The sequence below is a fragment of the Aegilops tauschii genome, chromosome 5 (assembly GCF_002575655.3).
Source record: "Aegilops tauschii subsp. strangulata cultivar AL8/78 chromosome 5, Aet v6.0, whole genome shotgun sequence".
NCBI lineage: Eukaryota > Viridiplantae > Streptophyta > Magnoliopsida > Poales > Poaceae > Aegilops > Aegilops tauschii.
The window spans coordinates 487,655,930-487,715,685 of record NC_053039.3 but is presented as its reverse complement, the minus strand read 5'-3'; the positions used below and the strand labels follow the sequence as shown (position 1 = coordinate 487,715,685).

Sequence of the window (59,756 nt, the reverse complement as noted above, 5' to 3'; positions counted from 1 at the left end):
GGAAGCCACCCTGTGAAGAACATCATGACCACGAGAAGACCGCTCGAGCTACTTCATATGGATCTCTTTGGTCCCAATGCCTACAAAAGTCTCGGTGGAAACTCATTTGGTCTAGTTATAGTCGATGATTTTTCAAGATTTACGTGGGTGTTCTTTCTTTATGATAAATCGCAGGTCCAAAAGATCTTCAAGAACTTCGCTAGGAAGGCTCAAAATCAATTTGAAGTGAAGATCAAGAAGGTTTGCAGCGACAACGGAACGGAGTTCAAGAACGCAAATGTGGATACCTTTCTTGATGAAGAAGGGATTTCACAAGAGTTCTCGGCTACGTACACACCTCAACAAAATGGAGTTGTTGAGAGGAAGAACCGAACTATTATTGAGATGGCAAGAATGATGCTTGATGAGTACAAGACTCGAAAACACTTTTGGGCGGAAGCGGCTGAGACAGCTTGTCATGCAACAAATCGCTTGTATCTTCACAAGCTACTCGGCAAGACGGCATACGAGCCCCTCACCGGTAACAAACCCCAAGTTGGATACTTTCGAGTATTCGGCTCAAAGTGCTACATTCTTGATAAGCATCGTCGTTCTAAATTTGCTCCTAAATCTCATGAAGGTTTCCTACTTGGTTATGGCTCAAACTCTCACACTTACCGTGTCTACAACAATTTCACCCGGAAGGTTGAAGAGACGGTAGATGTGAAGTTTGATGAATCTAACGGCTCACAAGTAGAGCAATTGCCAATTGATGTAGGAGATAAAGACCCGTCGGAAGAAATCCAAGACTTGTCTATTGGCAAGATCCGTCCAACGGAGGTGAAGGAGAGTACCTCGTCTGTCCAAGTGGAAGCTTCTACCTCACGACAAGGCGAACCAAGAGTTGATACGGAAGCATCCACAAGTGGGACACACCAAGATGAAGAAAACGAGGAAGTACACCAAGATGAACCTCAACAACCTCCTTCTCCACCACGACAAGGGAACGACAACGTCAACAATGAAGAAGGCCAAGAAGAAGAGCATGATGATGATGAAGATGTTCCGCCCCGACCAAAACAAAAGCTCTCACGAGTTCGAGCAAGAGTCTCAAGAGATCATCCTGTCAAACAAATCTTCAATGATATCCAAACCGGGAGAATCACTCGCTCTAAAACTCGTTTGGCTAATTTTGGTGAACATTATTCATTCATCTCTAGCATTGAACCCATGAAGGTTGAAGAAGCATTGGAAGATCCGGATTGGATAAAAGCCATGCATGAAGAGCTACACAACTTTGAGAGAAACCAAGTGTGGACATTGGTCGAGAAGCCCGACAACAACCACAGCATCATCGGTACCAAATGGGTGTTTCGCAACAAGCAAGATGAAGATGGACAAGTAGTTCGCAACAAAGCATGTCTCGTCGCCCAAGGCTACACTCAAGTTGAAGGTATGGACTATGGTGAGACATATGCCCCCGTTGCTAGACTTGAGCCCATTCGCATCTTACTTGCTTATGCTAATCACCATGATATCACCTTGTACCAAATGGACATTAAAAGTGCTTTTCTAAATGGTGAAATTGAGGAGGAAGTTTATGTTAAACAACCTCCCGGCTTTGTCAATCCTAAGAAACCTAATCATGTTTACAAACTTCACAAAACTCTTTATGGTCTTAAACAAGCTCCTAGAGCGTGGTATAAATGCTTGACCAAGTTCCTTATTGAAAAAGGCTTTGAGATTGGAAAAATAGATTCTACTACTTTTACTAAAAGGGTTAATGGTGAATTATTTGTGTGCCAAATTTATGTCGATGATATTATATTTGGTTCAACTAACCCTCATTTTTGTGAAAAGTTCGGAAAGCTAATGTCGGAGAAGTTTGAGATGTCTATGATGAGTGAACTCAAATTCTTTCTTGGTTTGCAAGTCAAGCAAACTAAGGAAGGTACCTTTGTATCTCAAACAAAGTACACCAACGACTTATTCAAGAAGTTCAATATGCAAGAATGCAAAGGTATGAATACACCCATGCCTACTAGTGGACATCTTGATTTGACTAAAGATGGTGAAACGGTTGATCAAAAAGTTTACCGCTCGATGATTGGTTTATTGTTATATCTATGTGCCTCTCGTCCCGATATTATGCTAAGTGTGTGCATGTGTGCACGATATCAAGCGCCCCCTAAAGAATGTCATCTTAAGGCTGTGAAAAGGATAGTGAGATACCTAATACATACACCAAATTTTGGCATTTGGTATCCTAAGAGGTCTTCTTTTGATCTTGTTGGCTACTCAGATTCGGACTATGCCGGAGACAAGGTTGATAGAAAGTCCACTTTGGGTACTTGTCAATTTCTTGGTAGATCTCTTGTGTCTTGGTCCTCCAAGAAACAAAACTCGGTATCCTTATCCACCGCCGAAGCAGAATACATTGCCCCCGGTTCATGTTGTGCTCAGTTACTTTGGATGACCCAAACTCTTAAAGATTATGGGATATATGTGAAACATGTTCCATTGCTTTGTGACAATGAAAGTGCTATTAAGATTGCTGAAAGGATCGAGAAGAGGTGTCTAGAGGGGGGTGAATAGACCCTTAGCAATGAAAAGTAGCAGTTTTTAATTTCTTCAAGTTGAAGTGGAGTTTTAGCACAAGTTTAAACATTCACAATACATATCAAGCAAGCATGACAAGAGTATATGAGCAGCAGAAAGTAAAGCATGCAAATTGCAAGAATGTAAAGGGAAGGGATTGGAGTGTGCAAACGCAATTGGAGACACAGAGATTTTTTATCCGTGGTTCCGATAGGTGGTGCTATCCTACATCCACGTTGATGGAGACTTCAACCCACGAAGGGTAATGGTTGCGCGAGTCCACGGAGGGCTCCACCCACGAAGGGTCCACGAAGAAGCAACCTTGTCTATCCTGCCATGGCCATCGCCCACGAAGGACTTGCCTCACTAGGGTAGATCTTCATGAAGTAGGCGATCTCCTTGCCCGTACAAACTCCTTGTTTCAACTCCACAATCTTGACGGAGGCTCCCAAGTGACACCTAACCAATCTAGGAGACACCACTCTCCAAAAGGTAATAGATGGTGTGTTGATGATGAACTCCTTGCTCTTGTGCTTCAAATGATAGTCTCCCCAACACTCAACTCTCTCTCACAGGATTGGATTTGGTGAAAAGATGATTTGAGTGGAAAGCAACTTGGGGAAGGCTAGAGATCAAGATTTATGTGGTTGGAATGGAATATCTTGACCTCAACACAAGTGTAGGTGGTTCTCTCTCAGAAAATGTATGTTGGAAGTGTAGGCATGTTCTGATGGCTCTCTCCACGAATGAAGAGTGGGTGGAGGGGTATATATAGCCTCCACACAAAATCTAACCGTTACACACAATTTACCAAACTCGGTGGGACCGAATCAGAAAACTCGGTCAGACCGATTTAGTTCATAATGTGACTGTTAGGCATTTCGGTGGGACCGATATGATCAACTCGGTGGGACCGATGTGCTAGGTTTAGGGTAAAGCCTTATCTCGGTTTGACCGATTACTCAAACTCGGTGGGATCAATTTGGGTCATAAGCAAAACAGAGAGTTGGCCAAGCAAACTCAGTGGCACCGATTGCAAATCTCGATATGACCGAAATTATTGCAATAGGCAACAGAGTTTGCAAGCCCATCTTGGTGAGACCGAGATCCCATCGGTGCGGCCGAATTGATTAGGGTTTTGGCAGTGGCTATGTCAAGTGAACTCGGTGGTGCCGGATAGAAAGTTTCGGCGGGGCCGAGATTGACTTTTTGGTTTGGGACATATGTGGATATGAGAAAGTGGTTGAGGGATTTGGAGCATATCACTAAGCACTTTGAGCAAGCAAGCCATTAAGCAACACCTCATCGCCTTTTAATAGTATTGACTTTCCTATGGACTCAATGTGATCTTGGATCACTGAAATAGAAAATGTAGAGTCCCGAGCTTTGATCTTGAGCCAATCCTTTGTTCTTAGCATTTTGAAGGGGTTCCATATCCTCTTGTCCACGCCACTCCATCTGTTGAACTTGTCTGAAATATACTAGATAAAGACATTAGTCCAACAAGAGATATGTTGGCATTAATTACCAAAATCACCCAGGGAGCACTTGTGCTTTCAATCTCCCCCTTTTTGGTAATTGATGACAACATACATCAAAGCTTTAGATAAAGATATGAAGAATAACAAGTGAAGCTTTGGAAAGACATGTAACATGGATAGGCTCCCCCTACATGTATGCATTCATGTGATCATGAAGTGTAAGAGCATGTGAATGCATAACCATGACAGAGCAAGCAATGAGTTACATGTATCTTGGCTATATGCATCAGAGCAAATGATGTGAATATAGGAAATGCACCTTCATGCTCACGAGTCCTTCTTGCAAACAATATGTACATCAGCAAGAGATCCTCATCCACATGAGTGTGATGCATATACTTACCTTGTGGTCTTGAGCTGGCTTTGGAAGAGATGAACCTGAGTAAACAAGGTTAGATAACACAGAACCATCTACTAAGCAGAGCAAGAACAGCAAACCACAAGAGTACCAAGATTGGGATGATATGTAGTGAGTGAGTACTAGGTACTCTATTTGAGCGTAGACATGTCCCCAAACGGTAAAGATATGCAATGAATTCAAAGATTTCCTTCCCTTAGATGTCTTACTCCCCCTGAATCTTATATGGGATACTAGGAGAAGATAGGGAACAGAAAATCGGAGCAAATGCAAACAAACAAACAAACACAAACATGTCTTTCCCCTCTAAAGACATGTGACTTCTCTCCTCTTAAACACCAAGCATCCGGGGCATGTGATTCCTCTCTCCCCCTGTTTGGAGCATTCTCTCCCGCTTTTGAAGGATTCAGCTTTGATGTGAACTCTCTCTCCCCCTTTGACATCGATTTCCAAGAAGGGATCCTCTGGAGTGTGAGTCAAAATAGGTTTGGTCCTTGAGTCACAGAGCAAAGCAACATATAAAATGTGATGCTGGTAGAGGACAAGAATCATCGAGTGGAGCTGGAGCAAAAATGCAGGAACAAGTGGCAAATTGTCTTCTCCGTAGTGAATCGGTGGCACCGAGTTGTGTTTTTCGGTTGCACCGAAAGGATTCGGTTGGACCGAAAGTAGCAAACCGGTGGGACCGAGTTCAACACAGAGAAAGAGCAATAGTAACCTCAGATCACTAGGAAAATATGATCTCACAAAGATTTGCAAGGAATTAACTGAAGGATATGCAATGAATTGGATGCACGGAATGCAGAACAAAAATAAAAGGAAAGAGATCTAGATGAAGTTTTTTTTGAAAGGGAAAACAAATATGCATGAGACAAATGCAAGAGCACAGAGAAACACTAGAGAACTACATCTAGAGTTGGTCGGCGACAAAGTCACCTATGTTAGAGTATATTGACTTAGGAGTCAAGTGACAACACTTGATCATAGGTCATACTCATCGTTTAAGCTCAAAATGGGGTTACCATTTTTCGTTTAAGCATCTTGATGTATTCGCATCTTGTTGATCTGCTTTGACCCATGAATTGGGTTAAAGCTTTTCTAAGATGGAATGACATACCTTGGGTGGTGGTGTTGATCTTGATCATGTAGTTGAACTTGTGTGGGATGCTCAAGGTTGATGTAGTTCATCAAGAGTTGGGAGCACCACTTGTAATTGGAGTTCATCTACCTACATGGGTTAGTCTTGCAAGGAAGAGCACTTGTGTATCCAAAATGACAATCATGGAATTTGATACCAAATGAAATTTGATATATGGAATTTGTCAAAGGATATGTTGAAGGATTTCATGCTTCCTTGTCTTCAACCACCATGGAGTAGAGACTTGGTGATGTAGAGATTGCTCAAGATGTGAGTGAGTTGCAATCTCATGCATTTAGAGTCATCCAAGTACCTACTGAAGGAAATATGCCCTAGAGGCAATAATAAAGTATTATTTATTTCCTTATATCATGATAAATGTTTATTATTCATGCTAGAATTGTATTAACCGGAAACATAATACATGTGTGAATACATAGACAAACAGTGTGTCACTAGTATGCCTCTACTTGACTAGCTCGTTAATCAAAGATGGTTATGTTTCCTAGCCATAGACATGAGTTGTCATTTGATTAACACGATCACCTCATTAGGAGAATGACGTGATTGACTTGACCCATTCCGTTAGCTTAGCACCCGATCGTTTAGTATGTTGCTATTGCTTTCTTCATGACTTATACATGTTCCTATGACTATGAGATTATGCAACTCCCGTTTACCGGAGGAACACTTTGTGTGCTACCAAACGTCACAACGTAAATGGGTGATTATAAAGGTGCTCTACAGGTGTCTCCAAAGGTACCTGTTGGGTTGGCGTATTTCGAGATTAGGATTTGTCACTCCGATTGTCGGAGAGGTATCTCTGGGCCCACTCAGTAATGCACATCACTATAAGCCTTGCAAGCATTGTGACTAATGAGTTAGTTGCGGGATGATGTATTATGGAACGAGTAAAGAGACTTGCCGGTAACGAGATTGAACTAGGTATCGAGATACCGACGATCGAATCTCGGGCAAGTAACATACCGATGACAAAGGAAACAACGTATGTTGTTATGCGGTCTGACCGATAAAGATCTTCGTAGAATATGTAGGAACCAATATGAGCATCCAGGTTCCGCTATTGGTTATTGACCGGAGAGGTGTCTCGGTCATGTCTACATAGTTCTCGAACCCGTAGGGTCCGCACGCTTAAAGTTACGATGACAGTTATATTATGAGTTTATATGTTTTGATGTACCGAAGGTTGTTCGGAGTCCCGGATGTGATCACGGACATGACGAGGAGTCTCGAAATGGTCGAGACATAAAGATTGATATATTGGACGACTATATTCGGACACCGGAAGTGTTCCGGAGAAGTTTCGGATAAAACCGGAGTGCCGGAGGGGTTACCGGAACCCCCCGGGGAAGTATTGGGCCTTAGTGGGCCTTGAGGGGAGAGAGAGGGCAGCAGCCAGGAGGTGGCGCGCCCCCTCCCATGAGGAGTCCGAATTGGACTAGGGGAGGGGGCGCAGCCCCTCTTTCCCTCTCCCTCTCCCTCTCATTCCTTCCCCCCCTCTCTTCCTAGTTGGACTAGGAAAGGGGAGTCCTACTCCTACTAGGAGGAGGACTCCCCCCCTCTCCTTGGCGCGCCCAAAGGCAGCCGGCCTCCCCCTTGCTCCTTTATATATGGGGGCAGGGGGGCACCTCTACACACAATTGATATACGATATTTTAGCCGTGTGCGGTGCCCCCCTCCACCATATTACACCTCGATAATATCGTTGCGGAGCTTAGGCGAAGCCCTGCGTCGGTAGAACATCATCATCGTCACCATGCCGTCGTGCTGACGAAACTCTCCCTCAACACTCGGCTGGATCGGAGTTCGAGGGAGGTCATCGAGCTGAACGTGTGCTGAACTCGGAGGTGCCGTGCGTTCGGTACTTGATCGGTCGGATCGTGAAGACGTACGACTACATCAACCGCGTTGTGATAACACGTCCGCTTTCGGTCTACAAGGGTACGTGGACAACACTCTCCCCTCTCGTTGCTAAGCATCACGATGATCTTGCGTGTGCGTAGGAATTTTTTTGAAATTACTACGTTTCCCAACAGTGGCATCTGAGCCTGGTTTTATGCGTTGACACTATGCACGAGTAGAACACAAGTGAGTTGTGGGCGATATAAGTCATACTGCTTACCAGCATGTCATACTTTGGTTCAGCGGTATTGTGAGATGAAGCGGCCCGGACCGACATTACGCGTACGCTTACGCGAGACTGGTTTCACCGTTGGGAGCACTCGTTGCTTAAAGGTAACTGGCAGGTGTCTGTCTCTCTCACTTTAGTTGAACTGAGTGTGGCTACGCCCGGTCCTTGCGAAGGTTAAAACAGCACCAACTTGACAAACTATCGTTGTGGTTTTTGATGCGTAGGTAAGAACGGTTCTTGCTAAGCCCGTAGCAGCCACGTAAAACTTGCAACAACAAAGTAGAGGACGTCTAACTTGTTTTTGCAGGGCATGTTGTGATGTGATATGGTCAAGACATGATGCTATATTTTATTGTATGAGATGATCATGTTTTGTAACCGAGTTATCGGCAACTGGCAGGAGCCATATGGTTGTCGCTTTATTGTATGCAATGCAATCGCCATGTAATTGTTTTACTTTATCACTAAGCGGTAGCGATAGTCATAAAAGCAATAAGTTGGCGAGACGACAACGATACTACGATGGAGATCAAGGTGTCGCGCCGGTGACGATGGTGATCATGACGGTGCTTCGGAGATGGAGATCACAAGCACAAGATGATGATGGCCATATCATATCACTTATATTGATTGCATGTGATGTTAATATTTTATGCATCTTATCTTGCTTTGATTGACGGTAGCATTATAAGATGATCTCTCACTAAAATTTCAAGATAAAAGTGTTCTCCCTGAGTATGCACCATTGCAAAAGTTCTTCGTGCTGAGACACCACGTGATGATCGGATGTGATAGGCTCTACGTTCAAATACAACGGGTGCAAAATAGTTGCACACGCGGAATACTCAGGTTAAACTTGACGAGCCTAGCATATGCAGATACGGCCTCGGGACATCGAGACCGAAAGGTCGAGTGTGAATCATATAGTAGATATGATCAACATAGTGACATTCACCATTGAAACTACTCCATCTCACGTGATGATCGGACATGGTTTAGTTGATTTGGATCACGTAATCACTTAGATGATGAGAGGGATGTCTATCTAAGTGGGAGTTCTTAAGTTGTAACATCCCAAATTTTCAATTTGGTATGTTATACATAGATCATCATTGCATATCATGTTTTATTGCATTTTGACAAATCCTCGATAAATCCTAAGCAACTCAAGGACCCTCGGAGAGAGTTGGGGATTTTCTCGAATTTTCATATTTGATTTTCATCAAATAATAAGACGAGGATTCCGGTTTTAATTATTTTCCCTCCGGAAAAATATTTCATTTTAAAAATAAACAAGAGGAGAAAATAGGACTTCTCCAAAACAATTGAAATACTGGAGGAAAAATGTTAAAATCATTTATTGGAATTTATTTGGATTTTATTTGCAATTTTTATTGCATTAAAAATATTGCATGTTTTTCAAAATATTTATTTTGATTTAAAACAATGTTCACCCTATTTTAGATTTTCTAACTAGACGGGGAAAATTTATTTTATATTTTTCTGATTTTTATTTATTTTTCTGTGAATTATTTTACGCGGAACTTATTTAAAAAAAAAACGAGCGACGCCCGCTGGGCCGCAGCCCAGCCGAGCGCCCTCTCCTTCCTCCGCACGGGAGCGCCGCCGCCGCCTTGCCGAGTCCGGCCGCCCCCTCCCCCAAGCCACCCCTCGCCCCCCCTTTATATACCCCCCCTCTCTCTCCTCTCATCAAGCCGCCGCCGCCACCGCACTCGCCTCGCCGCCGCCCGCCGGAAGCCCGAGCCGCCGCCGCCGCGTTCGTCGCCGGAGCCGCCGCCCTCGCCGCCCTCGCGCCCCCCCGAGCCCGCACCCTCGCACCCCGCGCCCCGCCGGAGCCCTCGCCGGAGCCGCCCGACGAGGTACTGCCTCGCCGCCCCGTTTGACTTTGCCGGTTTTTGTTAAAAAAAACCCTAGATCGATTTTTTTTTGGTTTTATTATTTTGCGAGCGTTTACCGAACCGTTCGTTTTAACGAACGTGTTCGTCGGTTTTTCTCTGTTAATGAACGTCCGTTCTTTAACCGTTCGTTCGTTTTTCTTTTTCGTCGGATTTTTCTGCGATTATCTCAGATTCGATTTCTGATCAAATCTTCGATTCTGATTAACTTCTTGCTCGTTTATCGGAATCAGGCGATTCAAGCGCCTAGAGTTTCGTCTCGAAATTCTCTTTCCGTTTAACCTACTAAAACAAGTTTTTGCTATAGTAAAATTTGACCTAGATCCAGATTAGCAAACGAAGCTATTTTCTTTCGCCGTTTGACTTTCGTTGCTTCTTTCGAGTTGATTCTTTTTGCAAACCGGAGTTCTTAAGTTGAACTTTCTGGTTGGATCTTTCATTCGAGTTTTACCTGTGCATTAGATGAGTACTGATTGTATGCTTGTTTGTTTGCGATAGAGTACCCGGAGTGTGCCACTTGTTACTTCAACTCATTAGGTTTTGCGGATCATCAGCAAGGCAAGTAACACTTTGATCATACTTTTCATACCCAGTTTTATTGCATTAGATCTTTTCCTCAAACATTGCATGATTAGGATCTAATTAAATTATGGGTACTGGGAAGTAGTTGAGGTAGTACCTATTACCTGTTTTGTATTCAAACCCTTGGGAGTTACTTCTACGTTGCTATTATTATTGCCATGCTATGCTCGTAGACGTGGATCTGGGTTTGAGAGATATTCATGACAGATGTGAGATGTTTATTAATGGTTCAACTTAAGGTGGCAACTAAAACTCACATCTGGGTGGATTGAGGCACCTGGAGAACCCAGTGTTGTCTGTTTGTATAAGGACCGCCACCCAGGCTAAAAGGGATCATAAGATTATTCATGCTGGAAACTTCCGTGTGCAGCCACAAGCTATTATGGGCTCTAGCATAGTTGAGTAGGTTATAAGATCTCTTGAAGAGGTGGACTAGCAGATGTAGGGGAAAGTAGGTGTACCGGTCCATCCAGAGTAAAGAGTGATTGTTTCTGAAAGACTGTGTCTTGGTCATCCGTTTCTCAAACATCATGTAGTGCGAGAATCAAGCGGAGGCGATCGAGTCTTGTGGGGAAAAGTGCGCAAACCTCTGCAGAGTGTACAATCTAATCATGGTTAGCCGTGTCCCCGGTTATGGACAACTTGAGTATCTAGTACCTGGATTATCATTTGAATCTCATCACCATGTTACTTATAGTTAATTTTGTTGGGTTAATGATGACACTTAATTGGGATTGAGTTGGAGGTACCTTCTCAATGTTTCACAACCACCATGATAGTTAAATAAAATTTATTCCTTTGATGTAGGATTAAATTGGCTTTTCGCAAAACTGTAACCATAGAGCTTTCCACCAGCCTTATATGCATGTAGTACAGCATTTTTATTGTTCATTACTCTCTATGTGTTACTTTGCCAGCATATTCTATGTGCTGACCCGTTTTCGGGCTGCAACGTTTCATGTTGCAGACTTTTCAGACGACGAGTAAGGTGCCCTAGGTCGTGGTCTTATACTCAGTGATGCCGCTAGAGTTGATGGACTCACTTATCTTCCAAGTCTTCCACTGTTATCGTTATTAGATGGCCTTAAGCCATGTTTATCATACTTATTCTCTTTGGAGATATTCGATGTAATAAGTCCGTGATTGCTACTCTGTTATAAATCCTCCATTTGTACTGTGCGTGTCAGCATTACTGATCCAGGGATGACACTGGTGCACAGCAGCACAGACCATTTGAGGTCTGGTCGCTACAAAGTTGGTATCAGAGCACACGCTGACTGTAGGACACGACCACTAAGCTTAAGCCCTAGGAAGCTTCTCTCTTCTCATTTCTGACCCCTCTCCTTTTCTACTCTTTTAGGAATGGCGAATGCAAGGAGCAAGTTCATGCAACCAGATGAAGACACGCCGTTTGGCCGACATTTGAAGGAAGTCACCAAGTATTTGAACATAGGAATACCAAGCATCACCGGAACCTACAACGCCACATTACCTGAAGAGGAGAGCAGGAAGATTCAAGTTATCATTCCAGGAAGGACGTTTGTGCCAGTTACTGAACCCATAAGATTGGTTTTCGAAGCACCAACTTGGAGTTTAGGGAAGAGCATGGCCGCACACATCGCCATGGGACGCATTGGAGAAGTCTATCACCAGGAGCTTAAGGATACAATTTACCAAATTTGTGGACACCGAGACGCGCAATGGGAGATGATCAGAACCAAGAAGGATGGATCAATCGCAGCTTTCATCCAGGAGCAGAACCAACATATTCGTCGCCAGGAGAACCAGATGTGCACGGACAAGGAAGAACTGAAGAAGGCATTAACAAAGATCAAGGAGCTCCAAGAAGAACTCAAGGCTACACGCGAAGATTATTTGGAGGAAATCAACGCACTAGTAGGGAAGAATGATGACCTGGAGAAGAAGATTGGAGTATTCATGGGAAATCCAGTGCCAAAAGCAGAAGTCGACGAATGCACTTGTCCGGATAACTACATCATCGACGACACCGACTCGGAACCAAGTGAAGACGAATGGGTTGATGAAGCTGGAGCAGACATCATGGAGTCTTCAACGGATCAGAATTTCTAGTAGACCACCATATCAGTAGTAGTTTTCCCCCATGTAAATAGTATAGTCCGAGCACTTTGTAACGCTAGTTAGATCGATTGTTTTGCCTTGTTTGAATTGATTGAGTGATATTGATTGAATTTGTCTCATGAGCATATGGGTAGTGTTTTCCCTCTAGACCTCAATCTATTCTTAAATCTCATCTTTTCTAAACCTATCAGATGCCTCCGAGACGCGACACCGGATTTGTTTTCCCGCCAGAGATCACCCAGTTGATTCAGCAACAGAATGCCCTGATGCAAGTGTTAGTGCAGAACCAAGGCAACAACAACAACAACAACCCACCGCCACCACCACCTGTTGATCACTTGGCCCGTTTCTTAAGGCTAAACCCGCCGGTGTTTTCCAGTAGCACCGAGCCGATTGTAGCAGATGATTGGCTCCGCAAAGTTGGAAGGGAGTTGACCACTGCAGGATGCACAGATGCGGAAAGAGTGCGTTTTGCCGCACATTAGCTTGATGGACCCGCAACATCATGGTGGGAGAATTATACAGCCACGCACCCTATTGACACTGTCACATGGGATCAGTTTCAGCAAGCTTTCCGTACAGCTCATGTTTCAGCAGGAGCTATGGCTATGAAGAAGCGTGAGTTTCGTAATCTACGCCAAGGAGGACACACCGTAGGCCAGTATGTGGAGGATTTCAGTAAGCTAGCACGTTATGCACCAGATGACGTTGCTACAGATGCTGCCAAGCAGGAGAAATTTTTGGAAGGACTGAATGATGAACTGAGTATGCAGTTGATGGTAGCAACCTTCAACAACTACCAGGAGCTGGTAGATAGAGCTCTCATGATTGAAGGGAAGCAACAGCAGATTGAAAACCGCAAGAGGAAGTATGGACAAGGGAAGTACAATTCTGGAGCCCAGCAGAAGCCACGATTTACCCCGAAGCCGGGAGGACAGTTTCAGCATACCCATGGAGGAGGTAGTTCGCACAACCATAATGGCTCCAAGAATGGTAATGGGAATGGAGGAAACAACGGACAGAACCGCACCAACCCATCTACCCCAACCAAGACGGATCTAAGTCACATTACTTGTTTCAAGTGCCAGAAGACTGGACATTATGCAACTGATTGTCCTGAAGCCCAAAATGGAAATGGCAATGGAAGCTCTGGGAAGAAGCCGAACCCGTTCAACAAAGGACATGTGAACCACGTGAGCGTGGAGGAGGTTGAAGCTCAGCCTGATGCAGTAATAGGTAAGTTTTTGGTTAAGTCATTTACTGCAACCGTTCTTTTCGATACTGGTGCATCACATTCATTCATATCAAGGGGATTCATGAATAAGTTTAAGATGTCCACTCAAGTTCTCAAAACCCCTATGTTAGTAACCTCGCCAGGAGCAGAGTATATGGCAACCCAAGGATGTTTTCAGATACCATTGGCCATTGGAAGGCATGTTTTCCCCTCAGACCTCATTGTTTTGGAATCGCAAGGTTTGGATGTGATTTTGGGAATGGATTGGCTATCGTTGTATGGAGGAAACATCGATTGTGCCAGCAAGACGATTTTGCTTACCACCCCGGAAGGAAAAAGGATCAAGTATGTATCCCGACATATGCCGCAGAGGACTCAAGTAAATTCCTTATCAGGAGTTGTACAGGAGGAAGTACCAGTGGTGAAGGATTATCCGGATGTATTTCCAGAAGAGTTGCCAGGCATGCCACCAGATAGAGACATTGAGTTTTTGATTGAACTTTTGCCAGGCACAGGGCCAATATCTAAGAGACCGTACAGGATGCCCGCAAAGGATTTGGAGGAAATTAAGAAGCAGATCAAGGAGTTACTGGATAAAGGCTATATTCGCCCAAGTTCGTCACCTTGGGGATCACCAGTACTTCTAGTGGGGAAGAAAGATGGATCGCTGAGGATGGTTGTTGATTACCGAGGATTGAACGAAGTGACCATCAAAAACAAGTACCCACTGCCGATGATCAATGATTTGTTTGACCGCCTACAAGGAGCTAAAGTATTTTCCAAGATCGATCTACGATCAGGATACCATCAGTTAAAGATTCGAGAGCAGGATATACCCAAGACGGCTTTTACCACCAGATATGGATTGTATGAGTATACCGTTATGTCATTTGGTCTGACTAACGCACCTGCCTATTTCATGAACCTGATGAACAAAGTGTTTATGGAGTTTTGGATAAGTTCGTCGTGGTGTTCATTGATGATATTTTAATCTTTTCCAAGAACGAGGAAGAGCATGAGGAGCATTTACGATTGGTACTTGAGAAGCTCAGAGAATATCAGTTATATGCCAAGTTCAGCAAATGTGAGTTTTGGCTGAAGGAAGTTGGATTCCTTGGACATGTTATTTCTGGAGAAGGAATAGCAGTAGACCCTGCCAAGGTTAACACAGTGACAAGTTGGGAATCACCCACGACAGTTGGAGAAATCCGGAGTTTTCTTGGACTTGCAGGATACTACCGGAGATTCATCGAGAATTTCTCGAAGATTGCTAAGCCCATGACTGAGCTATTAAAGAAGGACACCAAATTCAATTGGACTGAGGAATGTGAAGCTAGTTTCCAAGAGTTGAAGAAACGATTGGTTACATCACCAGTGTTGATTCTGCTAGATCAATGCAAGGATTATGAAGTTTACTGCGACGCTTCTCGTCGAGGACTTGGAGCAGTGCTTATGCAAGAAGGAAGGGTTGTGTCATATGCTTCACGACAACTTAAACCCCATGAGAAGAATTATGCCACACATGATTTGGAATTAGCAGCCGTGGTGCATGCATTGAAGACATGGAGACATTTTCTCATCGGAAACCATTGTGAGGTGTACACGGATCACAAGAGTTTGAAGTACATTTTCACGCAGAAGGAGTTAAATCTCAGACAGAGGAGATGGCTGGAGCTCATTAAAGATTATGATATGAGATTGCATTATCACCCTGGAAAGGCTAATGTAGTAGCAGACGCGTTGAGCCGCAAGAGTCATGTTAACACCCTCATGACAGGAGAGTTACCTCAGGAGTTAGCCGAGGACCTTCGCGAGCTATGTTTGGAGATAGTCCCAAGAGGCTATCTAGCGACATTGGAGATTCAGTCTACCTTGATGGAAAGGATCAGAGAAGCTCAGAAGACAGACAAGGAGATTGAAGAGATAAAGGAGAAGATGAGCAAAGGCAAAGCCAAGGGATTTCGTGAGGATGAGCACGATACCTTATGGTTTGAGGACCGTGTATATGTGCCAAATGATCCGGAGATCAGGAAGTTGATTTTGCAAGAAGCCCATGATTCACCGTACTCGATTCACCCAGGAAATACGAAGATGTATTTGGATTTGAAGAATACTTTCTGGTGGACCGGAATGAAGAAGGATATTGCAGAGTATGTAGCAGTTTGTGATGTATGTCAGAGAGTGAAGGCAGAACATCAGAAGCCAACAGGATTGCTACAACCATTGCCGATACCCGAATGGAAGTGGTATAAAATAGGCATGGATTTTATCACAGGATTACCCAGGACTCGTTCAGGCTATGACTCAATATGGGTTGTAGTCGACCGATTGACGAAAGTGTCTCATTTCATTCCAGTGAAGACCACTTACACCAGTGCTAAGTTGGCCAAGATCTACATGACCAGGATCGTATGTTTTCATGGAGTTCCGAGGACCATTGTATCAGACAGAGGAACCCAATTTACCTCAAAGTTTTGGAAGCAGTTACATGAAACATTGGGAACCAGGCTGGAATTTAGTACAGCTTTCCACCCACAGACAGATGGACAGACTGAGAGAGTCAACCAGATTTTGGAGGACATGTTGAGAGCATGTGCACTAGATTATGGATCTAGTTGGGACGACAATTTGCCATATGCGGAGTTTTCGTATAACAACAGTTATCAAACCAGTTTGAAGATGGCCCCTTTCGAAGCTTTGTACGGAAGGAGGTGTAGAACACCGTTGTTATGGGACGAAGTTGGAGACCGTCAGTTGTTTGGACCAGATCTGATTAAGGAGTCTGAACAGAAAGTGAGGTTGATTCGCGATAGGCTCAAGGTAGCCCAGTCCAGGCAGAAGAGTTATGCTGATTCTAAACGAAAGGAGACAGTTCATGAAGTCGGAGACAGAGTGTATCTTGGAGTATCACCCCTTCGAGGAGTGAAGCGCTTTGGAGTTAAGGGAAAGTTAGCGCCCCGTTTTCTCGGACCATACAGAGTGTTGGAACGTATGGGAGAGGTTGCTTACAAGCTGGAATTGCCCGAAGGATTGTCTGGAGTACATGATGTATTTCACGTTTCACAGTTGAAGAAGTGCCACGCAGAGATGGCTGAGATACCACTGAGAGATACTGTGCCACTGGAAGCGATTCAGTTGGAAAGTGATTTGACCAATGAGAAACCAGTTAAGATTCTCGAGTATGCCAGCCGAGTTACCCGCAGCAAGGTTATCAAGTTTTGCAAAGTCCAGTGGAGTCACCACACGGAGGATGAAGCCACCTGGGAGCGAGAGGAAGATCTACGGAAAGACCACTCCCACCTGTTTTCTAGCCAACCCGAATCTCGAGGGCGAGATTCATCTTAAGAGGGGTAGGTTTGTAACATCCCAAATTTTCAATTTGGTATGTTATACATAGATCATCATTGCATATCATGTTTTATTGCATTTTGACAAATCCTCGATAAATCCTAAGCAACTCAAGGACCCTCGGAGAGAGTTGGGGATTTTCTCGAATTTTCATATTTGATTTTCATCAAATAATAAGACGAGGATTCCGGTTTTAATTATTTTCCCTCCGGAAAAATATTTCATTTTAAAAATAAACGAGAGGAGAAAATAGGACTTCTCCAAAACAATTGAAATACTGGAGGAAAAATGTTAAAATCATTTATTGGAATTTATTTGGATTTTATTTGCAATTTTTATTGCATTAAAAATATTGCATGTTTTTCAAAATATTTATTTTGATTTAAAAAAATGTTCACCCTATTTTAGATTTTCTAACTAGACGGGGAAAATTTATTTTATATTTTTCTGATTTTTATTTATTTTTCTGTGAATTATTTTCCGTGGAACTTATTAAAAAAAACGAGCGACGCCCGCTGGGCCGCAGCCCAGCCGAGCGCCGGCCCGCCCGCGCCCTCTCCTTCCTCCGCACGGGAGCGCCGCCGCCGCCTTGCCGAGTCCGGCCGCCGCACGCCTCCCGCTCGGCCGCCCCTCCCCCAAGCCACCCCTCGGCCCCCCCTTTATATACCCCCCCTCTCTCTCTCCTCTCATCAAGCCGCCGCCGCCGCCGCCGCACTCGCCTCGCCGCCGCCCGCCGGAAGCCCGAGCCGCCGCCGCCGCGTTCGTCGCCGGAGCCGCCGCCCTCGCCGCCCTCGCGCCCCCCCCCCCCCGAGCCCGCACCCCCGCACCCCGCGCCCCGCCGGAGCCCTCGCCGGAGCCGCCCGACGAGGTACTGCCTCGCCGCCCCGTTTGACTTTGCCGGTTTTTGTTAAAAAAACCCTAGATCGTTTTTTTTTCGGTTTTATTATTTTGCGAGCGTTTACCGAACCGTTCGTTTTAACGAACGTGTTCGTCGGTTTTTCTCTGTTAACGAACGTCCGTTCTTTAACCGTTCGTTCGTTTTTCTTTTTCGTCGGATTTTTCTGCGATAATCTCAGATTCGATTTCTGATCGAATCTTCGATTCTGTTTAACTTCTTGCTCGTTTATCGGAATCAGGCGATTCAAGCGCCTAGAGTTTCGTCTCAAAATTCTCTTTCCGTTTAACCTACTCAAACAAGTTTTTGCTACAGTAAAATTTGACCTAGATCCAGATTAGCAAACGAAGCTATTTTCTTTCGCCGTTTGACTTTCGTTGCTTCTTTCGAGTTGATTCTTTTTGCAAACCGGAGTTCTTAAGTTGAACTTTCTGGTTGGATCTTTCATTCGAGTTTTACCTGTGCATTAGATGAGTACTGATTGTATGCTTGTTTGTTTGCGATAGAGTACCCGGAGTGTGCCGCTTGTTACTTCGACTCGTTAGGTTTTGCGGATCATCAGCAAGGAAAGTAACACTTTGATCATACTTTTCATACCCAGTTTTATTGCATTAGATCTTTTCCTCAAACATTGCATGATTAGGATCTAATTAAATTATGGGTACTGGGAAGTAGTTGAGGTAGTACCTATTACCTGTTTTCTATTCAAACCCTTGGGAGTTACTTCTACGTTGCTATTATTATTGCCATGCTATGCTCGTAGACGTGGATCTGGGTTTGAGAGATATTCATGACAGATGTGAGATGTTTATTAATGGTTCAACTTAAGGTGGCAACTAAAACTCACATCTGGGTGGATTGAGGCACCTGGAGAACCCAGTGTTGTCTGTTTGTATAAGGACCGCCACCCAGGCTAAAAGGGATCATAAGATTATTCATGCTGGAAACTTCCGTGTGCAGCCACAAGCTATTATGGGCTCTAGCATAGTTGAGTAGGTTACAAGATCTCTTGAAGAGGTGGACTAGCAGATGTAGGGGAAAGTAGGTGTACCGGTCCATCCAGAGTAAAGAGTGATTGTTTCTGAAAGACTGTGTCTTGGTCATCCGTTTCTCAAACATCATGTAGTGCGAGAATCAAGCGGAGGCGATCGAGTCTTGTGGGGAAAAGTGCGCAAACCTCTGCAGAGTGTACAATCTAATCATGGTTAGCCGTGTCCCCGGTTATGGACAACTTGAGTATCTAGTACCTGGATTATCATTTGAATCTCATCACCATGTTACTTATAGTTAATTTTGTTGGGTTAATGATGACACTTAATTGGGATTGAGTTGGAGGTACCTTCTCAATGTTTCACAACCACCATGATAGTTAAATAAAATTTATTCCTTTGATGTAGGATTAAATTGGCTTTTCGCAAAACTGTAACCATAGAGCTTTCCACCAGCCTTATATGCATGTAGTACAACATTTTTATTGTTCATTACTCTCTATGTGTTACTTTGCCAGCATATTCTATGTGCTGACCCGTTTTCGGGCTGCAACATTTCATGTTGCAGACTTTTCAGACGACGAGTAAGGTGCCCTAGGTCGTGGTCTTATACTCAGTGATGCCGCTGGAGTTGATGGACTCACTTATCTTCCAAGTCTTCCGCTGTTATCGTTATTAGATGGCCTTAAGCCATGTTTATCATACTTATTCTCTTTGGATATATTCGATGTAATAAGTGTGTGATTGCTACTCTGTTATAAATCCTCCATTTGTACTGTGCGTGTCAGCATTACTGATCCAGGGATGACACTGGTGCACAGCAGCACAGACCATTTGAGGAGAATAATGGTTGTTCTATTTATATGAATAATATCTTTTATGATCATGCACCCTTGAAGAGTGGTCTATTTTTAATGAATCTCGATAGTAGTGACACACATATTCATAATGTTGAAGCCAAAAGATGCAGAGTTGATAATGACAGTGCAACTTATTTGTGGCACTGCCGTTTAGGTCATATCGGTGTAAAGCGCATGAAGAAACTCCATACTGATGGACTTTTGGAATCACTTGATTATGAATCACTTGGTACTTGCGAACTGTGCCTCATGGGCAAGATGACTAAAACACCGTTCTCCGGAACTATGGAGAGAGCAACAGATTTATTGGAAATCATACATACAGATGTATGTGGTCCGATGAATATTGAGGCTCATGGCGGATATCATTATTTTCTCACCTTCACAGATGATTTGAGCAGATATGGGTATATCTACTTAATGAAACATAAGTCTGAAACATTTGAAAAGTTCAAAGAATTTCAGAGTGAAATTGAAAATCATCGTAACAAGAAAATAAAGTTTCTACGATCAGATCGTGGAGGAGAATATTTGAGTTACGAGTTTGGCCTACATTTGAAACAATGCGGAATAGTTTCGCAACTCACGCCACCCGAAACACCACAGCGTAATGGTGTGTCCGAACGTAGTAATCGTACTTTATTAGATATGGTGCGATCTATGATGTCTCTTACTGATTTACCGCTATCGTTTTGGGGTTATGCTTTAGAGACGGCTGCATTCACTCTAAATAGGACACCATCGAAATCCGTTGAGACGACGCCTTATGAACTATGGTTTGGCAAGAGACCAAAGTTGTCGTATCTTAAAGTTTGGGGTTGCGATGCTTATGTGAAGAAACTTCAACTTGATAAGCTCGAACCTAAATCGGAGAAATGTGTCTTCATAGGATACCCAAAGGAGACTGTTGGGTACACATTCTATCACAGATCCGAAGGCAAGATATTCGTTGCTAAGAATGGATCCTTTCTAGGGAAGGAGTTTCTCTCGAAAGAAGTGAGTGGGAGGAAAGTAGAACTTGATGAGGTAACTGTACCTGCTCCCTTATTGGAAAGTAGATCATCACAGAAATCAGTTTCTGCGACACCTACACCAATTAGTGAGGAAGTTAATGATAATGATCTTGAAACTTCAGATCAAGTTATTACTGAACCTCGTAGGTCAACTAGATCAAGATCCGCACCAGAGTGGTACGGTAATCCTGTTCTGGAGGTTATGTTACTAGACCATGACGAACCTACGAACTATGAAGAAGCGATGGTGAGCCCAGATTCGGCAAAATGGCTTGAAGCCATGAAATCCGAGATGGGATCCATGTATGAGAACAAAGTATGGACTTTCGTTGACTTGCCCGATGGTCGGCAAGCCATTGAAAATAAATGGATCTTCAAGAAGAAGACTGACGCTGATGCTAATGTTACTGTCTATAAAGCTCGACTTGTTGCGAAAGGTTTTCGACAAGTTCAAGGGATTGACTACGATGAGACCTTCTCACCCGTAGCGATGCTTAAGTCTGTCCGAATCATGTTAGCAATTGCCGCATTTTATGATTATGAAATTTGGCAAATGGATGTCAAAACTGCATTCCTGAATGGATTTCTGGAAGAAGAGTTGTATATGATGCAACCGGAAGGTTTTGTCGATCCAAAGGGAGCTAACAAAGTGTGCAAGCTCCAGCGATCCATTTATGGGCTGGTGCAAGCCTCTCGGAGTTGGAATAAATGCTTTGATAGTGTGATCAAAGCATTTGGTTTTATACAGACTTTTGGAGAAGCCTATATTTACAAGAAAGTGAGTGGGAGCTCAGTAGCATTTCTGATATTATATGTGGATGACATATTGCTGATTGGAAATGATATAGAATTTCTGGATAGCATAAAGGGATACTTGAATAAGAGTTTTTCAATGAAAGACCTCGGTGAAGCTGCATATATATTAGGCATTAAGATCTATAGAGATAGATCAAGACGCTTAATTGGACTTTCACGAAGCACATACCTTGACAAAGTTTTGAAGAAGTTCAAAATGGATCAAGCAAAGAAAGGGTTCTTGCATGTACTACAAGGTGTGAGATTGAGTAAGACTCAATGCCCGACCACTGCAGAAGATAGAGAGAAGATGAAAGATGTTCCCTATGCTTCAGCCATAGGCTCTATCATGTATGCAATGCTGTGTACCAGACCTCATGTGTGCCTTGCTATAAGTTTAGCAGGGAGGTACCAAAGTAATCCAGGAGTGGATCACTGGACAGCGGTCAAGAACATCCTGAAATACCTGAAAAGGACTAAGGATATGTTTCTCGTTTATGGAGGTGACAAAGAGCTCATCGTAAGTGGTTACGTTGATGCAAGCTTTGACACTGATCCGGACGATTCTAAATCGCAAACCGGATACGTATTTACATTGAACGGTGGAGCTGTCAGTTGGTACAGTTCTAAGCAAAGTGTCGTGGCGGGATCTACGTGTGAAGCGGAGTACATAGCTGCTTCGGAAGCAGCAAATGAAGGAGTCTGGATGAAGGAGTTCATATCCGATCTAGGTGTCATACCTAGTGCATCAGGACCAATGAAAATCTTTTGTGACAATACTGGTGCAATTGCCTTACCAAAGGAATCCAGATTTCACAAGAGAACCAAGCACATCAAAAGACTCTTCAATTCCATCAGGGATTTAGTCCAGGTGGGAGACATAGAAATTTGCAAGATACATACGGATCTGAATGTTGCAGACCCGTTGACTAAGCCTCTTCCACGAGCAAAACATGATCAGCACCAAGACTCCATGGGTGTAAGAATCATTACTGTGTAATCTAGATTATTGACTCTAGTGCAAGTGGGAGACTGAAGGAAATATGCCCTAGAGGCAATAATAAAGTATTATTTATTTCCTTATATCATGATAAATGTTTATTATTCATGCTAGAATTGTATTAACCGGAAACATAATACATGTGTGAATACATAGACAAACAGTGTGTCACTAGTATGCCTCTACTTGACTAGCTCGTTAATCAAAGATGGTTATGTTTCCTAGCCATAGACATGAGTTGTCATTTGATTAATGGGATCACCTCATTAGGAGAATGACGTGATTACCTTGACCCATTCCGTTAGCTTAGCACCCGATCGTTTAGTATGTTGCTATTGCTTTCTTCATGACTTATACATGTTCCTATGACTATGAGATTATGCAACTCCCATTTACCGGAGGAACACTTTGTGTGCTACCAAACGTCACAACGTAAATGGGTGATTATAAAGGTGCTCTACAGGTGTCTCCAAAGGTACCTATTGGGTTGGCGTATTTCGAGATTAGGATTTGTCACTCCGATTGTCGGAGAGGTATCTCTGGGCCCACTCAGTAATGCACATCACTATAAGCCTTGCAAGCATTGTGACTAATGAGTTAGTTGCGGGATGATGTATTACGGAATGAGTAAAGAGACTTGCCGGTAACGAGATTGAACTAGGTATTGAGATACCGACGATCGAATCTCGGGCAAGTAACATACCGATGACAAAGGAAACAACGTATGTTGTTATGCGGTCTGACCGATAAAGATCTTCGTAGAATATGTAGGAACCAATATGAGCATCCAGGTTCCGCTATTGGTTATTGACCGGAGAGGTGTCTCGGTCATGTCTACATAGTTCTCGAACCCGTAGGGTCCGCACGCTTAAAGTTACGATGACAGTTATATTATGAGTTTATATGTTTTGATGTACCGAAGGTTGTTCGGAGTCCTGGATGTGATCACGGACATGACGAGGAGTCTCGAAATGGTCGAGACATAAAAAGTGATATATTGGACGACTATATTCGGACACCGGAAGTGTTCCGAAGAAGTTTCGGATAAAACCGGAGTGCCGAAGGGGTTACCGGAACCCCCCGGGGAAGTATTGGGCCTTAGTGGGCCTTGAGGGGAGAGAGAGGGCAGCAGCCAGGAGGTGGCGCGCCCCCTCCCATGAGGAGTCCGAATTGGACTAGGGGAGGGGGGGCGCAGCCCCTCTTTCCCTCTCCCTCTCCCTCTCTTTCCTTCCCCCCTCTCTTCCTAGTTAGACTAGGAAAGGGGAGTCCTACTCCTACTAGGAGGAGGACTCCCACCCTCTCCTTGGCGCGCCCAAAGGCAGCCGGCCTCCCCCTTGCTCCTTTATATACGGGGGCAGGGGGGCACCTCTACACACAATTGATATACGATATTTTAGCCGTGTGCGGTGCCCCCCCCCACCATATTACACCTCGATAATATCGTTGCGGAGCTTAGGCGAAGCCCTGCATCGGTAGAACATCATCATCGTCACCACGCCGTCGTGCTGACGAAACTCTCCCTCAACACTCGGCTGGATCGGAGTTCGAGGGACGTCATCGAGCTGAACGTGTGCTAAACTCGGAGGTGTTGTGCGTTCGGTACTTGATCGGTCGGATCGTGAAGACGTACGACTACATCAACCGCGTTGTGGTAACGCTTCCGCTTTCGGTCTACGAGGGTACGTGGACAACACTCTCCCCTCACGTTGCTAAGCATCACCATGATCTTGCGTGTGCGTAGGAAATTTTTTGAAATTACTACGTTCCCCAACACACTCCAATCCCATCCCTTTACATTCTTGCAATTTGAATGTTTTACTTTCCGCTGCTCATATACTCTTGTCATGCTTGCTTGATATGTATTGTGAATGTTTAAACATATGCTAAAACTCCACCTCAACTTGAGGAAATTAAAAACTGCCACTTTTCTTACTAAGAGTCTATTCACCCCCCTCTAGACACCTCTTCTCGATCCTTTCACATACACATCTTGAAGGTAAGATGACATTGTTTGAAATGCTAGAGCACTATGAGCGTTGCCTTTTGGGGCGACAACTGAATGAGGCGAACCTAGACATCGTGGCCCTGCAGTCTGTTCCATTTACAGGGCGGATGCTTCAAGTCTTAAGAAACACACTGCAAAAGTTTTCACACCTTATATGTTTAAGTTGGTCAGATGTAGCATAATTGTTGACAAAAATTGTTTTATCAGGGAGATACTATATGCATGTGATTTGACTATGTATGTTGTGGCTTAAAGGATAGAAGAGAGAAGAAGTTCAAAGTGCACTATGAGGAGAAGGAAGGTTCTTTGTGTAGGAACAGTTGTTCTTGCCGTAATCTGGAATGCGTAGACACATATGTTCCCACATATTGTACATATTGGGAACATTACAACTAAAACGATTGCCCAAGTGTTGTCCATCGTTGTCATGATTTATGTTTTTTAAATGCCAAACACTTGCAGTTTTATTTCCATATGATTTCCTCAACCACTAGCTACTTCATGTTGTTCATCATCCACTGACACATTTGGACTTAATTTGTGTATTGCTTGAGCTTGAAAAATCAAATGATTTCATGTTACCGACACCAAGCACTAAAAGAAGCAAAACCGCCTGGAATGGCGAGCTTTATTTTGTGTAGATTACTCATGACTCCATCAGTGTTCCATCAAGTCCAAAGAGGCGACTTCATCTAAAAATCACTACAAGAATTTTTTTTTTCATATACATGAACCCGATTAATTAGTTTATTTCCTGTGCACACTCATGAAAGGCGAACAACCAAATCAACTGCTTTGCAGGGTTGGTATTCTACATTGCACACTCTTACATATTACCACATGAAACCTTCATGATAGTGCATATAGTGCTTATGTAGGGTAGTTGCGAACTAAGCAAGCAATTATTGGTACACCTACCCAAGTGGAACAAAAATGATGGAGAACACAACATCATTGTAGTTGTAAGATAATTTCTTAGGTGTTCGGCCGTCAGAAATAATCATTCATAAGATATAATTTTGGTATGTCCATAGTTTCTATGCGTAGGAATAGGATGTTGAATTATATCAATAGTAGTAGTGCATGGAAAATGGACGAGAATAGAACCATTGTGCGCAAATTAACCATTCTAACAAAAGATATACGCTTGAATAACTTGCATATTGTTTGTATGCAACAGTGAGGATAACCATCTTTTTTCATTCAAAACCTCGGCGTAACAAACAAATGTATATCTCATACAATACAAATTAAGCCATGAAAAGCCACCAACATATGCGGCCAAAAAGGATATGTCAATTCCTCTAAAACAAATGCTGTCAAATTAATCACAATAAACAACAATTAGCCAGCAGAAAAACCTGCCCAAAAGAATCAATAGTGCAACTCTATTATTCACACGAAGGAAACACCACACTCGAAATCCATTAAAAATGTGTTAATCCCGGCTCTCCTCTTTCAGCTGATGAATGCCACTTGGCTGGTGCAATGTGCTGCCGGACGGGTTCACTGCGGATGCCACGGGATCAGAGGAGGAGCCGCCGCCTGCCCCGGCAGCGGCGGCGGCTCCAGCTCCCCTGCCCGGTGGGTCGTGGTTGTGCCGCCCGGTGTATGTCGTTAGAACACACCTAGGGTCGGTGGAGGCCCTCTCGATCTGCTTGCGCACATTGCAATTCTCGGCGGTGCACTTGTAGTAGCTCCTACATGGATTTAAAAAATTCAGAGGATGCAAATAAACACTTAAGTTTTGAACCACCAGTTTGTAATGTCATTGTAGGTAATCAAACTTGCCCCGCTAGATAAATAACTTAGGTCTTCTAAATCATCAATCATGTATCTAAGTCACTAACCTCGTTAAAACGGACCTTTTAGGACTATTTTTTGAACAAACCTTTCAGAACTATTAGCACGCCCACATGGGTTAGTGACCAAGGAATGACATATCACATGGCACATTTGATTTTCACACAATTCCCTAAGGTTTTGGATTTTCAAAATTTTATTGTTGTTCCAAACCACCACACACTGACAAGACTAAGACTATGTACGATAAGGTAACATGAGAGTGAGAGAGAGAGGAGGCAAAACATGCATGGTTTTAGACCAATTTACTAGATGCCATCTCTTAGTCACGCGTTTTCTAACTAAAATTTACTCACTATATAATTTTAGGATGTGTGCAAATATTAATTGCTAGAGATGACGTCAAGAGATATCCCATTGTGTAACATGTTTTCATTCTTTCATTGTCATCTCTACACGAGAATTCTATCTTTTCAACACCGTGCATGACGTGTGCCAAGGTCGTGATTGTTACTTTAAAGGACAACCCTCGCTTGTATTTGACTCTCATAGGGATTCTTTCATTTGAAATTCCTTTTTAATAGGCAAAGTAAATAGCATGCAAGAAAATCTAACCAATTTTCATGGACGGGGGCGATGGCTGTGAAGATCCATCTTTACCTATAATATAATAAAGTAAATTGGGTTTCTTTGGTCCGTCATGGCATTTTTCAAAAAAGTCTCTATATTTCAGAGAATTCAGCCCGTAGTCCTGTTTTAAGTTAAAACGAATCGTTTTTTCATATTTTAAACAAAAGTCCCTGTGTTTTGTTGAAATCAACCCGCAGTCCGGATTTAAGTCACACCCGAACCGTTATTTTACATTTTTCGAAACCCCCCTGATGTTTTAGGTAATTCATCCGCGGATCATATTTAAGTCAAACAATGTTTTTTTAAATCATCCATATCTTTTAAACCGTAACTCCGATTTGAACATGTTATATATGAAATTTGATTAAAAAATATGTAGAATATGAATATGAGATTATTTTCACCTCTTAAGTATTTTTAAATATTATTTTGGAATATATTTAAGTCAAATAAATGATTTTCTAAATTATCCGTATTTTTTAAACCGTAACTTCGATTTTAACATATTATATATGAAATTTTATTAGAAAAATATGTGGAATCTAAATATGATGTTAATTTTACCTGTTAAATATTTTTAAAATAACGTTTTGGGAGCAAACTTATAATTTATAGCGTAAGATCCGTTTTCCTTTCGTACCGGCGGCGACCCGGATTGCAAATAAACACCCCACTATAACAATATAGGGAAAAGAAAACATTGATAACTACACATGCATACCTCTGAAAAATGTCGCAGGGGAAAACAACAGATTTCTCATCGCGAGAGTGAGAGAAAGCGAGAGTGAGAGAAAGCGAGAGAGAGAGAGAGAGAGAGAGAGAGAGAGGGAGGGAGGGAGGGAGGGAGAGGGAGGAGAGAGGGAGAGAGAGACGCCTTAGGATTAAACATATTCAAACACGTTTTTTTGTGTGTGAACACCGAGGCCATCGCCGGTGAGGGTGAGAAGGAGGATAAGCGGCAACACAAATATGATGCCTCGCAAAAATAAAGGAGATGAACCTATTGTGGTCTTGAGTGATGGTTGTTGGGTTAAGAATGTGTGTTATGTTTTCTCTCCCGTTGCAACGCAACGGGCTCTTTTGCTATGATGACCAAATTGGGGATTTGGTTGTGGTTGCGTATGTCAGAGGATATGATTTTTTAAACTCGGTCAGCTCGAACGTTCTAGATTTATAGGTTGTATTGCTATGGATTAGACTTACAGATGTATGTGTCCTTATCCGCACTAATCTCTCGCAGATTTTCAAGCTAACCCCCCTGATTTTTACTGTTAGCCTCCACGCCATCCTAGAAGTTCCTTCTGTAAGGAAAGCTCATTGGCTTTGTGCTCCCGGGCCACGTGAAGTCCACCATGCACCTATCCCTCTTCTTGATCGCCATTTACATGAGGGTGTGGTAATCACATTATCCTCGTGTTGGACAATTAGAGCTTATTGGCACTTAATCAAGGAAATGGAAGCAAAGGCATTTTGTCCAAATATTCTTGTAAGGTGACCCATATCACCATATTTGGTTTTCTATTTCTCAACAAAAGGATCATCCGGAATCCTAAAGACGAGGAAAATCTTAGAAAATTTGAGTGGCATCCAAGTAGTGTCGCCTGCTCCCATAGTGAAGCATCTATTATTTGATGATGTCCGTCTGTTGTTTGTCAAGGCATGTGTCGGAGGGCATCACCAATGTTTTAGAAACCTCTTTTTATGCGCCGGGAGAAATTCTTTCATAAATTTCAACATGAGGTGCCCTAATGGACTCATAATGGATCAAATCGACACTTAATGTGATAAAAATGAGTCTATGTAAGAAAAGTACCAAGGCATGCCCACCGATGTAGCAGATATAAAAATGAAGATTTCACGTATTTAAAGATAGAGTGTGGAAGCTTGTCCAAGGGTGGATGGCACAAACCTTTCTTTTTGAGCCAAAGATGTTCTTATTAAAGTTTGTTACCCAACCTATTCCATGTCATGCTTCAGGCTCCCAGCGGGATTATGTGATCCTCAATAATACACAACTTTCAGCATGGAATCAAAAGAGGCAAGGAGAAGCCATGTAGGGCTTAGGGTTTAGCGTGTTTTTTTTTACAAGTTAAAACCTCTAGTTTTTATGATGCGAATGTGAAAAACGCATACGAAGGACCATCAATTTTGCGCCAATTTGAAAAACACCTAAGAAACATCAACCGTTTTAAGTTGAGTTTTAAAATGCTTATGAACAACATGTATTTTCAGAGGAATTTGAAAAGAAAAAAAATACCACCTCAACAACCCCTTCAATTTGACGAGTTATTAAAACTTCTTCAAATACTAGCTAATAACCTCGTATGTTGCAATGGGGGCATGCATATTTTAGTAATTCACATCAATTGTGTCTCGCATATCCCTTCCACCCACTATCGCCGCCTCCCCAATTCAATCTTACCACCTATGTCAATGGCTCATCCTTGAACAATTCCACTTCCACTGCCATCCACACACACTTCGGATTTTAAACACAAAACTGTGTAGTTGCGTATATGCGAAAATTTTAAGAAGGAAAAAAGAACTATACGTAAGAGGTCGCCGATATCCATCTAGCCTATGCAAGGCAGTAGGACAAAAGGAAAATTGAAGACATAGGAACCTAATGTTGGTCTTGCGAAAGCAAAAGCGGAGAAACACATGAGCTCACAAGTGGACCTGAAGGTATGGTAAAATCATGTCGAAAAGAAAATGTGCCTCTTGAACAAATCATAATGAATAATAGTATTAAGCAAATGGGTAGTTAAATGCTCGGATAACCAGTTTCCTTGAGTATACTTTATCAACGTTTACATTTTACAACACCCTTCTTAAACGTTGGCCTTTTCATAGAACATTTGCCTTCTCACAACTTTTTCTTATAGAAAGACTGTAAGGGAACCCCCTACAGTATAATTGGTGCAACAACCCAAATTGCAAGTACCATGCCTTGAACCTGGGTGGGTGGGAAGGCATCAACCCCTCCCCATCACTAGGCTATGCCTTAGTTTGCGCCTTCTCACAACGTTGATGGATCGCCGGGGCTTGGACGCACTCGTAAGAAGATTTAGTACAATCAGAAGCGTGTGACGCGAATGCTGCGACCGCCCAGAGCCCTTGCTACAATAGTGTGTCACAAATGCTGGAACCGACAGAAGCCGGAGCTAGAACCAGCATATGGGGTTTCTGCAAACCAAGAGCGAAGCTAGAACCAGGAGCTGGGCTGCAACCGACTGAAGCCAGAGCTAGAACCAACAACTGTTTTTGCTACAAGGTCTGGGGTGTTCTCTACGGCGGTGAAGGATAGAATCCTAATTTGTTGCAACCGGCTACCGCAAAAGCTACTACCGACAAGGTTTTTGTTTTGCTTCTATGGCGACGGACGAAATCCTGATTTGTTGCAACCGACAACCGCAAAAGCTACAACCGGCAAGTTTTTTTTGCTTCGATGGTGACAGACGGAAGTAGCGACCAGGAGATGGTGGGGCTGGGAGCGGCGTGCATCTGCGCGGAGGGTCGTCGGCGAAGGGGCGGGGCGATGGTGCTGCAACGACTTGCAAACCAGCAAGCGCTGCTACGAGACGGCAGGGGGCGACGACAATGATCGCTCGCTGCAAATTTGATGCCAAGGCGTGTTGTAATGGTGATGCATCTGGGTGCCGCATCGGCGGTGGTGGTGCCACTACCGATGACGAGACCTGCTGCAGGGGTAGGGTCGTTGTGCGTCGGCCGAGGGAGGGGGGGGGGGGGTGGGAGACCACACGGCTAATTACAAGGGAAGACGGCGACGGGAGGAAGACAACATTGGGGGGATCTAATCCTACGGCAAATTACACGTAGACCGAACGGTTGGGGAGACGGCCTGCTAATGTTGGGCCATGCAATCTATTTATTTTTTTAAAAATAAACCAGTGAAAGGAGGTGTGAATTGATGGGAAATGAGTAGAAACGATGGAAGCGAACGGACCTACTAACTCCTCTTTAATAATCAATCAACTCCTCTTTAATAATAGATAGATACTCCCTCCGTCCCCAAATGAAACACGTTTTTTGATACTATGATAGTGTCAACAAGCGTTTTACATTTTGGGGGACAGTGGGAGTAGATAGATGGATAGACAGATAGAAATAGAGATAGAGATGTTGATCGGGAATTATTATTTTGTTCCAAAATTCTCGAGGATAACCCCTCTAAACCATGGACTATAGCTACGCGGACTAGATGCATAGTTGAAAGCAGATAGTGTCTGCAGGTACTCAGTTCATCGTGCGTGCAACTAGTGTGGCATAATTAACTAGCATTTCTGATTAATTGATGTTAATTAATAGTACCTCGGACGGGGGTTGCCCTTGACCACTTTCTGGCCGTACTTGCGCCACCGGTAGCCGTCGTCCAGCAGATCAACCTCGCTCGGCGTCTGCAGTATGATCTTGTGCTTCCTCACCACCCTCTGCCCCGCCGGACCACCCGCGCCGCTGATCAACACAAATGTACCGGCGACCCGGCCGTTAAGTTTCATTGACTGAAGAACAAAATTCCATTCCAACGAGAACGTGCATGCATGTAGTGCAGCCCACCCACCTGCCAATGTCGTGGCCCTCCTCGCCGTCATCCTCGTCGTCGCTCAGCTCGTCCTCCTGATGAGCGCCGACGGCGCTGCTGGGGGCGGCGGCGTCCTCCGCTCCGGCGCGCCGGGGCTCGGGGGGGCGCGGGTGGGTGTGCCGGCCCTTGTAAGTGATCTCCTTGATGCAGCCGTCGAAGGAGCGCTCCACGATCTTCTTGACGGGGCAGGCGTCCCGGGTGCACTTGTAGTAGCTCCGCGGCGACTCGGCGTCCTTGAGCTGCTTCTGCCCGTACTTGCGCCAGTTGTAGCCATCCTTGGCCGGCTGCTCGATGGGGGGCGCCGGCGCCGCGTGCGGGCCGCCCAGCGCCGCCGCGCGCAGCAGCTGCATGTGCATCTGCTGCTCGTGGTGGTGCGGGTACGCCGGCGTTTGGTGGACCGTGAAGTTGCGGGGCAGCAGGGAGGAGGAGGGCGACGGCGCCATTGCCCGCGGAGGCCATTGCGGCGGCAGATCGGTCTGGAAGTAGGACGACGACGACGACGACGACGGGTAGGGGTGGAGGTTGGCGGCGAGGGGTGAGACGAAGGATGCAGTCGTCTGGTGCTGCTGGTAGGACGACGTCGGCGCATAGTTTGCCTGCATGAAGCGAAAAGGGTGCAGTTTTATCTCAATGTGTTCTTCACATTTGATGCTCCAAATCTAAATCTTATGGAAGTAGGATAACTAATATATGATCATTATAGCCAGAGAAGATGCAGTTAAACGCTACGGTAAATCTCATTCCCAGAAAGAAAAAAGGACCTGAAATGGATCTTGTATTTGCACTAAGATTGTCATTCATTCTATGGAGGTAGTAACCCAGGGCATGTAATGGAATCCTCGACCAAAGACTAGCAACAGTAGCAAGAGTCTATATTAATGCACAAAAACAGCAAGGATAAAACAAAACCCGTATCATGGGCGATTCCTGTTTCAAGAAATTAGCATCGAGAAGAAGGTTTCACACAAAACCCTCTCTATTGCATTGACTTGCAGCGGCGAGACCAACACCAGATTAAGACGATCTTTGCTTACCATGGAGAACTGAGGAGTGAGATTGATCGTCGGTGGGGTCACCTCGTCGACCCCCCACGCCTGCTGCGGCGGCAGCGACTGCTGGGGGTTGACGCCGGAGCCAAGAAGCGCCATGTAGGATGATCCAGCAGTATCGTAGTCGTTCCCGAACGCCGGGCCGCCACCGCCGTCGAAGACCCGCTCCTGATGGCCCGACGAGTAAGGCGGCTGCTGGCGCATGGCGTCGCCACGGCGATCGGCCATTGCCGTGGCTTTTTTTCCCCTGCTGCTGCTTCTCGGTACAAGGAGGGAGAAGACCGTGCGACAGGGACGCCTGCCGACCGACCAGCTGAGGGAAATACAACTAGAGGCGAGGGACACCTGGAGAGTGGAGACTACTCCCTGCCTCCAAGCTAGCTGTGTGTGAGCCGTGCCGTTAACTATTTTTTTCTCTCTTATTAGTTCATTATATCGGATACGGTGGTGGCTAATTATCTCGAAAATTTGCTAAGTGGATCCAAGCGCGTGCTGTCTACAACTAGCCGCATCAAGCATCAAACATTTGCGATTCTAATTGTCATGGAGGGGCATTATCAAAATCAAAACGGAGTTGCCCCCAACAACGCGCGTGGACCAGCGTTTTGTTCTAGTTTACGTGGACCAAACCTGGCTGTGGAGGCGGCGATGACGTTGTGACCCTGCGTCAGTTCGAGTCCTTGAATCAAAAGATAACCAAGTTCTCGTTTCAAAAAAAGAAAGAAAAAAGATAACCAAGTTCTTTTATTCTACCAATAATATTTCAGGCCTCTACCAAGCTGCTGGCCGAGGGTACTTTGCAGCCGTTAACGGCCAGATGATATAAACATCAATTTGTTTGACCAAACCACAGCTCTGTCCAGCTCGGTGCCAAATAGGCTCTTTTAGCGCGTCTGCTGCTGCAATTGGTGGATAAACAAGACTTACGCTCAATCTATCTGTTATTAATCCATATGAGTCCTAGTTTTTAATCACCTTCTAGCTGTCAGTCCCTGTTCATTATAATTGAAGAACGAAAACAAAATGGAAGCAGTAATGTTGAGCAAGATATTCCTGGATTTATGTCACACCAAGACAGGCTTCTGTATCATCAAAATGGAAACAAGATAGGTTTGCTTAAGTGTGAGTTTCTTCAATTCATACCACGCAAACCCTAGAACAACGATGGCTCCTTGGCAGCATTATAAAAGTTCAAATTAAAATGATGGAATTCAAGCTCCTGATTTTATGTTAAGTTGCTGACATAATCATATTTATTTCTAGCCATGTAACCAATTCATTAAATTTGTTTGTTTTTGTGTGCATTTCTCTATGATTCAAGGGATTTTTAAGTTCCGGCCAACACCCACTTATGTTTCCGTCTTCATTTTCGGGGTTTCTATATTTGTTTCCGCTTCCGCAAAAAAATATGAAAACAAAAATGGTAGCACTCAATTTCGTCTGTTTTCGCTCCGTTTTCATCCCTAAATTCAAGCTCCTGATTTTATGCAAATCCATCATTCATGATGCATTAGCTTCTACTACCTCTGTTTGGAAACAGACTGCGCTCGGAAATTCTGCAGTCAAACTTCTCTTAACATTGATCACATATATAAATAATAATTTGGTTCGGCAGATGGAAGTAGTATAGTTATATTTCACATGTAAATTATCTTCATAATATAACACTGTTAACATGTTGCAAACATCTACATTAAACTGTGCACTTGTCACAAACATCGTCTATTGACGAACAGCGCGGAGTTCCTAGACCTGCTTTCGACTTATCCACTCCATTCCTTGACCACACTTTTTTTATACTCCCAAGATTTTGAAACAAAGATAGAAGAACGTGCTACTACCATCACGTTCATTACCAGTTCAGATACAGATCGCATTCCAGTAGTCAGCAAAACCAATTCTATTCGAAGATGGCATTTGAAAGGGCAGAGACAAATATGCAAATTTAAAGGTTACCATGTATTTATATGCCAAAGTAGAATTAGAAAACCAGTTAGTTTATGAATGCAAATACAAAATTTAGCCAAAGAAGAAAGAAGCAGCAGCTCGATATTTCAAGAAAAAAGTATTACCATAGAAACTATATATATATATATATATATTTATCTATCATGTATTGATCAACGTACGACAACACTAGCCAGTGAAATTACTGAAAAGCTCATAAAATTGGTGCATTACGTTTTGTACAAAGAAAAGCTTCGACTCACTGACTCATACTTTGGTCTCTAAGAAGTAGGTCGACGAAACAGCCAGACCAGCCGAGTCGAAAGTCCGCACGAGCCGCTGCCTCTTTCCTGGTGATTCCATCCAACAAAACTCCAAATTAAAAGGATCTAACTGCTCAATGCACTTGCTGATGTCTGATGGATATCCCATGTACATCCCTCCAGGTAGCAAAGTAATCTCATATCCTCCATCAAACTGAAGCAAGTTGCTATTCGCTACTCCTGTCCAGTGGATCGTTGTTGTCGTGCTAGTTCCGGTTTTCGTTGATATATTATCCTATGAAGATAAGAAACCATTGATACAAAAGTCTTTGAACAAATTTATATATATATAGTCTTTCGAAGAAAATGTAGCAATACTTAGAAAACATTTCTTCCGCAGTACCTTTTGACATTGAATAAAAAAATACTACATAATTTTAGCGTCGTCTAACCAGGAATTATTTTAGTGCTTATAAGACACACTGTTATGTAATAGATGTTGATGTCCGCATGGATAAAGATAAGACACCAATCCACGCACGCCATGCAACCCTTGAAATCCATTAGCTACAAGTTCAGCTCCAGTTATCTAGATCCATTTTTCCAAAACATTTGTTGGAATTACCTCTACCATAGACTCTGAAACATACCTGAACCAGCTGACCATTATTGTCCATTTCAAGGAGGACAACCGTATCAGCCTCATCGAGCGTTGCTCCATACACCCCGCTCCTCTTCGTCACAGAATGGCCCTCCCACCTTCCAAGCAGAGCATTTATCCTATCGTTGCTGGGATTCTAGTGACAAAGGATAAATGGTATACCTTTTCATGACCCTGTCGTAAGTTCATCGATACGAAGATTACAGCACTTGACCATGAGAACTCACCTCTGGATCATCAGTTGAAGAGTGTGTAAGTGGCACTATGGAGCCCTGATTTTCATGAAAAACAATAAGTGTATCGAGCACTCCATTTGGGTCCATTATGTGGAAAGCTCTTACTCGACCATTGCCATCAAGAGAGTAAATACAATTCTCACAGACAATAGATGGTTTCCGTGAAGGAATCTTCAAGTTTCTGTTTAAGTCAAAATAGATACGGTAATCTTACTATGAGGACATCATATGCAGGTAATCGCCTAAGATAGTGAAATCCTAATATTGTTACCTGGGGGATTCTTCACCAGTGTCATCTTCTCCGAGCACACCGGCTCGAAGGACAGTCTCCAGCATTCCAGCAGTCTGATATCTCAATGCAAATGCCTTCTGCTCAGGAAAGAACCCTATCTGTGCACTAAACAATATAACCCCTTAGGAATGCTCGGACCTTGGAGCCAAAACAAAATAAATGTCCACGAACTTCAGCCCACCTGCTGATATTTATCTACAGTGAACATGTTGGTCTCTTTGATTTTGTACTCCGCCCACTCCGGTTCGGGATCCTCCTCGTCCGCAAATGTTATCCCGGACGTAGCCTGCTTGATATACAGCCTACAAATCACAATTGCAGATACATCATTCAGGGATCAGGGTCCAAGGATAGGATCCGAAACAGCAATGTAGGCCAGATTGATTGAAGAAATAAGCTTAGAATTTCAGTGTATTGAAAATGGGGAGGAGTGAACAATGTAACTGAAAAGAATGGGAACTAAAGCAGAGCAGGATTCGACATTGGGGGTGAATATCAATAGCAATATCAGTATGGCCGGGAGCATTACGATTGCATGAGGCTGATGAGGTCGCCCTCCCCGTAGGTGCTGGCGGACAGCCGCGTGCTGATCTCCTGCTGCACCCTCCCGTGCGCATCGAATTGCTGCACAGAGACAATGTTTAAGCAAAGTACGGACCCGGAAACAGGGAAAGGTTGGAGATTAGGAGGCGGAGGGCGGCGCGTACGTACGTAGAAGATGCCGTTCCACTTGCCGACGTTGAGGTCGAAGAAGCTGCAGAGGTTGTCGATGCTCATGGCCTCGTCCTCGTCCACCTCCGGCGCGCCCGTGACGGCCGCCCGGGCGCAGAGCCGGCCGCGCCGGAGCTGGGCGAGGCGTTGGTGGGCCGGCGCGGCGGCGCAGGGGCGTCGGCTGCTCCGTGGATGCGGGACCGCGGAGGCGGCCAGCCGGAGGCCCGCGAGGGTTTCCGCCATGGCCAGTGGGGGAGTGAAGCGGGAGGAGAGAGGTGTTGGTGTTTTTGCGTTCAGCTGCCCTCTGAACCTTATCGATTCTGACCCTCGCCGTTGGTGGAGACGTATTGCACGTCAACTACGTATTCGCCATGCCAAAGCGGATTTTCGTGTCCTACTTCTAAGTTCTAACATATGCAGCCTCTAGCAGAAAAGGAAAATACAGCGCTGCGCCTGCAGGATCAAGCTCAACTCCACACTTCCATCTGAAAAAATGTCACAACTCTACACAACTGCATATAAAATACAATCATTTGCTCGAGTCAAGGCACGGCACACCAGGATCCAGATGAATAGCAGGCAAAAGATGGTCGCCTATGTAATGTGACAACAACAAAGCCTAAACATACATACAACAAAACACAACATACTACAGCGGCAGGGCTCGATTAATTGTACAAGTAGTCGGCTGGACCGGTCTGGGTAAGAAGAGAGCTTCTACTCTCAGGGAGACTTCTTCCTTTTGGAATCCCGCATCGTTTCGATAAATATCTGGTGCCCCTCCACCTCCAGCCTGACCAACAGAAACAAAACACACAAGGGTGTTAACTGCTTAACAAAAAAACGGACTAGCACGTGCTTTCTTATACTCCCTCCGTTCCAAATTTCCAAATTTGAACTAAAACCACGACGAGTAATTTGGAACAGAGGGAGTAGAACCGAAAAGAGAAGGGAGGACGCCAGTGACCATAGTGCTACAATAGACAAATGCCATATTCCAGATAGAAGCGCAACAGACACCAAACCCAAGGCAGATGCCAATCATAAGCCCGCAATGATCAATGTGCAGAACACCCGGGCTAAGACTAGGGCAACTATGTAGCCAAAATCAAGAGAGGGTATTTTGTCGACGGGGTAGCAAGAACCATGTTTAGCATAAAGTTTCAGGCTGCCAACAAGCTCAATAATGATGAGGAAACTTTTTTGGTAGGGCCCAGTCAACATGTGCACACTGCACATTAAACTTGCAAGTGCAGACATATCTAGTCGATGCTAATCTCATTTGCAGTCATTTTTCATGCATAACTGAATATAGGTGAAGGCATGTGACTATGTCAATTATTTTTAGCAGCAGTATCTCAATGGTAGTTGTTGTGCTTAACAAATTCAAGATGAATAGAATGTTACTAATGATAAAGCAATAAGAAGAGTTGTGATTTAGTAACCACTCACACTCTGTCTGCTCCTTGATGAGTAAAGTTTGAAGCAACTGCCAAAAGTTGGCCACTATGGTTATACGCCATTGACGCCACACTGCCCGAAAAGCTAGGAAACTGCACGGGTAAAATGATTATACTTTCAAGTTACGAACCGAAGAACAAAAAAGGAAGTACAGTACGTGATAGTAAAAATACAATTGAAAACAAAACTATCACAGGCAGGGCCCAAAAGTTTACTTTTATGTTTAGTTGTTCATGGCAGCATCAATCATGTAATACGTGCAATATTAAGTACAGATATTTAGCAAGTGTTCAGTACCTAAGAAACCTTGTGAAGAACAAATGAATAATATTGATCAACCAGATGTTTCTCCAAAATATAACAGAAACAGCCCACTTCTTTCGGTTTACAGAATATTGTGTTCTTCTAATGGTAATTTTGTATATTTGTGTAACATATGTCCAATGTGTATGTAAATGTGAAGTGGTCTTTTTACAATGGTTTCTCAGAAAAAATTATACTAATAGGAATGGTACTCCTACCATGATGCTCATATTTCCAATCTATTCACGACAGTTAGCTAATAGATAAAGTTTAGCAGGAGGACCTTGGGTAAGACACCACTCTCAAGTGATGTGACACGTTTAGTGAATTTTCCACCCATGTAACTACTTCCTTTTTAGGTCAAGCAGTCTATAATCAAGATGTAATTTTTAGAAGAGCCAGATATTACCTCAAGCAGCTTCTTTTTTGATAAAGCATCCCAGGCAATGGCATATCCTTCATTATCTCCAGTAACAAAAGTTTGCTTGCTGCCAACCAGAGCATACAAATTTAATTTCACTTTGAGAAGCATTGTAGTAGGAAAATGTGCAATTACAAGACTTACGATGGATGAACTGCTATACTATTTATGGGAACTAAACTGGATGTTCCATCTTTTGATCTTGGGTGACATCGAAATGTATATCTGCAAAAGCATAAATATCTCAAGAAGTTACATAGGTAATTGGTACTTCAGGTAAATCTACTTTGTTCTAGGCTTAGATTAGTCCCCCTACTTTAAAAATGCCAACTATGTTCCACAGTCAGCCCTTCGGTGAATGAATATAAGATGGGCAGGAAACTGAAGCAAATGAGCAACTTATCTACTTCAGATAGAGGTTACATGACATACTCAGCAATTTTGGCATATAATGTTACTCATGTTGATTTCGATTTTATTGCCTTTTACATATATGCATAATAGATACTTCCATTAGTAACAAGTGAGGCAATATGAGAAAGAGACCTAAAATGTCAATTACGGCTGTACATCATCCCAATGCAAATAAACCGGAAAAAAAAGAGAGCAGAAAGGAAGTACCAAAACTAACCCCATGTCATTGTCTACTTTATGGTCAAAATACTTCAACGCAACAGTTCCATCCATAGATCCAGCCGCGTAACCTAATAAAAAAGGTGTATCCAGCCATCAGTCAGAAATCAAGATATCTGTAATTAAAAAACAGCTACTTTAGATCAACAAATAGCACTTATTCAAGTCATTAAGCATTCAACAAAATATGTATGTGTATATATACTAGACTCCACCATCTTCCCTTGCACGATTCTGCTTCAAACATAATAACTAGCAGTTCCTAAAGAAACGTGAAATATCCATACCGTTCCACTCTGCAGAAGCACAAAGACACCGTATATGATGCCTCAGGGGGGAATCTTTTGCCTTAATCGAAGCTGTTAAATTCCTCATGTCATACCAGTAAACATCATTCTCAACTGTGACTAATATATACATGCCACAGACTGAAAGTGATACCACCACTGAATCTAACATGAAAGTGTGGTTAGGGTTTACACTTCTTGTGTGTGTATCCCAGAAAAGTAACTTTTTGTCAAGGCTAGAAGTTACCAATTGACCTGAAAATAACGTAAAAGGTACTATTAGTAAATGCATGCTCCAATGGTAGAAGTAAATACATTAAGAAGCAACTTCGACTGTTTTGATTAATGAAAAAATCAGTACATAGATATTTTGTATTAATCAGTAATGTCATAGTTTACAACTAAAAACCTATGAAGCTAAACCATCACTCCACCACCATCCCAGTGGTACTGTTTGAATTGGGCATTAAAAAGCTTACGTTCATAGTATAATTTCCTATTCAGTAAATGAGGATACGATACACACTGTTTTATAAAGGCATCTAATGCTCCAGGAAAAACACCCAAGAAATCGGAGAGGAGATCATTAAAATTGGCAATGCAACTGACCAGTAATCTGGGAGAACTCAGTGCTGACAACCACATCGTCATGCAGACCCACTGTATCTTGAGCCCCTGAATTCAAGTCATACCTGGGAATACTCTCATCAGCGTAAATACTAATGCATGTAGTTCCCATATAAAATAGAGAAGGCCAGGATTGAGACATTATTTTTTAGTGCAAAATGTAAAACAGCAGTGACGGGGCACACCAAACTTTCCTACTTCAGTTCTGATGTATATTCAATAGTGTTAATGCAGTGAAATTGTAAAAACCAAGGCAGTTTATCTGTTTGGGCTTGTTGGCTTGTAGAGTTTTACTTCTGAATTTCATGTAAGGGATGGTTGTTGGAATCGAAAAGAAAATTGGTGGAGGAAGGGCTGAGGGCTGATGAAACTAGTCATAAATCCATGCATCTGCTTCATCTGCACGGGCTAGTTTTTCAAGGACAAACAAACAGTAAAGAAATGGTGTGCTTACAATGTGGCATACAATTGCACATAGGAATGTGAAATGTAGAAAAAACATGTTAATACATTTTCAGAATATTACTCTTAATCAAAAATAAAAATAAAAGCAATTAGCATAAGTTACAGTTGATCCAGTATAGGCGTGGTATTGTTTGTTTCTCGCTTAATGTGGAAACTTCTGCATCTATTTATAAGGCCAGATGGAAAGAAGGTACACACAAATAGATATACTGGAGATAGGGGAGTGATTGCTTCATGTTCTGAACATTACATTTATACACATATGACAGAAATAACTCAACCGGGATTCATTAAATCTAACATGTCGATAAATTGGATCTTCTAATTGCCTCCATCGCCACTATTTGATCTACACTCTTTCTCTTTTCTATATGCAGTTGGCATGCAGCATTAAAATTTCAACTTTCTTCTGCCCAATACTACCTAAAACAGATAGCTAAAAGCAAAACACATAAAAGTGACTCAAACAAAACGTATTATCAGAATTCCACCCATAAAGCCAAGCAGCTCACATAGATGGGATTACATTTGTTTTGTCTAATATTTTTCATTTCCATTGTATACTTCAATTTATCTGCTGAAATAAAGTACATAGATATGTAACTGAAATTATTCTAATTTCAGAGTTTACCTTAAATAATTACAAAGGTAAATAAGACAATTCCTACTGCCATACTCTGAACAAATTCTACCAGGCTTTATGAAGTGTGAAAGTCGATACAAACAGATCTTCTAGTTGGATGGGTCAGATTTTATTTCTAGTTTTGTCTCTTAGAATTAATATGGAGCCTCGAAGGGGGCTGTAATCAGAATAGAGGACAGTACCCCTACATTTGGAAATGAAAAACGCTACAAACATTATGTTTCTGTCATGCTTAAGTACATGGATTTCGTGAAGTGTGGCAACTAATTGTGTTGATACCTTATTACAGATCCATCTGAACCGCCTGTGAACGCCACAGACTCATCCTTGAAGCAGCAGTCCAGAAGTGCTGCCTCGGAATTCGCCTCCAGCCGGAGAATGGATTTGTCCGCATCGTACAGCCGCAGCCCCTGCAGAACAAAGTTCCACGCGAAACTCTGTCAGGCACCTCCTCGGCAAAGATAAAGTGCCCTAATTTCATCTCAAATAAATGCATCAAATTCGGAAGCCGGGATGAGCTAAATTGGGCAAGAGTTACAGCGAATCTGCCCAAAAAATGTTCGAGGAAACACACACTTGGCAAATTGCGCCGCCCTCGAATCTGAACAGACCACAAGTAGAAGCGTGCTACTACCACCAAGAAATGGCGAAGCCAAAAAAGATAAGGAGGGGGGAGAGAGATCTCACCGAGTCCCAGGAGGAGACTATGAGGTTGTTGGAGGACGGCGCGAATCGAACCCTGGAGACGGCGCCGGCGCCAGCCGCCAGCCCTCGCCTCGCCATCGCGCGGTCTCAGAAAGTAGTGTTGAGTAAATAGGCCGTTTTTCAATTAAATTAATCCATGAATAAATCATGAGCATGACATGGACAACATTGATAACACACTGATTACGATCTAACAGAGCATGTACTACGCACATAGTAGAAACATCTACGCAGCTAGTACTGCTACAATAGAAAGAAACATGAGAGAGATAAGCGATGTATACCCTCCAATCGGCCACGCGGCAGCGGTGGCGGTGGCGGCAGCCGCGGCATCCTCGGCGGCCTTCTCAGCGGCGGCACGGTCGGCGTCGGTCAACATGGTGATGACGAAGGTGATGTGGACGTAGATGAACAGAAGCGAGCAGTCGCGTAGTCGCTACCCAAAAACCTAATCGCCCCTCTCCCGTACAGGATCCGGAGAGGCGGGGTTTCGGAGGCTTGCTCTCCCGTCAACCGTGTACGCGGTGAACGGGATGGAGTCGCCGGCGGCAGCAGCAGCAGAGGAACGACGTGAGCGTGGAGGCGGAGATGCGTTCTGTTTTTCGCGGCGGCTAGGGTTGGCAGCGCCCCACATATATATGTGCGGCCGCGCGTGGAGAGACGTGGGCTAAACCCACGTCCAAGTCTGTAGCCCATGATCCGACGTCTCAGATCATGGCCCTACCTCTCAAAGACTCTCCGTTCCTGACCGGCAAAAAGAAGCGCATAGGAGCTCAGCTCGGCTCAATCCCGCAACCCGCGGTGCGTCGTGACGAGGCGTGGCGTGGCGAGCGGAGGAGGAGGAGTGCGCGAGGGCCTCATCTCTTCTCAAGCTCCAATAGCATGAGGGAGAGAATCCCTTATAAACCACTCCAACTCTCCTTCCACTTCCGGGGTGGGACTAAACTTCCCACCACCTTGTCATGCGACCTACATGGGCCCTTAGAGATTAAATCTGAAATTGTCATATGGGCTCTAGGCCCATCTCATATTTCAACAATCCCCCACCAGATCTCAAGGGCCCACTTTGTCCTTCGTTCCAAACACTGTTTTGATATACCAGCATCTCAGTGGAGACCGATTAAGGTTGAGCTCCACCTAGACCAAGTAGTTACACTCCTTCACAACTGAACAATGGACTATGCCTTGAATTGTCAGTTTGGCGTCAAGAAGTTTCACCACAAGTCTCACTAATACGAGGCTGCCGAAGGCCGACCCCTCGGGTGGAGCATATTAGTCACACTCCTGGCCTGTTCATGAGCTTGCTAGAGATCACCCCAATCTCATAGACTGTGACCAGCAGTCGGTCTCATATAGGTGTGTTCCTCCAGAGATCGCTCTGTAGGATAGCATCTTGCTTATACATATAAGCCTTGGAACACATTAAGACAGTAGTCATCCTTCCATACAGTTTTCGAGAGTATTGCATCTCCAACGGAGTGGGTTAGTAAAGTTACTCTCCTCAGTTCACCGCTGTCTTGTTTTCCCAGGTCCTACTTCACGGGATCTCCGATCACATAGGTTGGGTTACTACCATGGCAACTCATGTGGGTCTCATACCCATCTCCCTTGATGCGCTATCTATCAGAACACGTGATAGCCCTTTAGTGAAGGGATCTGCCAGATTCTTAGCCGTTTGGATATAATCCAACTATCACTCCGGAGTTTCTCAATTTTCTGACAGCTTTCAATCTCATTCTTATGTGTTTGTTGGACTTCATGTTGTCCTTTGAACTCTTCACCTTGACAATAACTGTTTGATTGTCGCAGTTCATAAGGATGGTCGGAACCGGCTTCTCAACCACTGGCAAGTCCATCAACAGATCTCGAAGCCATTCTGCTTCGCCACCCGATGTGTCTAATGCTGTTAACTCTGCTTCCATTGTCGATCTTGTTAAGATCGTTTGCTTGCAAGACTTCCAAGAAACAGCACCACCTCCAAGAGTAAACATATACCCAGTTGTCGCCTTCATCTCATCAGCATCAGAGATCCAATTCGCATCTCTATACCCTTCAAGTACCGATGGGTATCCGGTATAGTGAAGTCCATAGTTCATAGTACCTTTCAGATAGCGCATAACTCTCTCAAGAGCACGCCAATGTACATCACCCGGTTTGGAAACAAATCGGCTCAGTTTGCTAATAGCAAATGCGATGTCAGGCCTCGTTGCGCTCGCTAGATACTGGAGTGAACCAACAATCTGAGAGTATCTCAATTGATCTATAGCTGTGCCTTTAGACTTTCGAATCAGCACACTAGAATCATATGGTGTTTGAGATGGTTTGCAGTCCAAATATCCAAAGCGACTCAACACCTTCTCAACATAATGGGATTGCAGAAGTGTAATCCCACCCTCATCATCTCTCAATAGCTTGATGTTCAAGATTACATCAGCCACTCCAAGGTCCTTCATCTCAAAGTTCTGAGATAGGAAAGACTTAACCTCCTCGATCAACTTGAGATTAGTCCCAAATATCAGTATGTCATCAACATACAAACACAGTATAACTCCTTCGCCCCCACCATAGCGATAGTATACACATTTGTCGGCCTCATTAACAACAAAGCCAACAGATGTCAACGTTTCATTAAACTTGTCATGCCATTGCTTAGGCGCTTGTCTCAGGCCATATAAAGATTTCACCAACTTACACACCTTTTCTTCCTGGCCATCTATCACAAAGCCATCAGGCTGTTGCATATAGATTTCCTCCTTTAGCTCTCTGTTCAGGAAAGCCGTCTTAACATCCATCTGATGAATGAGAAGACCATGCGAGGCCGCCAACGAGAGTAATACTCGAATGGTGGTCAGTCTGGCCACAGGTGAATAAGTGTCGAAGAAATCTTCTTCTGCTTTCTGGGCATAGCCCTTGGCCACAAGCCTAGCCTTGTACTTTTCTATCGTACAATCGGGCCTAAGCTTCTTCTTGAACACCCACTTGCATCCCAATGGTTTGCAACCATAAGGACGTTCAGTAAGCTCCCAAGTCCCATTAGCCATGATGGAATCCATCTCGCTACGGACCGCATCCTTCCAATAGTCAGCTTTTGGAGATGCATACGCTTCTGAAATAGAAGTGGGATTATCCTCCACGAGATATATGAAGAAATCATCACCAAAGGTCTTTACAGTCCTTTGTCTCTTGCCCCTACCAAGGGCTTCCTCATTATCCTCCTCAGGATTTCCATCATGTGTTTGTTTATAATATTCCATCGGAATGGCAGGTTCAGGAGTCTCCTCAGATTCCTGTCTAGAAGTGCTTTGTACATCTCTCATGGGAAAAAGGTCCTCAAAGAATGTAGCATCCTTAGACTCCATAATTGTACCGACCTTCATGTCAGGTATCTCAGATTTCACTACTAGAAATCTATAGCCAACACTATTCATAGCGTAGCCCAAATTAACACAGTCCACAGTCTTTGGTCCAAGCTTACGCTTTTTGGGGATCGGCACATTTACTTTCGCCAAGCAGCCCCAAGTTCGTAAGTACGAGAGTGTTGTCCTTCTCTTGGTCCACTTCTCATAAGGAGTGATCTCGTTATCCTTTGTCGGAACTTTATTCAGGACATGACATGATGTCATTATAGCCTCCCCCACCATGCCTTGGATAAACCCGACGTATCTAACATGGCGTTAACCAAATCAGTTAGAGTAAGGTTTTCCGCTCGGCAACCCCGTTTGACTGGGGTGAGTAGGGAGGCGTACTCTCGTGAATAATACCGTGTTCCGCACAGAAGGCATCAAACTCTTTCGAGAAGTACTCTCCACCACGATCTGACCGGACTCATTTAATGTTCTTTTCGAGTTGATTCTCAACTTTTGCCTTATAGATTTTAAAGTAGTGTAGAGCCTCATCTTTAGTATTTAACAGATACACATAGCAATATCTAGTGGAATCATCTATCAAAGTCATGAAATATTTCTTTCCACCTTTAGTCAACACACCATTCATCTCACAAAGATCAGAATGTATGAGTTCCAGTGGCGCCAAGTGTCTCTCCTCTGCTGCCTTGTGAGGCTTGCGAGGTTGCTTAGATTGCACACACGAATGGCACTTAGAACCTTTGGCTAAAGTGAAACTCAGGATTAAATTCGATTTTGCTAGCCGCGTCATAACACCGAAACTAATGTGACAAAGACGTGAATGCCAGACTTCAGATTCATTAACACTCAAATGAATATTGTTCACGACTTTATTACATAGATCTACAAGAGAAAGGCGGAACATGCCCCCGCATTCATAACCCTTTCCAACAAATAGTCCATATTTTGTAACAACTAATTTATTAGACTCGAATACCAACTCAAACCCTTCTCTACATAGAAGCGAGTCACTAACGAGGTTCTTCTTGATGGCGGGGACATGCTGCACGTTCTTCAGCTGCACGATCCTTCCCGAAGTAAACTTCAGATCGACCGTGCCAACACCAAGAACAGAAGCACTCGTGCCATTCCCCATCAGCACGGACCCGTGACCTGTGGCCTGGTAAGAAGAAAACAATGAAATGTCAGCACACACATGAACACCTGCACCTGTGTCGACCCACCAATCGGTGGATGGCCAAACTGAAAATACAACAAATAAATTACCGTACCCAGATGCACCACTCTCATTGTTGCTCACAATCATATTGACAGACTTGGAGTCCTGCCCTTGCTTCTTGTACTTGTTTGGGCACTTGTTGGCCCAATGTTCAACCGAACCACAAGTAAAGCAGCCCTCATCCTTCTTGTTCTTCTTGAAGGTCTTCTTACCCTTCTTCTTAAAGTCGGCATTCTGTTGGACACCGTTCTTTCCCTTGGGATTGTGGGAATTGGAGTTCTTCTGGTGCACCATATTGGCCACAGAAGTTCCTTTGACCCCTTTTCCGTGCGAGTCCTTTGCCCTTGAATTCTGCTCAACGCTCAGATGGCCAATGACATCCTCCACAGAGAATTCACGCCTCTGATGTTTCAGAGTGGTGGCAAAGTTCCTCCAGGAATTGGGGAGCTTAGCGATTATGCAGCCCGCGACAAACTTGCCCGGTAACTCGCACTTAAGAAGCTCAAGCTCCTTAACAATGCATATTATCTCATGAGCCTGCTCCAATACAGGACGGTTTTCAACCATCTTGTAATCGTGGAACTGCACTATAATATACATCTCGCTCCCTGCATCGGCGGCCCCGAACTTAGATTCGAGCGCCTCCCACAAGTCCTTGGCAGACCACACATGTAAATATGCGTCAACCAGCTTATCTCCAATCACGCTCAGAACTGCCCCGAGGAACACGACAGTGGCCTCCTTGAACGCCTTCTCCTGTTCAGAAGCGATCGTTCCTGTGGGAGTCACACCGGCGACCCAGAACACGTTCATGGTCGTGAGCCATAAGGTGGTTTTAGTCTGCCAACGCTTAAAGTATGTCCCCGTAAACGGGGACGGTTTCAGTGCAGCAGCAAAACCAGAATTCGAAAAACTCCTACACACATTAGGTTTTTGGATTGTTGAGTAAATAGGCAGTTTTTCGATTAAATTAATCCATGAATAAATCATGAGCATGACATGGACAACATTGATAACACACTGATTACGATCGAACAGAGCATGTACTACGCACATAGTAGAAACATCTACGCATATCGCTAGTACTGCTACAACAGAAAGAAACACGAGAGGGATAAGTGATGTATACCCTCCAATCGGCCACGCGGCGGTGGTGGCGGTGGCAGCAGCCGCGGCATCCTCGGCGGCCTTCTTGTCGGCCTCGGCCTTCTCAGCGGCGGCACGGTCGGCGTTGGTCGACATGGTGATGACGAAGGTGATGCGGACGTAGATGAACAGAAGCGAGCAGTCGCGTAGTCACTACCCAAAAACCTAATCGCCCCTCTCCCGTACAGGATCCGGAGAGGCGGGGTTTCGGAGGCTTGCTCTCCCGTCAACCGTGTACGCGGTGAACGGGATGGAGTCGCCGGCGGCAGCAGCAGCAGAGGAACGACGTGAGCGTGGAGGCGGAGATGCGTTCTGTTTTTCGCGGCGGCTAGGGTTGGCAGCGCCCCACATATATATGTGCGGCCGCGTTCCTGACCGGCAAAAAGAAGCGCATAGGAGTGAGCTCGGCTCGACTCGATCCCGCAACCCGCGGCGCGTCGTGACGAGGCGAGCGGAGGAGGAGGAGTGCGCGAGGGCCTCATCTCTTCTCAAGCTTCAATAGCATGAGGGAGAGAATCCCTTATAAACCACTCCAACTCTCTTTCCACTTCCGGGGTGGGACTAAACTTCCCACCACCTTGTCATGCGACCTACATGGGCCCTTAGAGATTAAATCTGAAATTGTCATATGGGCTCTAGGCCCATCTCATATTTCAACAAGTAGGAGCAAGGGTTTGGGAGTTTTGAGTTCTCCCGGCGCGCTCCTGGGAAGATGGCAGCGCCGCCGCTTCTTGCCGCTACCTTCCCCCGAACAGCTGGCTGCGGCGTCCCACAACGATGGAAGAGACGGCGGGCGCGCGGAGGAGTTGCGCCGAGCCGGAGCGCTGCCGTCGGTCGCGGCGTCCCCCGGAGTGGCGGGGAAGGCGACGGAGCAGGCGGAGGTTGGCTTGCCTCAGAGGGTGTGGCGGCGGTTGGGGATGAACGGGATGCGCGAGGGCGGGCGCGTCGGGTGAATTGAATTTGGGTCGACCTGGGCGCGGGATGGCTTGTGTTTCTTTTCTCGTACTTGAAAATTTGCTCATTCGCCACAAGGGTAAGGTGGTATTTTCATATGCATAGCCAACTGTATTCTCCATACATTGGTTAATTCCACACCTAAAAACTTTCTGTAGTTGGAAAGAACTTGATGTAGTCGTAGGCTCGTAGCTAATACTCTATTAGCTAATGTTTGAGTAGGGCGTTTTGGTGCCCAGGCTCATCTGCACCCGGTTAGATTTTTTTTAATAAAAAATTCAAAATAAATTCAAAAAATTCCAAATAAAATTTGTGTGGTAGACAATTTGATGCGTGAGGCCCGCTCCAAATTTCAAGTCATTTGAACATATGAGCAGCTCTCAGAAAAAAAGACAAATCGGGCCAAAACAGTAAACATTTTTACAGACCCTCAATTTGTCTTTTTTGCTGAGAGCTACTCATATGTCCAAATGATTTGAAATTTGGAGCAGGCCTCACGCATCAAATTTTCTACCACGCAAATTTTATTTGGAATTTTTTGAATTTTTCTAGTATTTGTTTTGATTTTTTTTGTCGACGCGGATGCAGATGAGGTCGGGTGCAGAAATGGATTTTGCCTAATGTTTGCCTATTTTCCCAAAGTAACGAAGCCTTCCAAATTGGAGATACCAAAAAAAGGCTCGTGTCACCCGTGCCGCCCGTGTCTGGCGGCACGGGGAAAACCCTTACCGCCGCCGTCAGTAGGCCTCCCCCTCCCCCCCCACACACACTCACTCGCCGCTGTCCGAGGGCCCGCGCGGCAAAGTTGTGCTGACTTCAGGGGAGGTGGCAGCATGGCAGTAAGACATCTCCAGCCGTTGGCCCCCTAGGGGGCGCGTAAAATCGCCGCCTGGGGACGAGCCGGCGCTAAACTCAGCGTGTGGGCTTACGGATTCCCAGCCGCCGGCCCCAGGGTCGCCCCCAGAAGCCTTTTTTTAAGGAATTCGGCAAAGTTCGGCAAACTGGACAAATATTCGGCTAAAGTTCGGTAAAATGGAAAAATATTCGACATTACATAACAAAGTTTTTTTAAAAACGCCGCAACTACAACTACGGGGCGAAGAAGTCGCTAGGCGTGGCGAAGTCGCCGACGTCGCCGCCATCGTCGCCGTCGTCCTCGTCGGCCTCCTCCTCCTTGACACGGCCGCCTTTGCTGGACCCCTGCCCGGCGTCGCCCTGGCGGACCGGTGGCGGCGGCGCGTCATCGTCGCTGTCGTCGAGGACCACGACGTCGCCCTCATCGCGGCCACGACGCCGAGCGGTGAACTGCTCGTAGGCGCAGCACTGGCGCTCCAGCTCCGTCCGCGCCCAGTTTTCACGCGCCCACTTCAAGGCCGCCTCGTCGTCGAGCTCCTCCTTGACGCCACCGGCGAGACCTGGCTCCGTCTTCACGACGGCGAGACCCGGCTCCGTCTTCACGACGGCGAGGCCCAGCTCCGTCTTCGGTTTGACGTAGCGGGGAGGAGTCGAGGAGGAGGCGCGCCCGCCGCCCTCATTGATGATGATGCCGGCTCTGCGGGTGTGCCGGCCGAGCGGCGTCTCCACTGCAGGCTCGGCCTTGACACCGAACACCGCCGGCGAGCTGGAGGAGTGGGAGGAGAAGCGGGAAGAGGAGTGCGAGGAGGAAGACGAGGAGGAGCCGAACCTCCTGGGCATCCATTGCCCGGTGCTCCAGCGGGGGACCAGGGCGGCAGTCGCGGCAGGGTATGCCAGCGGCGGGTCGTTGTCGCCCTCAAGGTACTGGAGAACCTCGTGGAGCGTGCGGCCGAGGGCGCCCCACCATAGGCGGCGCCCCTCGCTGTTCTTGATGCCCCCCACCACCGGTGCCCCGTTGGTGGATGCCAGCCGCTGCGCCTGCTGGCGCTGGAAGTACACCGCCCACGACTCGTGGTTGTCGGCGGCGTACCGCGGGAGGGCGAGCTGCTCCTCCGTCAGCGACGCCGGCACGCGGTCGACCTCGGCAGCGAAGAGTTGTCGGGACAATTTAAGCAGAATAAAATATCTATTATCGATTTTTTAGAATCGAATTAGTCTATTTTTTTGCTATTTTGTACTGTATAATTCCTTTGTTTATGGGATCATTTTCCCCGAGGGTTTCCAATCAATGGGGGCGTAGTATAGGTCATTGTTTTATAGGCTTTCTCATATTCATTCGGAAGAGTTTAGGTAAGACTTTCAAAGAAAGGTAATTTTCCCAACCAATAAGTATTGGGCTCCCAAGTAAACAAAGCGAAGGATCAAGTAACCAACATGTTGCGGAGCAGGGAAGTAAACCCAGTAACCCATCCCAATCCTTGCTTTCATTCAAAATGGTGAATTTACTCGAATATTCGTTCAATGACTCAATATTTAGTAATCAAATCATGCGTTGGTTGGTTAGTGTATCACGACCGGGGACACCTGGCACTGACTCATTCTTGTCTTCTTCAAAACCGAAACAGATAGGTTGTCTTAAAGATCATTTCTATAGCGAGAAGGAGGAACTTTCTTACTAAGGCAACTTGTTGGGGATATTACTACTAGGTGTAAACCGGCCAAGGAAGCCGGGTTATCCCCATAATGGATTGTTTATACTTAAAAGCCCATGAAGACAAGGAATAAAGCGGTTTACTACAGAGACTCGAAGGCCCAAGGCCCAAAGGTAGATTAGGGCCTGTAGCTATAAACCGCCATGTAGTACATGACTTGTATTGTAAGATATGACAAAGTAGAGACCGAGCCGATATGTGTATAAACCGGCATCGAGACTCTATAAGCCGGCGGGCGTCGACCTGTGTATATAAAGGCACGACCCGGCGGCGGTTCAAAGACAGACAACAACTCGAGACCCAGGCAAAGCGTATTCGCTCCCTGGTCATCGAAACCCCAGCAATTCCATCACAACTAGAAGTAGGCTTTTACCTTCATCGTAAGGGGCCGAACTAGTATAAAACTCTCGTGTCCCTTGTCCGGTTTAACCCCTTTAAGCTAACCCGTTGCGATGGCTCCACAACTAAGTCCTTTCACTAGGACATCTGCCGTGACAATTCCACGACAGTTGGCGCCCACCGTGGGGCTATCGCGCGATGGTTTCGAGTTCTTGAAGGGCAATTTTGAAGGGCTCAAGGGATACGCCGTGGGCCGTATGACCAAGAGTCGTCGCGGCAAGCTCTACATCGACGATGCAGGCTGGGGCCCCGAGGCCGGCTCAATCGAGTACGGGTACCGGGTCCCCTTTGGAGGAATTCACGTCTTCATCGGCAAGATCGGCGAACCGGGCCCTGAGCCGGACATCTGCACCGACTTCGTCGAGACGGCTCAGCGTGCAAGCCCTGCCCGGGTTCAGCCCGCCGTGAAGCGTGCGTTCGTAGGATTCATCAATGGTGCGGAACTTGAACCGGCGTCCGATGGCGAGACCGTCGTCTACTCAGATGGCGAGTCATCCACCGGGGAGACCGAGTCACTGTACCAACTGCAAGATGGCCAGTTTGGGGGGTATTCCGATGGCGACAATATTCCGGACCCCTTTGAACCAGCGAACCGAGTTGCGATCTTCATGGCTGGAACTCAGCCCACGTTGCAATCTTCAACCGCGGCAACAATAATTTCCGGATCGGCAGCTGGGGCGGGAGGCCCCGCGCGCCAACCGGCCCAAATCTTGTCCGATTTATTGGACGCCTGGACGACCTTACTGACCACACGAGTTACCGCCGACACCCAATATCAGCATAATGCGGAGGTGGCTAAGCTGCAGGATCAGATAACTCAAGCTAAGGAGGACTTAGCGGCTGAAGAAACCAGGATGGCTGAGGAGCGGGCCGCTTTAGAGGCACAAGCACAGCGGATTCAGGAGGAAAATTACCGACTCCTGTTGGATCAAAATGCTTCAAACGACGTGTTAAGGAGAAGGCATCGGTCACGACTACCACCGGTTTATGAGGCAATGAATCTCTTTGGCACGCCAGGAGCAGGAACCAGTAATCCGGCGGCGGTGAACCGGATTGAATCGCCGAGGACCGGAGCACCGGATCAGCCACGGGTGACAGATCCCCCTCGATGGACCCATAACCCGCTGCAGATTGTACCGGCGCCGCCAGGTCACTTCTCCACCCCTTTGGATAATATGATCGCTGCCGCATCACGATTAGCCGCTATTCCAATGGAGGGTGAATCCCCAGCGCGGTTGAGACGCGGTGTGCTAGGGATCTTCTTCAGACGGCTATGGTGCAGCAGCAGGCTTATTCATACAGCCGAGACAGAATTCATTCAACCCCACGCCCGAGCTGGAGTTATAGCAGGCACATCGATGAACCGGCTGTGTCAAGCAGTGTGCGGAACCGAGACGCTCCTCGAGGACCTAATCCGGCGCGTGGTGGGGCAAATGCTCAGGATGTGGTGAACAACAGAGCACGTCGAGAAGCCGAGTTAGCAGCGCAGGACCCTCAGCTCACTCCGGTTCGTCCGATGGCTTCCGTAGAGCAAGGCCTTACTTTCAGCTCTTGGGGGGTGCCCTGCCTCGTCCCGGCTTTGCGCAATGTATGACTGCCCAAGGATTTCAAGGGCCCCCGTAAGGTGCCTAATTATACCGCTGATGTGCCTCCCGAGTCATGGATTGAGAGTTATGAGATGGCTATGGAGATGTTAGATGTGGATGAAGCGGCCTGCGCGAAATATTTCGCTATGATGTTGGATGGAACAGCTCGCACGTGGTTGAAAAGCTTACCAGTTAATTCCATTGGGACATGGGCTGAGCTAAAAGCCCGGTTTATAGCAAACTTCAAAGACACGTGCAAGCAACCTATGTCAGTTGTGGACTTAGCCGCCTGCGTTCAGGGAGAAGGCGAGTCAACAACCCGTTGGGTGCGCCGGGTTTCAGAGACCTTACATTCTTCAGATCGCATCAATGCCGACTCAGCGATTATAACATTGGAGGGGAATTGTCAGTTTCAGCCTTTAAAATTGAAGTTGGGACGGCTCAAGCGTCACTGCAATGACATGGGAACACTTATGGCTGCTCTGGTTAAGTATGCTGATTCTGATAGTACCAAGGACCCCGAGTCTGACGATGACAAACCGGGGAAGGGAAAGAAGAGCGGCAACGCCAAGGGGCAGCAGCATAACCCGACGGGCCACAATAATAATGGTAAGCGGAAAGCAGATCATAATTCAGATTTTGTGGCTAACACCAATACACAGGGTAATGGTCAGCGTCGTAAAGGAAAGCCGCCCCCAAGAAGGGCAGAGCCCCGTCCTAATTCGGAGTGCCTGAATTACCTGTTGAACCAGCCCTGCCCGAAGCATCCTGGAACGCAGGACAAACCGGCCACGCACCTCTCGAAAGATTGTTATATCATGCGAGAATTCAAAAATTCAGACTTCTTCCGGAATGATCATGGAACATCCGGCGGTTCAGGACCCGGGTCCTATGGGCCGGGTTATGGAGGAGGCAACTCCGGTTCAGGATTCCAAGGCAATCAGGGTGGACATGGCAATCAAGGCAATCAGAGCAACCAGGGTGGTTATAACCAACAAGGACCGCAGCAGCAATAGTCAGGGTACCAAAGTCACCCAAAGCAGTTGAATAGTGGACAATACCACGTTTTCACCACCAGCTTATGCAAACGCGATCAGAAGCTTCATAAACGAGCGGTGAACTCGGTTGAACCGACAGTGCCTCGTTATTTGCGATGGTCTGAGCAGCCTATTGTCTGGAGCCGAGAGGATCACCCGCCCCGGGTTGACAATCCGGGTCATTTTGGCGTTGGTGGTGGCGCCTCAGGTTGGAGGTTATAAGTTCACTAAGGTGCTCATGGACGGAGGCAGCAGTATCAACATCTTATACTATGACACCTTCCGTCGTATGGGGTTGACAGATAAGAATCTTAAACCGTCGAACACTGTTTTCCATGGTGTGGTGCCTGGCAAATCAGCCTATCCGGTTGGTAAAATAGCTCTGGAAGTCGCTTTTGGAGATGAGTATGACTCAAGATCAGAGACATTGACTTTCGAAGTGGTGAAAATCCAAAGCCCGTACCATGCCCTGTTTGGACGGCCGGCTTATGCTAAGTTCATGGCATGACCCTGTTATGTTTATCTGCAGCTCAAGATGCCGGGTCATAAAGGGACTATCACAGTACATGGAAGCCGCAAGATCGCTTTGGAGTGTGAGGAAGGTGATGCGGCCTATGCTGAGTCGGTTTGTGCAGCAGAGGAGTTGAAGTTCTATAAGAACAACGTTGATCCGGCGGACATGACTTCTTTGAAGAAACCAACCACGGAGCATGATCCGGCCTTGAAGTTTAAATCGGCTGATGAGACTAAGATGGTTGATTTTGTGCCCGGCGATTCATCCAAACAGTTCGTCATCAGTGCAAATCTGGATCCAAAATAGGAAAGCGCGCTCATCGAGTTCATCCGTGAGAATCGGGATATCTTTGCATGGAAGCCTTCTGACATGCTAGGTGTACCGGGGGAACTCGCTGAGCACACCCTTAATATTGATCCCAAGTTTAAACCGGTCCGACAATTCCTCCGCCGGTTCAATGAAGAGAGGCGCAAGGCTATTGGTGAGGAGGTAGCCCGGCTCTTGGCGGCAGGGTTCATTGTTGAAGTTTTTCATCCGGAGTGGTTGGCTAATCCAGTGCTGGTGCTTAAGAAGAATGGCACCTGGCGTATGTGTGTGGATTACACGGATTTGAACAAAGCGTGTCCGACCGATCCTTTTGCCCTCCCCCATATCGATCAAATCATTGATGCTACGGCGGGTTGTGAGCGTTTGAGTTTTCTGGATGCTTATTCAGGTTATCATCAGATTAAGATGGCAGTTAAGGACCAGGAGAAGACAACTTTTATAACTCCCTTTGGAGCCTTCTGCTATGTGTCTATGCCCTTTGGGCTCAAGAGTGCCCAGGCAACTTATCAGCGTTGTGTTGAGAATTGTCTTCATAACCAGATTGGGCGCAACGTTCATGCTTATGTGGATGATATTGTGGTGAAGTCCAGGAAGGAGGAAACATTAATAGATGACTTAAAGGAGACCTTTGATAACCTCCGGGTTTATAAGATGATGCTCAACCCGGCCAAGTGTGTTTTTGGTGTGCCAGCAGGCAAGCTTTTGGGTTTTCTGGTGTCTAACAGGGGCATTGAAGCTAATCCGGAGAAGATCAAGGCTATTACTTCACTGACTAAACCGAAGTGCATCAATGATGTTCAGCGACTGGTAGGCCGGATTGCAGCATTGAGCCGGTTTATAAGTCGTCTCGGGAAGAAGGCCATCCCTTTATATCAAATGCTGAAGAAAACAGACAACTTTGTCTGGAGTGATGCGGCTAATGAAGCGTTTGAGGCTCTAAAGCGGCAGCTTGCCGAACCACCTATTCTTGCTGCTCCCATGGACAAGGAACCATTGCTGTTATATGTGGCTGCTAATGCTCGAGCTGTCAGCGTGGCTATTGTGGTGGAGCGCAAGGAGGCAGGAAAGGAGTATCCGGTTCAACGTCCGATTTATTATATCAGTGAGGTGCTCATTGAGTCAAAACAGAGATATCCACATCGGCAGAAGCTTGTATATGGGGTTTTTATGGCGAGCCGGAAGCTGAAGCAATACTTTCAGGGCCATCCCATTACTGTGGTCAGTTCTGCTCCTTTGGGAGATATCATCCAGAACAGAGAAGCGACTGGCCGGGTTGCTAAGTGGGCTATTGAGCTTGGGCCTCACGGATTAAAATATATGCCTCGCATGGCCATCAAGTCTCAAGCACTCGTGGATTTCATCAATGACTGGACAGAGTTGCAGGTGCCGGAAGATAGACCGGATAACACATACTGGACGATTCATTTCGAGTGGTTCTTACTTCCCCTCGAGGTGACAAATTTTGTTATGTTCTCCGCTTGATGTTTCCTTCTACTAATAATGCAGCTGAGTACGAGGCCCTGCTCCATGGTCTCCGGATGGCTAAGGAGATGAATCTGAGCCGGGTTAAATGTTTTGGTGACTCGGACCTAGTGGCTCAACAAGTTTCTGGTACTTGGGATTCCAAGGACCCCCTCATGGCAGCGTATCGTCGAGAGGTGGATATTGTTGCATGTCATTTCAAGGGTTATCAGGTTGATCATGTAGACCGGTGAAAGAATGAAGCGGCGGACGCTTTAAGCGGGTTGGGCTCCCAGCGCAAACCGGTGCCGCCCAATGTTTTTATTGATGTTTTGCATAACCCATCGGTCAAGCTACCCACGGAGGAGGACTTAGCTATTCCTGATCCGGAGGCTTAGTTGGTGGCGGCGCTTCATGTCATCCTGGATTGGATGATCCCATATTTGGCGTATATGAACCGGGGTGAGTTACCAGAGGATGTCTGGCCAGGCAGATAATCCGGCGTTCCAAGTCCATGACTATTGTCAATGGCGAGCTACATCATTGTAGTGTCTCAGGGGCTTTTCAACGTTGTGTTTCTCCTGAAGAAGGTCGTGAAATTTTACGCGAGATTCACGAAGGTGATTGTGGTCATCATGCCGGTTCAAAGTTCCTGGTGGCTAAGGCTTTTCGTCACGGTTTCTATTGGCTGACGGCTCATGCTGATGCTGAGGACTTGGTCAAAAGGTGCGATGGTTGTCAGAAGTTTGCACGTCGGGCTCATGTTCCGGCTCAGGAGCGGAGGATGATTCCAATTACCTGGCCATTTGCAACCTGGGGGCTTGATATGGTTGGACCCTTTAAGAGGTCTAAGGATAAGAAGACCCACCTCTTGGTGGCGGTTGATAAATTTACCAAGTGGGTGGAGGCAGAACCAGTTAGCAAATGTGATGCAGCCACGGCGGTTCAATTTATGAAGAAGGTGATATTCCGTTTTGGTTTTCCACACAGCATTATAACAGACAATGGCACGAATCTTTCCAAGGGTGCTATGGAGGAGTTCTGTCAAAGAGAACACATCCGTCTCGATGTGTCTTCAGTGGCCCACCCCCAGTCTAATGGTCAAGCGGAGAGAGCTAATCAGGAAATCTTGAAGGGGATCAAGCCCCGGCTTATGGTTCCTTTGCAGAGGACACCGGGTTGTTGGGTTGAAGAGCTGCCTTCCGTTTTATGGAGCATTAACACCACCCCAATAGATCTATGGGTTATACACCCTTCTTCATGGTTTATGGAGCGGAAGCTGTCCTTCCAAGTGATATTCGTCATGACTCACCACGAGTGGCAGCTTATGTTGAAGCGGATAATGAAAGAGCACGCCAGGATGCATTGGACCTGTTGGATGAGAAACGGGACATAGCGGCGGCTCGCTCAGCGATTTATCAGCAAGACCTGCGGCGTTATCACAGTCGCCGGGTTAAAAGCAGAACTTTTCAAGAAGGCGATCTAGTGCTCCGGCTTATCCAAGATCAGACCGATATGCACAAGTTATCCCCGCCTTGGGAAGGGCCCTTTGTGGTCAGCAAGAATCTGAACAACGGATCATATTACCTCATTGATGTTCGAGAGCATGAAGACTCACACAAGTCAGAGGAGGAGACGATCCGGCCGTGGAACATAGCTCATCTACGGCCGTACTACACCCGAGCCATAGGCTCCTATCATGTACATATTTTGACGATGTATATATTATGATCAATATAATAAACCGGAGCCCCAGCTAAAGCGGGGTATCTGCTGTTCTTCTTATATCATGAGTGGTTACACAGAGGATTCAGTTTGTGAAGCGACATCTGGTTTACCCTTTGATTCAGCTTTACAGCTGTCTATTCAATCTAAGTCACTTGGGGGCTTGGTTGTATTCAAACCATAGCTACACCTCTTGGCTGGCTCAAAAGCCACGATAGTAAGTCACTTGGGGGCTTGGTCGTATTCGAACCATAGCTACACCTCTTGGCTGGCTCAAAAGCCACGACAGTAAGTCACTTGGGGGCTTGGTTGTGTTCAACCATAGCTACAACTTTTGGCTGGCGCAATGCCATTACTTAGGGGCCAAAGAGTGTTGTCAAGAGCAACTCAAACATAGGCACCCGTTGAGCACAGCTCAAAATGTTGCTTGGGGATTCTTTGCTATCGCAATGAACAAGGAAATCTACACTTGCAATAGGCTATCAAGCCGTGGCTTGGAAGCCTGGTACATACACCTAAAACCCCGGGTTAACCTGCCTTCATTAAGTAAGTCACTCCACCCAGGTAAGCCTGGTATGACCCGCCAACTTGACAAGTCAATCGCATATGACCATGAACTTGTCAATGATAGACCGGCGATTGGTTAAAGATGGAGGACCATCTTAAAAGGCTTTGTAAAACAGTTTAACTCAGTGGCCTGGCAGCCCATGAAAAGCCTCGCATTTGGGCCTGGCAGCCCTTGAAAAGCCTCGACGACAAGTTTTTTTTCTTCTCTGGATTTTATTGGTCAGTTTTTCTCCCTTGTTAAAGTTTTGAGCTAAACCGGCGTCCAATGGCCCGGCCTGATTATAAGTCATCCATATAAACCGGTGTTTATATAACCCGGCCTGGAGTTAACTATAAGTTGCCAGGATGATCATCCGGTGTTTATCATAACCCGGGATCACTTATTATATACCAGCATAACATGGTTTGAGTTATCAATACTCAGTATTTGGGTCATCTCCCTTATTACAAGAATGTTGGTAAACCAACAAAGTGATTCAATATCACAGGTATGATATGTTTCATATTTCATTATTTAAAGCTATGGTTATCAACCTTGGCTATATATATTGGGCATTATGACCCATCCGGCGGTAAACCGTCAGGACAGTTTTCACTTTGTGTTATGCAGAAACAGGGCTGTATAAAACCGATAAAGATCATAAGC

General features: G+C 45.3%; 4 protein-coding genes across 4 annotated transcripts; all 4 read right to left on the bottom strand.

The window, feature by feature from the left end:
• Positions 1-25,648: 25,648 nt before the first annotated feature.
• Positions 25,649-33,051, bottom strand: LOC109783316 (probable WRKY transcription factor 33). Its single transcript, XM_020341927.4, has 4 exons — positions 32,574-33,051; positions 31,519-32,135; positions 31,269-31,412; positions 25,649-26,203 (listed from the first exon to the last, which is right to left on the bottom strand). Exons 1-4 carry the CDS (start codon positions 32,814-32,816, stop codon positions 25,942-25,944), a joined length of 1,266 nt encoding a protein of 421 aa, XP_020197516.1. The 5' UTR covers positions 32,817-33,051; the 3' UTR covers positions 25,649-25,941.
• A 1,674-nt stretch (positions 33,052-34,725) lies between these two features.
• LOC109783314 (uncharacterized) lies at positions 34,726-37,009 on the bottom strand. Its single transcript, XM_020341925.4, has 7 exons — positions 36,699-37,009; positions 36,517-36,611; positions 36,169-36,289; positions 35,967-36,085; positions 35,687-35,876; positions 35,449-35,595; positions 34,726-35,093 (listed from the first exon to the last, which is right to left on the bottom strand). The coding sequence occupies exons 1-7, from the start codon at positions 36,939-36,941 to the stop codon at positions 34,803-34,805; spliced, it is 1,206 nt and encodes a 401-aa protein (XP_020197514.1). The 5' UTR covers positions 36,942-37,009; the 3' UTR covers positions 34,726-34,802.
• Positions 37,010-37,159: 150 nt separating this feature from the next.
• Positions 37,160-42,382, bottom strand: LOC109783315 (mitotic checkpoint protein BUB3.3). The gene is made up of 9 exons (XM_020341926.4): positions 42,226-42,382; positions 41,818-41,948; positions 40,413-40,495; positions 39,804-40,058; positions 39,515-39,587; positions 39,028-39,108; positions 38,872-38,950; positions 38,151-38,251; positions 37,160-37,491 (listed from the first exon to the last, which is right to left on the bottom strand). Exons 1-9 carry the CDS (start codon positions 42,319-42,321, stop codon positions 37,422-37,424), a joined length of 969 nt encoding a protein of 322 aa, XP_020197515.1. The 5' UTR covers positions 42,322-42,382; the 3' UTR covers positions 37,160-37,421.
• Positions 42,383-44,970: 2,588 nt separating this feature from the next.
• Positions 44,971-48,069, bottom strand: LOC120964960 (uncharacterized). The gene is made up of 4 exons (XM_073499359.1): positions 46,875-48,069; positions 46,761-46,767; positions 45,081-45,651; positions 44,971-45,006 (listed from the first exon to the last, which is right to left on the bottom strand). Exons 1-4 carry the CDS (start codon positions 48,067-48,069, stop codon positions 44,971-44,973), a joined length of 1,809 nt encoding a protein of 602 aa, XP_073355460.1.
• Between the last annotated feature and the right edge of the window lie 11,687 nt (positions 48,070-59,756).

Excerpts from the sequence above, each read along its gene's own strand:
- LOC109783314 (XM_020341925.4), bottom strand. The coding sequence starts at position 36,941 with ATGGCGGAAACCCTCGCGGGCCTCCGGCTGGCCGCCTCCGCGGTCCCG. Across the intron at positions 35,877-35,966 it reads ACTGGTGAAGAATCCCCCAG|AAACTTGAAGATTCCTTCAC; the intron begins GTAACAATATTA and ends TGACTTAAACAG. Across the intron at positions 35,596-35,686 it reads CTTCAACTGATGATCCAGAG|AATCCCAGCAACGATAGGAT; the intron begins GTGAGTTCTCAT and ends CTTTGTCACTAG.
- LOC109783315 (XM_020341926.4), bottom strand. The coding sequence starts at position 42,321 with ATGGCGAGGCGAGGGCTGGCGGCTGGCGCCGGCGCCGTCTCCAGGGTT. Across the intron at positions 40,496-41,817 it reads TCAGATGGATCTGTAATAAG|GTATGACTTGAATTCAGGGG; the intron begins GTATCAACACAA and ends GAGTATTCCCAG. Across the intron at positions 37,492-38,150 it reads CATCAAGGAGCAGACAGAGT|GCTGGAGGTGGAGGGGCACC; the intron begins GTGAGTGGTTAC and ends TCTGTTGGTCAG.
- LOC120964960 (XM_073499359.1), bottom strand. The coding sequence starts at position 48,069 with ATGTCGACCAACGCCGACCGTGCCGCCGCTGAGAAGGCCGAGGCCGAC. Across the intron at positions 45,007-45,080 it reads CCAGACTGACCACCATTCGA|AGAGCTAAAGGAGGAAATCT; the intron begins GTATTACTCTCG and ends TTTCCTGAACAG.
- LOC109783316 (XM_020341927.4), bottom strand. The coding sequence starts at position 32,816 with ATGGCCGATCGCCGTGGCGACGCCATGCGCCAGCAGCCGCCTTACTCG. Across the intron at positions 32,136-32,573 it reads TCACTCCTCAGTTCTCCATG|GCAAACTATGCGCCGACGTC; the intron begins GTAAGCAAAGAT and ends CGCTTCATGCAG. Across the intron at positions 26,204-31,268 it reads AAGGGCAACCCCCGTCCGAG|GAGCTACTACAAGTGCACCG; the intron begins GTACTATTAATT and ends AAATCCATGTAG.